A 72089-nucleotide genomic window follows, 5' to 3' on the forward strand; every position below is an offset into this window, starting at 1 on the left:
ACCTTGGTTTCTATAGTTCGAGAAAGGGTCCGTCGATTTGTCGAGGGGCTCAACCCCAGTATCAAACTTAGCATGGCCCGAGAGTTGGAGATGGATATTTCTTACCAGCAGGTTGTGGGTATTGCTAGGAGATTAGAGGGCATGCTAACTCGGGAGAGAGAGGAGAGAAAGGCCAAGAGGTCTCGAGAGTCTGGCACTTATAGTGTTACTTCCAGCCGCCAGTGGTATTCCAGCCACTCCTAGGCCCCAAGAGCCTTATTATGCACCGCCAGTGTCTAGTGCACCTCCTGCACGGGGTGCTTTCAGTGGTCAGTCCAGCTGACCTGGCCCAAGCCAGTCGTAGCAGCCACGACCTTCGAGAGCTTGTTTTGAGTGTGGCGACACTCGCCATATGGTGAGGGATTGACCCAAAATTAGGAGGGGTGAACCTCCACAGACTACTCAGGCACCGTGTGCTCTACCGGATCCCCAGGTTATGATTATAACACCAGCTACCACTCCGCCTGCTCAACCATCTCGAGGTGGAGGTCGAGCAAGTAGAGGTCGCCCTAGAGGGTGAGGCCAGTCCAGATACTATGCCATTCCTGCTCGTACAGAGGTAGTTACATCCGACTCTGTCATTACAGGGATTGTTCCTGTCTGTCATAGAGATGCATCAGTTTTATTTCATCCAGGATCTACTTATTCCTATATGTCCTCTTATTTGGATCCATATTTGGGAGTATCACGTGATTCTTTGAGTTCTCCTATTTATGTGTCTACACCCGTGGGAGATTCTATTATTGTTGACCATGTGTATCGGTCGTGTTTGGTTGTTCTTAGTGGTTTTGAGACTAGAGCCGATTTATTATTGCTCAGTATGGTAGATTTTGATATTATTTTAGGCATGGACTGGTTGTCGACCCATTATGCTATTCTTGATTGTCACGCCAAGACCGTGACACTAGCTATGCCAGGATTACCACGGTTACAGTGGAGAGGTACCCTAAATTATACTCCCAGCAGAGTTATTTCATTTCTTAAAGCTCGACGAATGGTTGAGAAGGGATGTGATGCATATCTAGCTTATGTGAGAGATGTCAGTATTGATACCCCTACGGGTGATTCCGTTCCAGTAGTGAGGGATTATCCTGATGTATTTCCAGCTGATCTTTCGGGCATGCCGCCCGACATTGATATCGACTTTGGTATTGATTTGTTGCAGGGTACTCAACCCATCTATATTCCTCCATATCGTATGGATCCTCCTAAGTTAAAGCAGTTGAAGGAACAGTTATAGGAATTGCTTGATAAGGGCTTCATTCGGCTTAGTGTGTCACCTTGGGGTGCCCCAGTCTTGTTTGTGAAGAAGAAGGATGGTTCTATGTGTATGTGCATTGATTATCGCCAGTTGAACAAAGTTACAGTGAAGAACAGGTATCCATTGCCCCATATTGATGACCTATTTGATCAGTTATAGGGTGCCAGGGTGTTCTCCAAGATTGACTTACGTCCAGGCTATCATCAGTTGAAGATCCGGGAGCCAAATATCTGGAAGACTGCTTTCAGGACTCGGTATGGTCACTACGAGTTCCTTCTGATGTTATTTGCACTTGATGCACAGTGCGTTCCGGCCCTATCTTGACTCTTTCGTCATTGTGTTTATTGATGACATTCTGGTGTAGTCCCTGAGTCAGGAGGATCATGACCAGCACCTGAGGACTGTGCTCCAGACCTTGATAGAAAAGAAGTTATATGCAAAATTTTCAAAGTATGAGTATTGGCTTGACTTAGTGGCATTTTTGGGTCATGTAGTGTCAAGTGAAGGGATCAAGGTGGATATAAAGAAGGTTGAAATAGTGTAGAGTTGGCCCAGACTGTCCTCAGCTACGAAAATATAGTGTTTTCTTGGTTTGGCGGGGTACTACCGTCGATTTGTAGAGGGTTTCTCATCTATTGCAGCACCTATGACCAGGCTGACCCGGAAGGGTGCTCCATTTAGGTGGACAGAGGAGTGTGAGGAGAGCTTTGAAAAGCTCAAGAAAGCTTTGACTACAGCTCCAATATTGGTATTGCCTACAGGTTCGAGGTCTTATTCTGTATATTGTGATGCATCACAGATTGGCCTCAGCGCGGTGTTGATGCAGGACAGTAGGGTGATTGCCTACGCATCTAGATAGCTGAAGGTGTATGAGAAGAACTATCCTGTCTATAACCTTGAGTTAGCCGCTATTTTCAGGCCTTGACGATTTGGCGGCACTATTTGTATAGTGTTCTTTGTGAGATCTACACCGATCACCGGAGTCTAAAGCATATGTTCAAATAGAAGGATCTTAACTTGCATCAGCGGAGGTGGTTAGAGCTACTTAAGGATTATGATATCACTATTCTATACTATCCCGGGAAGGCCAATGTCGTGGTCGATGCCTTGAGTCATCGGGTGGAGAGTTTGGGGAGCCTAGCATATCTACCAGCAACAGAGAGGCCATTAGCTTTGGATGTTCAGGCTTTGGCCAACCAGTTTGTTAGATTGGATGCTTCTGAGCCGAGTCAAGTTTTGGCTTGTGTGTTTTCTCAGCCTTCTCGTTATGATCGTATCAGGGAGCGTCAGTATGATGGCCGCTATTTGCTTGTCCTTAAGGACACTGTTTAGCATGGTGATGCCAAAGAGGTCACTATTGGAGATGATGGTGCATTGAGGATGAAGAGCAGGCTATGTGTGCCCAATGTAGATGGTTTGCGTGAGTTGATTCTTTAGGAGGCTCATAGTTTGCGGTACTTCATTCATCCGGGTGCCATAAAAATTTATCAGGACTTGAGGCAGCATTATTGGTGGAGGAGAATGAAGAAGGACATAGTAGAGTATGTAGCTTGTTGTCTAAATTGCTAGCAGGTAAAGTATGATCACAGCGGCCAGGTGGTTTGCTTCAAAAGGTAGAGATTCCGGAGTAGAAATGGGAGCGAATCAATATGGATTTCATTGTTGGGCTTCCACGGACTCAGAGGAAGTTTGATGCAATTTGGGTGATTGTGGATAGGCTGACAAAGTCAGCTCATTTCATTCCTGTGATGACTACTTATTCTTCCAAGCAGCTGGCTCGATCTTATATCCGCGAGATTGGCAGACTTTATGGCGTACCGGTATCTATCATATCTGACTCGGGCATGCAGTTCACATCGCGGTTCTGGAGAGTCGTACAGAATGAGTTGGGTACTCGGGTGGAGTTGAGTACCGCCTTTCACCCTCAGACGGACGGACAGTCCGAGCGCACTATTCAGATATTGGAGGATATGCTTCATGCGTGTGTGATGGATTGTGGGGGTGCTTGGGATCAGTTCTTTCCACTTGCGGAGTTTGCCTACAACAAACGTTATCAGTCGAGCATTCAGATGGCACCGTATGAGGCTTTATATGGTAGGTAGTGCCGGTCTCCAGTGGGTTGGTTCAAGCCGGGCGAGGCTAGGCTATTGGGTACAGGCTTGGTTCAGGATGCTTTGGAGAAGGTTAAGGTGATTCAGGATCAACTTCGTACATCCCAGTCCATGCAGAAGAGTTATGTGGATCGGAAGGTTCGCGACATTGCATTCATGGTTGGGGAGAGAGTCTTGCTCCGAGTTTCACCCATGAAAAGTGTTATGACGTTCGGAAAGAAGGGCAAGTTGAGCCCTAGGTATATCGGGCCTTTTGAGATTCTTGAAAGGGTTGGAGATGTGGCTTATAGACTTGCACTACCACCTAGTCTCTCTGCAGTTCATCCAGTGTTCCATGCTCCAGAAATATCACGGCGATCCGTCTCATGTGCTAGATTTTAGCTCAGTCCAGTTGGACAAGGATCTATCTTATGTTGAGGAGCCAGTGGCTATTTTGGACAGGCAGGTTCGAAAGTTGAGGTCAAAGAATATTGCTTCAGTGAAGGTTCAATGGAGGGGTCAGCCGACAAGGAGGCGACTTGGGAGACCGAGCATGATATGCGCAGCCATTATCCTCATCTTTTTACCACTTTAGGTATGTTTCTATGCTCGTTCGAGGACGAATGATTATTTTAAGAGGGGGAGGATGTAATGACCCGATTGGTCATTTTGAAAGTAATAGCCCTGATCCCCTAATTACTATTTTCCCGGTATCATCTTATGCTTATGTGACTTTCCTGGAGGATTTGTATTTGGTTTCGAAGTGAAATGTGACACTTAATCCCTAAAACGAAAGCTTAAGTTTTAGGAATTTAACCATAGTTGAAACTGTGTGAAAATAGCTCCGAAATGGAGTTTCTTCGGTTCCGTTAGCTCTATTAGGTGATTTTGGACTTAGGAGAGCGTCCAGATTGTGATTCGGAGGTCCGTAACTGAATTAGGCTTGAAATGGCGAAAGTTGAATTTTTGGGAAGTTTGACCGGGAGTGGACCTTTTGATATCGGGGTTGGATTCTGATTCCGGAAGTTGGAGTAGATCTGTAATGTCAATTATGACTTGTGTGAAAAATTTGGGATCAATCGGACGTGAATTGATAGGGTTCAGCATCGATTGTGCAACTTTGAAGTTTTAAAGTTCATTAAGCTTGAATTGGGGCGCGATTCGTGTTTTTGTGGTTGTTTGATGTGATTTGAGGGCTTGACTAAGTTCGTAAGGTGTTTAAGGACTTGTTAAAATATTTGGTTGAGGTCCCGGGAGCCTCGGCTGGATCCTGGGTGGTTAACGGACTAGGATTGGACTTGTGCGGATTGCTGAAGCTGGGCATCATCTGGTGTGATCGCACCTGCAGAGTCCCCATCACATGTGCGAGCTCGCAGAAGCGGGATTTAAGGAACTGGCAAGGAATCTCAGGTGCGAGGGAAATACCGCATCTCTGAGCCCGCAGATGCGCTTGATGTTCCGCAGCAACAGAAAGTGAGCTGGAAGGGGGAGTCTGCAGAAGCGGACAATGTTCGCCGGCACGTAATCGCAGGTGCGGCATTCTGATCGCAGAAGCGGACCCAGGTGTTTTAAGTCAATTCCGCACTTGCGATGGAAATTCTGCAGGTTCGGCATCGCAGGTGCGATTGTGGGTCCATAGGTGCGAGATCACTCGACAGAAAAGGGGAAATTACGAGGGTTTGATCTCATTTTCACTTTGGGACTTTGAGAGCTCAGATTGAGGCGATATTTTGGGGGATTTTCAGAGGAAACTATTGGGTAATGATTCTTAACTCGTTTTTGGTTAAATTCCACTAATCTATCGTTAATTTCATCATTTAATTAAGGATTTGGGTTGAAAAATTTGGGGGAAAAGTTGGAACGTTCTTCAACCGAATTTTTTGGGTTTTGATTGAGATAATGGTATCAGATTTGAGTAATTTTGGTACGAGGGAACTCGAGGTTGACTGGGTATTCGTATTTTATGACTTTTACCCTATTTCGAGACATGGGCCCGGGTCAACGTTTTGGGTTGATTTTCTAATTTCTTGTTAAAGTTTTGATTTCATTAATTGGACTAGTTTCTTATAGTTATATTTACGGTATGTAAACGCTTTTGGCTATATTTGGGCGATTCGGAGTCAGCAAGTCGTGGAAAAGGTATTCTTACTGATTGATTGAGCTTGGTTCGAGGTAAGTGGCTTACCTAACCTTGTGTGGGAAAAATTCCCTTAGGATTTGGTACTGTTGTGATACTTTTGTGATATGTGAGTGTCGTGTACGCGAGTTAACGAGTACGTACATGGGATAATTGTTATAAAACCCGATTGTTTTTAGCAGTAACATATTACATCTTAATTGAGTTATACCAGCATGTGTAGTTATCCTATTAGCCTAATATCGCATGTCTACATGTCTTAATTGCTTATTTGAAACATGTACAACATGCTTAGTTGATTTCCTGCTTTTCCTTGACTTGTATTTAGTCTTAAACTGTAGGATTTCTTGTTGTAATTGTTGTTCCATCGATTTTGAGCTGTGTGTTTACTTTTGGGACTATGAGGCGGTACCTCGGGAGATCCCCTGTCTCAAATTTACTTTTGGGACTACGAGACGGTACCTCGGGAGATCCCCCTGCATATTTACTTTTGGGACTACGAGGCGGTACATCGGGAGATCCCCCTACGTATTTATTTTTTGGACTATGAGGCGGTACCTCGTGAGATCCCCCTGATTATTTACTTTTGGGACTACGAGGCTATACGTCGAGAGATCCCCCTGCATATTTACTTTTGGGACTACGAGGCGGTACCTCGGGAGATCCCTGTTGAGCATTTACTTTTGGTACTACGAGACGGTATCTCGGGAGTTCCCCTGTTGTTTATCCTTATGTGCTGTGCTGTTATCTTTTTGTAGTTTTTCCTCGTTAAATTTCCAGTCTCATATTACATTGCCATATTTTTTGCCTTAAATTATTATATACCAGTAGGGCCCTGACCTGACCTCGTCAGTACTCTACCGAGGTTAGGCTTGACACTTACTGGGTACCATTGTGGTGTACTTTTGCTACTCTTCTGCACATATTTTGTGTGCAGATCCAGGTACCACCTACCAGCCCCGCTATTAGTTGAGAGCACTTGCTGCTACTTCGGAGACTTGAAGGTAAATCTGCCAGCGTCCGCAAACCTCGGAGTCCCCCTCTATCCTTTTTGTGTTGCTTTCCTTATTTTTCCTAGACATTGATGTATAAAGACAGATAGCAGATCTCCTTAGAGCTTGTAACTCGTGCTACCGGGTTTTGGAAATTGTGAATACTCGAGTGTTGGTTTACTTGTACATGGCAAATGGCATTTTTCAGTTATATAGTTATTTGTTGAAGCTTAGTTGTTAAATTCTGCTTTTATATCAATTATTCCACAATTGTTAGGCTTACCTAGTCGTAGAGACTAGGTGCAGTCACGACGTCTTACGAAGGGGGATTTGGGTCGTGACAGGTGGGATTTGGGGTCGTGACACCAAGTTGTCGTGGCTCGCAACACTAGGGGAGGAGACGAGCTCTAGGGCCAGCTCGTGATGGGATCGCGACTCCATGACCCTAGAGGAGCTTCTTTAGAGTTTGAAATTTCGTCTTGTGGCTATATAACTCATTTCATACATGCACTTTATTTTCTCATTATGCGAGCTACTAAACATAAATATGGAAGAGTTTTGAAGCAGATTTCATCTACATCGTTGGGGTATGAAATCTTAACCTATAGTAACGGTTATTACTTTGATCTATCATCAAATTTACCTCTAAATAAAGGAACCTAAAAGAGGAAAAGAGGATTTTTAACTTGAAAGTTAAGAATATTTTTTAGGGTTTTAAACACTGCTTTTGGACTCGAATTTAGGAAGTAATCACATATTTGAATTCTTCAGGTTGTGGATCAACATAATTCAACTTTTATTATGTATTTAACTATGTGAGTCAGGGTTGACTTTTTATTGACATTTGAGGTTTGCTTAAAGGTTTGAATTTAACATTTGGAATTGGTTTCTATAGCTTTATTTGATATTGTTGAGTATTATTTGCTAGAGCTTGGGCATTTGGAGGCCGAGGATAAGGGAAAATGCATTTTGGAAGGTTGAAGCCTACTTCAGAGAAGGTAACATCCTTGCTAACCTTGAGTTCAGGGAATGTTTCCAACTATGAACACATATGCTGCATGTTACGTGTTTGGGGGTAACGTATATATAAGGTGACAAACTTATATGCGGATACCAAGGTTATATCACGTCCGGGGGGTAGATTTAGGCTTTTTTATGCCTTATTTTGATACATGTTCTACTTGTAACGTGTTTTATTTATTTGGCACACACTAATTGCTACTCAAAAGTGCTTTTCAAATAAATTAGCCAAACATAAACTACTTCTCACCAAAAGTACTTTTAAGAAAATTACTTTTCAAAATAAGCTGATTTTAGAAGTTTGGTCAAACATGCTATTCATCTCGATATATGTCTTTTTAACGATCCTAAATAAGACACAACATCAGGTCCAAATGAACAAAAATTAAACTTGATCCAGAGATAAACAACGATCCTAAATGCAAAAGACAAAAAGGAAACAGATTTTTTTCATGTTGGACCCTTTGGACCGAATTTTGTACAAGGATTCAAAAAGAAACCAAAATCTAACTAATTTTTCCTTAATTTAATTTCAATGTATATGACTACTTGAAATTCTTATTCATGATAGGGATTATGTCTAGACTTTTGATACCTTATTTAGACATGATGGGCTAATTGTATATTAGATTACATGTTGTAGCTGTAGTAATACACTGTACATATGCATACATTCTTGCATGTTTATCTCTATTATCCATATGCATTTTAAATATAACTAATAAGCTATCGTATGTTAAAATTTATTGATAATATTAAAAAAAATCTGCACTACCAGTATATATAACTTAAATCTATTTCTATTTGAAAACTTGATATTAATTCCTAATACTCTAATAAGCAGTTAATATCGAGTAATACTATTCAGTTTATTTCAATACTTGGGAAGAAGTTCTTAGGAGTTTTCTTTTTGTGTTGTCACGGCCCGGAATCCGAACCTCGGGTCATGATGGAGCCTAACGTCTGCCTGCTAGGCAAGCCGACGTGAACAGAAAATTTACTTTTTTTAACAATTTACGACAAGATAATAACATTGAAAACGATATAATTCTGAAGTATAGTATAATAATACTGAATAGCGAGTATAAACTTAACCCAAAAGCTGGTGTCATAAGTACATGAACGTCTAGAGTGCTTAAAACATGGTCTGAATAAAATACACTATTTTGAACTCAGAAAAAAGCAGTAAAGATAGGAGGGAAGGGGACTTCAGGGCTGCGAACGCTGTGCAGCTATAACTCAAGTCTCCGTCAATAACTGGATCCGAGCAAATCTATTGAGCGCCGCTAGGATCCACTCTGGTATCTGCACAAGAAGTGTAGAGTATAATATAAGTACAGCCGACCCCATGAACTCTGTAAGTGTCGAGCCTAACCTCGACGAAGTAGTGACGAGAATAAAGCGGGCCACTTACAATAACATGTGCGCAGTACTAATAATAATAATAATAATAATAATAATAACAGGGAAAGAAGACAGAAAATGAAAGTATTTAATTTATGACAATAAACTCAAACCTCGCTATCAGAAAGCCCAGAATAACAAACCTCGTAAGCTCATATAAAATAAATGTTGAAACTAACACAACAACAACAACAAGCACAACACACAAAATATGTTGCGGCACGCAGACCGATCTTACTGTAATATCCTTTATTAATATCAGGTATATCGTAAACAGTCCATTGCGGCGCATAACCCGATCCCATCATATCATTATTAATCAATATTATAATCCTCCCTTATTCTACCATATCAACATTAATCAATATCATAATCCTCCCTTATTCCACCATATCATCATTTATCAATAACAATTATTACGTACACAAACCGTTGCGGCACGCAACCCGATCCCACCATATCATTATTTACCAATATCATAATCCTCCCTTATTCCACCATTTCTGTCACGACCCAAAATTCACCTAGTCGTGATGGCACCTAACCCAACCCGTCAAGTAAGCCAATTAATAACTATCTAATTCAATTAATATTTAACTGACTCTAATACACTCCCCAACAACTGGTAGTACAAATCATGAGCTTTTAAGATTAGAATTTACAAAGCTGGTATGAAATAAATACATCATCTGTTCGAAATATACATAAACAAATTTTTATAAATCTAAGGCTACCATGAACAAGAGGCAGCTATGACTGAAACACAGGTACATCTTCAAATCCATCTCACGTCGATCACAGCAACATCATCATCCAATATCTGCATGCAAGGTGCAGAAGTGTAGTATGAGTACAACCGACACCATGTACTCAATAAGTAACAAACCTAACCTTAGATTGAAAGTAGTAACGAGCTAGAACAAAGGTCAGGGTCCAACACCAATAGCCAACAACGGTTCATAACAACATAATAGAAGTAGCTCAGAGATAAAATGCTCAGCTCGTTCACATTTTCAGTAAAATAGACCTGCTTTTCAAGTATATCAGTGAAAACCTGAATCTTTTACCGAAATCACCAAAATATGAGTACGTTTTATAAAACTGTGATTTTTCCCAAAAACTCTTCAACAACAGATAGGATGTTTCATTTTCAAATGGCATGAGGAAAATACATCTCTATGCCTACATGTCAATGAGTATGTGAAGTTATGAATGACGCAATATCGTACAGCATAAGGAAAAATGCATCTCTATGCATGTATGTCAAGTGTGCATGTCAATGCGATGCAACTCAGTAATAAAACCATATGTATACTCCCAGACTATCAATTCACTCAGTCTTCCCAGTCACTCAATCCTCCCAATCGCTCGGCACTCGGCACTCCCACTCAGTAGGTACCTGCGCTCACTAAGGGGTATGTACAGACTCCGGAGGGGCTCCTTCAGCGAAAGAGCTATAAACCACACGGACAACTCACGTGCTGCACAGACAACTCACGTGCTATAGTATAAATATCTGGATCCGCACGGACAACTCACGTATTGTACGGGCAACTCACGTGCTATAGTATCAATATCTGGATCCGCACAGACAACTCACGTGCTATAGTATCAATATCTCAAAAATCAGGCCCTCGACCTCACTTAGTCATCAATCTCTCCAGTCTCTCGGGCTCACAGTGTCATGAAACTAGCCCAAAATAATGATATGATTTATCAATAAATAACAATAGAAACTGAGATAAGATATGCAATGAATGTATATGACTGAGTACGAAATTACAATTTAAACATATACTTCGATGGCAGAACTGACCTCAGAGGGTCCCAAAAATACCAACATTTCCCTAAGCATGATTTCTAACACGAGTCACAGCTCAGTTTCTCTAACACATAAAAATATATGGAAAAATACAAGTTAATTGACTATACAACTCTACTCCATCAACTGAGTCTCAATTTCTATGGTGCACGCCCACACGCCCGTCACCTAGCATGTGCGTCACCTCCAAACAATTCACATAACACGTATAATTAGGGTTCATACCCTCAACTCCATGTTTAGAAGAATTACTTATCTCGAACAAGCTGAATCCAATGTGGAGCAAGCTAAACAATGCTCCAAAAATTCCATTATGCGTGTATCAACTTCCTAACGGCTCGAATCTAGTCGCAATTAATTCGATTCAATCAACACAAATTATAGGAATTAATTTCATATCAAAATGCTAATTTTCCCTAAAACATCCAAAATTACACTCAAAAAGCGCCCGTGGGGCCCACATCTCGGAACCCGACAAAAGTTATAAAATACGAACGCTCATTCAACCCCAAGTCCAACCATAACAATTTTACCAAATTCCGACATCAACTCGACCCTCAAATACTCAAATTAAATCAAGAGGGTTTTCTAAATTTTCCAACTAATTCACCAATTAAATGTTAAAAACAACCATGGACTCGGGTAATTTGACTAAGATTGAGCTAAGAACACTTACCCCCGTTGTTTTCCTTGAAAATCTCCTGAATATTGCCTCTTCCCGAGCTCCAATTCGTCAAAAATGGAAAATGAACAAACCCTCGATATTAAATATTTTTTTGCCCAGATGTTCTACCTCGTTTCATGTACCAAACAATCCCAAAACTCTCTTTTGAAGGCTCAAATGGATTCCTTGTAAAATTTAAGTCAAGTTAGGCTTTTAAATCACCCAATTTGGCCTTAAAATGATGGAGATATGATGTTTTGAAGATTTAAATGAAGTCGGAAAATTTAAGGGATAACAAAATGAGATTTTCGTAATTATTTTACACTAGAAAATCAGCAACGAAAGAATTTTCGTTTTAGCACCCACAATTCATTCGGAACCTCCCAGACACAATTCATATATGTGTTTCAATCATAAAATACGGTACGAACCTGCTCGCGTACTCAAAACACCGAAAAGGGGTCATCTTGACCCGATATTGACCATGGTCAAACTCCAAATCTTTAACTTAACTAGTTTCTCAACCAGTGATCCAAAACACACCCGAGCCCCTCGGGACCCCATTCAATCATACCAACAAGTCTTAAAACATGATACTAACTTAGTCGAAATCTCAAATCACGTCAAACAACGCTAAAACCACGAATCATACCCCAATTCAAGCTTAACGAAACTAAGAAATTTCAACTTCTACATTCGATGCTGAAACCTATCAAATCAAGTCCGATTAACCTCAAAATTTGCACACAAGTCATAAATAACATAACGGACCTATAAAAATTTTCAAAACTGGATTCCGACCCCGATATCAAAAATTCAACTCACCGGTCAAACTTCCAAACTTAAATGTCTATTTTAGCCATTTCAAGCCTAATTTAACAATGTACTTCCAAATAATTTTTCGAACACACTACTAAGTTCAAAATTACCATACGGAGCTATTGGAAGCATCAAAACTCCATTCCGAGGTCAGATTCACAAAAGTCAAACTTGGTCAACTCTTCCAACTTAAAGCTTCCTAGTTGAGAATCATTCTGCCAAATCAATTTTGAATAACCTGAAAATAAAAATCGACTATTCACACAAGTCATAATACATCATACGGAGCTACTCATGCCCTCAAACTATCGAGCGAAGTGCAAATCCTCAAAACGACCGGTCGGGTCGTTACTATTTCAATTTATGATCCTTCAATTCCTGTTGCGGCATGCATCCCAATCCACAAACAATTTCAATGAACATAAAGAGTCCAATAACTCAATTTACAAGAATTTCTACAACCAAAGAGTATGAGTGCAAGGCAATACATGAACCACGTAATAATAAAAGGAATGTAACAAAAATTACAAAACAACAGGACAAGTAAAGCACGTGACAATTAAGGTATACAAGTAAAACAGTTAAGGCAAGTAACAATTAATTACGGAGTCATGGAAGGGACGAACAATTCAATACAAGAATAATTAATGACAAATAACAAATTACGGCATAGAAAGCAATTAAAGCATATAACAATTAAGGCATAGAATGAGATAATTCATGAAATACGATAAAACATGAAAACAATTATTTTGACGGTGTATATGCACTCGTCACCTCGCATATAAGTCGTTTCACACGTAATTCACATAACATGTAGTTCAAGGGTTTCTAATTCCTTCAAATCAAGGTTAGACTCAACATTTACCTCACTCCGCAACCTAAGCAATCTATCAACCATGGCCTTGCCTTTTGAACAAGCCTCCAGACCAACCAAACATAGTAAATTATTGACCAAATGATTCGAAATAATCTTTAGAAACTACCCACAAACAAAAGATGTTCAATTTAGATCATTTTTTAAAAAGTAAACAAAAGTCAACCACGGGCGTGCTGGGTCCAAATCGTGATTCAGACCAAAACTCGATTACCCATTCACCCCCGAGCCCAGTTATGTGATTTGTTTCGAAATCCGACTTCAATTCGAGGTCTAAATCTCAGTTTTACAAAAATCCTCAATTCTTCCCAAATCCCTAATTTCTACCATAAAAATCCTAAATTTGATGTTGAAAACTCATGAAATGTAATGGGTAATTGAAAAGAAATAGATTAAAGTCACTTACCAATGAAATTGGGAAGAAAAGCCCCTTGGAATATCACCTCTAGAGTGTTTAAGGTTGAGAAATTGCGAGAAATGAGCTAAGTCCCATTTCCCCCCCTCTTTTACCCAACTGCAGATGTTGCAATTGCGAAGTATAGTTCACAATTGCGAACATCGCAAAAGCGAGACAAAGGTCGCAAATACGAACCCTGTTACATAAGAGCAGAAGACGCAAATGCGATAATATGATAGAAAATTTGAACTTACCTCCATCGCAATGCGACCTGAAGCTTCGCAATTGCGAAGCACGATCAAGTGATCAGTGATCGCAATTGCGACCAAATTCTCGTAAATGTGAGATTCACCCAGCCCAGCCCATGCTTGCAATTGCGAGATCTGCAACAGAGTACCAGAACTAGTATTGCACCAGCAGACTTTTCATTAGCAAAACTCACCAAAAACATGTCTTAAACTCAGCCGAGCCATTCGGGCTCCCAACCAAACATGCACACAAGTGTAATAATATCATACGAACTTGGTCGTGCAATCAAATCACTAAAATAACATCTAGTTCTCTGAATCAATCCTCAAAACGAATGAAATTTCAAAGTGGAACTCTAAAACACTAAAATCACATTTAAGCGTCTGAATCATGTCAAATCAATTCTGAATTAAACAAAATATTGCAGACAAGTTTCAAATTGCAATCCAGAACTATTCCAAGTTTCAACATAAAAATCCGAACCCGTTAGCTAAGAAGTCAACTTTCGGTGAAACCTTATAATTCTTCAACTTTCAAAAATGCTAGTTTTGGGCAAAATGACTCAAAATAATTTAGGGACTTCCGAATTCAATTCCGAGCATACGCCAAAGTCCTATATCATGACACGGACCCACCTGAACCGTTAACACACTGATCTGCGTCCGTTTACATAAAATATTATCCGTAGTCAACTCAAATCAATTTTTAGGTAAAAATTCATATTTTCTTCAATTTTTCACATAAAGACGTCCCGGAATAAGGCACGGACTGCGTATACAACACGAGAAAAGCTAAACAGAGCTTATCGAGGTCTCAGAACATGGAAATAGAGGCTAAATCTCAAAATGACCTACCGGATCATCACATTCTCCACCTCTAAAACAAATATTCGTCCTCGAACAGACATAGAAAAGTGCCTGAACAGGAGAAAAGGTGTGGGTATCTACTCCGCATATCGGACTGGAACTCCCACGTAGCTGCCTCGATCGGCTGACCTCTCCATTGCACTCGAATTAAAGGGTAACTCTTAGACCTCAACTTTCATACCTGCCGTGCAAAAATGGCCATCGCCTCCTCCTTGTAAGTCAAATCCTTGTCCAATTGGACTAAGCTAAAATCTAACACATGGGACGGATCACCATGATACTTTCGGAGCATGGAGACATGGAACACCAGATAAACTATTGATAAGCTAGGTGGAAATGCAAGCTTATAGGTCACCTCACCCACTTAGGGTCCGATATACCTAGGCTCAAGTTGCCCTTCTTTCTGAACCACATCACACCCTTCATGGCTGAAACCCGAAGAAATACCCTCTCTCCAACCATGAATGCAACATCACAAACTCCCCAATCGGCATAACTCTCCTGCCTAGACTGAGTTGTGCAAAGTCGATCATTAATCATCTTGACCTCTTCCAAGGCATCCTAAACCAAATCGGTACCCAACAATTGAGCCTCTCCCGGGTCAAACCAACCAACTGGCGAATGACACCGTCTCCCGTATAATGCCTCATAGGGATCCATCTGAATACTCGGTTGGTAGTTGTTATTGTAGGCAAACTCCGCAAGCAGCAAAAACTGATCCCAAGAACCCCCAAAAGCCATAACGCTAGCGTGAAGCATATCCTCCAATATCTGAATGGTGCGCTCAGACTGTCCGTCCGTCTGGGGGTGAAATGTTATAATCAACTCAACTCGTATGCCTAACTCATGTTGTACAGCCCTCCATAAGTACGAGGTGAACTGCATACCCCGATCAGAAATGATGGACACCGGCACACCGTGAAGATGAACGATCTCGCGGATATAGATCTCAACCAACCGCTCTGAAGAATAGGTAACTACTACAGGAATGAAATGTGCCAACTTGGTCAACCTGTCCACAATGACCAATACCGCGTCGAATTTCTTCGAACCCCATGGGAGCCCAACAACAAAATCCTTGGTAATACGCTCCCACTTCCACTCAGGAATCTCAAACTTCTGAAGCAAACCGCCAGGCCTCTGATGCTCTTACTTTACTTGCTGACAATTTAGACATCGAGCCATAAAGGCATCTACTTTATTCTTCTTCATTCTTCTCCACCAATAATGCTGCCTCAAGTCCTGATACATCTTGGCAGCACCCGGATGAATGGAATACCGCGAACTGTCGGCCTCCTCAAGAATCAACTCACGAAGCCCGAACATGAATCCGCAACACCCCGTCATCTCCAATAGTAACTTGCTTGGCACCACCCAAATTACATCACTAGGAATACATAATGCCCATATCGAGTCCGAAAATATGTCTTAGGGACATCTGATGCCCTAATCTTCAACTGATGGTATCCAGACCTCAAGTCAATCTTCAAAAACACTTTGGCACCCTGAAGTTGATAAAATAAGTCATCAATCCTCAGCAACAGATACTTGTTCTTGATAGTGACTTTGTTCCACTACCGATAGTCTATATACATCCTCATCGAGCCATCCTTCTTCTTCACGAACAACACATGCGCACCCCAAGGTGAAACACTAGGTCTAATGAATCCCTTATCAAGTAAATCTTGCAGCTTCTCCTTCTGTTCCTTCAACTCAAGCGGGGCCATACGGTATGGTGGAATAGAAATGGACTGAGTGCCCAGAGCCAAATCAATACAGAAGTCAATATCTCTATCGGGTGGCATCCCCGGTAGATCTACAGGAAACACCTCTAGAAACTCACACACAACAGGTACTGAATCCATGGAAAGAACCTATGCACTAGAATCGCGAATAGAGGCCAAATAAGCTAGACATCCTTTCTCTACCATATGTCGAGCTTTCACATAAGAAATAACTCTGCTAGTAGGATGGCCAGGAGTCCCTTTCCACTCAAATCCAGGCAACCCCGGCATGGCTAAGGTCACCATCTTAACATGACAATCCAATATAGCATGATAAGGTGAAAGCTAATCCATGCCCAAAATAACATCAAATTCTACCATATCAAGAAGTTGAAGATATACACTAGTCTCAAGACTCCCAATAGTAATCACACATGAGAGATAAACACGGTCTACAAAGGTAGAATCTCCCACCGGCATAGACATATACATAGGAGCATTCAAAGAATCACGAGGCACAACCAGATATGAAGCAAAATAGGATAACACATAGAAATAAGTAGATCCCGGATCAAATAAAATTGAAGCATCTCTATGGCAAACTGGAACAATACCTGTGATAATGGCGTCAGATGAATCGGCATCAGGTCTAGTTGGGAATGCAAAAAAATGGGGTAGGGTCCCACCACCCTGACCTCCGCCTCTCGGACGTCCTCTAGCTGGCTAGCCTCCACCTCTAATGGCCTGACCTCTACCTCTAATGGCCTGACCTCTACCTCTAGCTGGCTGAGCGGGCAGTAAAGCAACTAATGCCGGAACCATGGCACGAGAACTCTGTTGTGGCATGCTGCTCGACAATCTTAGGCAGTACCTCCTGATGTGACCAGTAACCCCACACTCGAACCACACATCCTGTTGTTGTGGCTGTTGAAGATGAAACTGACCCGAACGGGTCGGATAACCACGGTGATAGCTCTGGATCGGAGGCGCACTAATAAGAGCTGATGGTGCACTGTAGGCTGGCTGCCCAAAATGAGATACATAAGGACCACGACTACCCAAAGCATTGTGGGATGCCTGCAGCACTAACTAAAATGTCCTAGGAGGATGGCCTCTACCAAAAGTACCCCTGCCTCCAGCTGAGGCACCACTGAAACCACCGAAATGATGAGGCCTTTTATCGAACACCAGCCCCCTCTCCTGACCACGAACCATCTCGATCCGTCTAGAAATATCTACGGCCCTCTCGAAATAAATATCATCTCCAATTTCATTGGCCAATAGCCTGATGTTGAAATTTAGCCCATCAATGAATCTCCTTACTCTCTCCCTCTCAGTAGGGAATAAACCAATGGCATGACGAGCCAGGTGGACAAATCGAGTCTTATACTAGATGACAGTCATGCTACCCTGCTGAAGGCGCTCATACTGCCTGTGATACTCCTCTCTCGGAGTGAAAGGAATGAACTTCTCAAGAAATAGCTGTGAAAACTGATCCCAAGTGAGTGAAGGCAAACCAGCTGGTCTAGTCAGCACATAATCTCTCCACCATCTCTTGGCAGAATCAGTCATATGGAACACTACAAAGTTGTCCCTTTTGATCTCAACAATACCCATGTTGCGCAACACCTCGTAGTAACGATCCATGTAATCATGTGGGTCCTCAGAAGGTGCACCGCTAAAATGAACAGGAATGAGTTTGGTAAACTTATTCATCCCCAACAGGGCCTCAGAAGACATAGCAGGCCTATCCCCGGCCTATGCCACAACAACTAGCTAAACTACCCCAATTGGCTGGGATACTAGAGTCTGATATAGTGTAGCCACCTGCTCTGGGGTGTGAGTAGCAGGAGTCTGTGCTCCTCAATAGCCTAAGAGACGACTGGTTCCACCAAAAATACATCGGTATGGGCCACACTCTCCATAAGTCCCACCAAGTGAACTAGAGATTCCTGAAGCACTAGAGTGACTATGAATCCCTCCGGGACCTGAGCTAGTCCAATGGGTGCGGTCTGAGCTGGGACCTCCTCCTCATGATCAATCTGAGGCTCCACTGGGGGTGTTGTTGCTCGAGCTCTAGGCTGAGTCCTGCCTCTGCATCGACCTCTGGCTCGACCTCGGCCTCTATCCCTGGTCCACAGGGGGCTCCGGCTCCTGTCTGGCTACAGATATTGTGCGTTCTCGCCATCTGCCAGAGAATAAGAATAGAATAGTTCAATTATCAATAATAGAATGAAATCGCACGATAGAGAAAGAAAGAAGTGAATTTTTTCCTAAAACTCCACAGCCTCTAGAAGATAAGTACAGACGTCTCCGTATTGATCCTCCAATCTCTACTAAGCTTGCTCATGACTCTTGAGACCTAAGCAACCTACTGCTCTGATATAACTTGTCACGACCTCGAATCCCAACCTCGAGGTCATGATGGCACCGAACATCTACTTCCTAGGCAAGCCGACGTGAATAGAAAACTTACTGGTTTTAACAATTTACAACAAGATAATTACAATGAAAACAATATAAGTCCGAAGTATAGTATAACAATACTGAATAACGAGTCTAAACTTAACCCAAAAACTGGTGTCACGACTACATGAATGTCTACAGCGCTAAAAACAGGGTCTGAATAAAATACATTATTTTGAACTCAGAAAAAAATAGTAAAGATAGGAGGAAAGAGGACTTCATGACTGCGAATGTTGTACAACTGTACATCAAGTCTTCGTCCATAACTGGATCCGCGTAAATCTACTAAACATCGCTCAGGACCCACTCCGTTATCTGCAAAAGAATTGCAGAGAGTAGTATGAGTACAACCGACCTAACGTACTCTGTAAGTGCCGAGCCTAACCTCGATAAACTAGTGACGAGGTTAAAGCAAGCCACTTACAATAACCTGTACACAAAATGAATAAACTCAAAGGGAATTTTTCTGTAATAAAAGGGAAAAAAGACAGAAAATGAAAGTATAGCAGTTAAGCCCAGAATAACAAATCTCTTAAGCTCGTATAAAAAATGTTCGAACTAACACAACAACAACAACAACAACAACAACAAGTACAACACACACAACAAATGAGGTGTGCAACCCAATCCCACCTTAACATTCTTTATTAATATCAGGCATTAACGTAAATAGTCTTTTGCGGCATGCAACCCGATCCCACCATATCATCATTAATCAATATCATAATCCTCCCTTGTTCCAACATATCATCATTAAACAATATCATAATCCTCCCTTATTCCACCATATCATCATTTATCAATAACAATTATTACGTACACAAACCGCTGCGGCGCGCAACCCAATCCCACCATATTATTATTTATCAATATCATAATCCTTATTCCACAATTTCAATCTATTATCCTTCAATTCCCGTTGCTGCATGCAACCCGATCCACAAACAATTTCAATGAACATAAACAATCAAATAACTCAATTTATAAGAATTTCTACAATCAAAGAGTATGAGTGCAAGGCAATAAATGAACCATGTAATAATCAAAGAAATGTAACAAATATTACAAAACAACATGACAAATAAAACATGTGACAATTAAAGTATGCAAGTAAAACAGTTAAGGCAAGTAGCAATTAATCACGGAGTAAGTGAAGGGACAAACTATTCCATACAAGAAGACTTAATGACAAATAATAAATTACGGCATAGAAAATAATTAAAGCATGTAACAATTAAGGCATTTAATGAGATAATTCATGAAAAACGAGAAAACATGGAAATAATTATTTTGACGGCGTATATACACTCATCTCCTCGCATATACGCCGTTTCACACGTAATTCAAATAACATATCGTTCAAGGGTTCCTAATTCCCTCAAATCAAGGCTAGACCCAATACTTACCTCACCCCGCAACCCAAGCGATCAATCAACCACGATATTGCCTTTTGATCAAGCCTCCAAGCCAACTAAACCTAACAAATTATTGACCAAATAATTCGAAATAAGCTTTAGAAACTACCCACAAACAAAAGAGGTTCAATTTAGATTATTTTTATAAAAGTCAACAAAAGTCAACCTCGAGCTCACTTGGTCAAAATCAAGATTCGGGCCAATAAGGCATCATAGAAGGAAGGAAACAAATCAACCAAAACAACAAGTGATATAATAGAAAAGTATCAACAAGAATCACTACTGAGGTACCACCTCGTAGTCTCAAATCACAAAATAATTCACAATCTTTTCTCATATTACTGTGGGACCCTTGTATTTAGTTTTAAAAATTATTTTTTCCGAAATAGCTTCATGCGTTTTAGCCCACCTTATCACACCGCGTGGCTTCAAGTAATTTCCCTACTAGCACCACGCATATCAAGCCCACCTTATCTCATCGCATGCGTTTCAACCCCAATCCTTATACCGCCGCATGCGTATCAATATCACAATGTATCACAAATCGCACCTTAACTGCCCAATATCACAGCTTGCCAACCACAATAATGGTATTTTCACAATAAATAGCCCATGGCTCAACCAAAATATGCACAAGAGTCTCAATAATAATAACCGGAAGTGAATAACTCAACAAGAATAGTATTTCACAACTTAACAACTTTGTCTCAATGTGAATCACGGCTTTTATAACTCAATACCAATTTCAACAACAAGATATTCCAAGAAATAACAATTTCAAGTAAGGAACTCAATAGTTAAATAATGAATAAGGAATAGAGGAAACAATAATTTCAACTAGGCATGTAAAGGCAAAAAACAAGTAAGAGGTAAGACAAGTAAAGCATATGAAGATAGACTAAAGATGATGAATATAACATATTATGGTAACTCAATTAAAGGCATGAAAAGAATATACATAGCTAGAACCGGTCAATTACCATATTTAGCCGTGTACTCACTCGTCACCTTGCGTACACGGCTTTCACATATCACAATTAACACAAAACAACACCAATCCTAAGGGGTAATCCCCCACACAAAGTTAGGCAAGACACTTACCTCAAAACATGCTAACTCAATCCACTAGTAAGTCTTTCCATCGATTATCCAACTCCGGACGGCTCGAATCTAGCCAAAACAACTGCATTCTATAAATATAAACTGAAAGAAACTATTCTGAACAATAAATTTACGATCTTTAAAGAGAAATAAAAATTCAACTCAAAAATTCAACCCTGGGCTTGCGTCTCAGAACCCGACCAAAATTATAAAATCTGAACACCCAATCGATAACGAGTCCAACTATATAAAAATTACTCAAATCCGACTTTAAATGGCCTTTCAAATCCCAAAAATTTATTCTAAGAAGTTTTCACAATTTTCCTAAATTTTCAACTGAAACCACTAATTAAATGATGAAAATAATAATAAATTCGTGTAATATAGCCAAAACCGAGTTAGAATCACTTACCCTGATGATTTCCCTGAAAATTCCTCAAATAATCGCCACAAACCGAACTCTCTTGGTCCAAAAATAAAAAAAACAATTAAACCCTCGAAGACCTCTATTTCTGCCCAGCGATTTCTCATCCGCGGGTATAGGATCGCACCTGCGAAAAATCCATCGTAGGTACGGTTCCAACTAAGGTCTAGCACATTCCACTTCTGCGGATACAAACGCGCATATGCGCTTTCGCTCTTGCTAACATATGAGTGTTTCTGCGCACGCGCTCCTGCTGACAATGTCCACTTTTGCGATCATAGACCAAGTTGGCCCAGTCCGCATCTGCGACCAGCTCCTCCGCACCTGCAGACTCACAGCTACGGAAATCACCTAGAACCTGCGATCCCATCCAATCTCACTCAAGGCCTCTCCTGCAATCAACCTCAAGCACCTGCGTGTCAGCACCTGCGGCAAAACCCTCGGCAGGTGCGAGGACACTAGAACAACAGCACGTTCAGCAATTCATCAAGTCTAAAATTGTTCTGGATTCAATCCGATTCACAGCCAGGGCTCCCGGGACCCCCTCCGAATATACCAACAAGTTTCAAAATACATAACGGACCTATTCGAGGCCATAAATTACATCAAACAACATCGATTCTACGATCGAAATCAAATTCAAACCTATTGAAATTACGAACATCCGACTTCCAAAACTAACGTCGAATCACACCAAAACAACTCTGATTGACCTCGAATTTTGTACACAAGTCATAAATGACATGACGGACCTATTCCAACTTCCGAAATCGAAATCTGAATCTGATATCAATAAAGTCAACTCCCGGTTAAACTTCTCAACCTTCCAAACCTTCAACTTTCTAACTTTTTCCAATTCAAGCTGAAACGACCTACGAACCTCCAAATCAACATCCGAACACGCTCTTGAGTCCAAAATCACCATACAGATATATTGAAATCGTCAAAACTCTATTTTGGAGTCATCTACACAAAAGTCAAACTACGGGCAACCCTTTCAACTTAATCCTCCAACTTAGGTACTAGGTGTCCCATTTCACTCGGAATCTCACCCGAAATCAAAACCAAACACCCCGGCAAATCACATAACAACAACACAATATAGATGAGGCAATAAATAGGGGATCGGGGCTAAAATACTCAAAACGACCAATTGGGTCGTTACACCACTGCACCATGAATCCATGACACCCAAACACAACTATACAACAAGGAGTTAGCTTACAGAGGAAAACGATGAGGACAAGAGAGAGAAACATTATCTGATAAATTGAATGAAAACGAGATTTATTAAATTTTTCGTTGGTAAACGTTTACGTGTTTCGCTTTATTGCTTATCGAATTATTAAAATTTTGGATTATTATCTGTTTTTTCTATAATATTGAATTCAAGTTATACTACTTATGCCAAATAACACTCACTACAACAAAAATGGCATTTAGTGGCAATAAAATTTGACTTTAGCGGAAATAGAAATTGCCGTAAAATCTTTTACCAGCAATTGCTTATTAGCCGTTGTATCCAACGTCATTAAAGGTTTTAGCGGCAATTCAACTGAGTGCCGGTAAAAGCACCATTTATTAAAGGTCATTACTTTTAGTGGCATTTATTTACCAACCATTACAATGGCCAGTAAAACTACCTGTGGAATATGCTACCTCATATATTTAGCGACAGTTGTTATTGCTGGTAAAAACCCATCAATTGCCAACAATAGGGACTACTTTTAGTGGAAATTGTAATGGCAACTAAAGTTTCTGTGAAATGACCTTTATTTAACAAAATTTAACACTTCTAATGCTCGTTTGCTTATTTACATTCACAAATAATAATTAGAATTGCAGTCATTTTAAAAAGATTAATACATTTCTTAAAATTCACGACAAAAACAACCACCAATCCGTAATTTCATAGTACCGACATATTAAAAAGAAATAAACTATTTGAACTAAATAACCAGCAGTTTGTTTCAAATAACTGGTGAGACATAGCTACGATACTAGACAACAAATAGCACATAACAATTTATGTAACTCTTGATCATAATTAAGTTTTCCACATGTCAAATTTCTGAACATCAAATAATATGACCTGAAATAATAAAATAAAATGAATATTAACACATGATAGTATGATATAGTTTTTGTAACGACCCGACCGATCGTTTTGAGCTCTAACGTGTCGTTCGGTGGTTTGAGACCACGAGCAACTTCACTTCAGGTATTATGACTTGTACGCGTGGTCGGAATTGAATTTCGGGAAGTTCGGAAAGTTCGGAATTGATCTGGAAAGAGAATTCTAATTCTGGAAGCATTAAGTTGGAGGAATTGACTAAAGTGTGATTTTGAGTAAACGACCTCGGAACTGGGATTTGAAGGTACCAACAGGTTTGTATGATGATATTGGACTTGGGCGTATGTCCGGATCAGATTTTGGATGAACCGTGAGTGTTTCGGCGCCTATTGTAGAAATTGGCATTTTGGAAGAATTTCATAAATTTGGGTTGAAGTGTATTTCAATGTTAGCGATGACCGTTTGGGATTCTGAATCTGGAAAAAGTTCCTTATGGTGATTCTGGTATTGGGAGCGCTTCCAGAAGTGGATTCGGAAGCTTTATGAGAAGTTTGACCAGGAGTGAAATTTTTGATACCGGGGTCAGAATCTGATTCCGGGAGTTGGAGTAGGTCCGTAATGTCGAATGTAACTTGTGTGCAAAATTTGAGGTCAATCGGACGTGATTTGATGGGTTTCGGCATCGAATGTCGAAGTTTGAAGTTTTAATGTTCATTTAGTTTGAATTGGGGTACGATTCATGATTTTGATGTTGTTTGATGTGATTTGAGACCGCGAGCAGGTCCGTATTATGTTATGGGACAGGTTTGTGTGATTTGGATGGGGTCCCGGGGGCCTCGGGTGTGTTTCGGGATGGTTTCGAATCATTTCAGGCTGTTTTGGACTGCTGTTGTTGGTGTCTGGTGTCCTTCTTCGCGAACGTGAAGGAAGTCCCGCGTTCGCATAGAGGAAATTGTAAGGCTGCTAGGTTGGCCTTCGCGAACGCGAGCAAGTGGACGTGAACGCGAGGCAAGAGCTGGGCAAGCTTTCGCGAACGCGGCCAAGGCGACGCGAACGCGAAGAAGAAAGGGGGAGATGGGCCTAAGGCCATTTGGCCTGCACGAACGCATAGAAAGGAACGCGAACGCGAGAGGTCTGGGAAGCTGGCCTTCGCGAACGCAATCAGAGTGCTGGGAACGCGAAGAGATATTTCTGGGTGTGAGGTTGTTGAGCATCGCGAACGCGAGGGATGTGTCGCGTTCGCGAATAAGAGTCGCCTGGGTAGTGAGGTTTTTAAAGGACAGGATTTGGCCATTTTCCTCCATTTTTTATTTGGCTGGACAATTTATGGAGCTGTTGGAAGGGAAATTTTCGTCATCAATGTCAAGGGAAGTGATTCCCACCTATTGCAAGTTAAATACTTGTATTATATATGGGATTTTGAAGAAAAACCTAGAAATTGGTATTTTTGGATTTTGATCACGAAATTGGACATGAAATTTGGAATAAATTATATATTTGAGTTCGTGGTGTTATGGGTAAATTTTATCTTTGAAAATTTTCAGAATCCGGGCACGTGGGCTCGAGGGTTGCTTTATCGAGTTTTCGAGCGGAGTTGAAAATTGTTATAAAATGATTAATTATGAGTATTAGAGTATATTTTGATTGGGTTGCATCTTATTTGACTAATTTTGGATCGGCGGTCACCGGTTTGAGGTGTTAAGGCGGTGCTGGAACCGAATTTGGAACGTCAGAGTGAGGTAAGTCTCATGTCTAACTTTGTGAGGGAAAATTACCTCTAGGTGTTATATATTGATGTGTGGTACTTGTTGTGAGGGCTACGTACGCGCGAGGTGACGAGAGCCCGTACGTAGCTACATTCATGCAATTGTCCAGGTAGGCTTAGGTTCATTTCATGTTGTAGCTGCACTATTTGAGCATTTTCTCGCCTATTAAATTCCTCTGTTTTACATTCCTACTTAAGACTAGACTTGCTATTGTAGAGACTTTACAAGTTCATGATTAATCACCGAATAACTTTACTCCTCCTACGGCATGTTTCCGTGATATATATATATATATATATATATATATATATATATATATATATATATATATATATACACACTTCATTGAAAGGTTTTTGTTAAAGAAATTACAACTCACACGTTTATTCGTGAGTGGGGTCAAGGACCAGTCCAAGCTTCTTATTCTAATGGTATTGGGTCATTCGCCTCAGCAGGATTATGTATTTCACTCTTATGGGATTGAGCCGTTCGCCTCGGCAGGATTATGGCTTCTTATTCTAATGGGATCGGGTCATTCGCCCCGGCAGGATTATGTATTTCACTCTTACGGGATCGGGCCGATCGCCTCGGCAGGATTTATGTACCACACTCTCATGGGAGCGGGCCATTCTCCTCGGCAGTTTAATAGAAGTATCTATGATTCGTGTCGTTCGACCCTCGGCAGTGCACAGTTTAAATATTTATGTTGGATCGGCCCGTACGCTTCGGCATTTCCTATATCATATCCTCATGGAATTGTGTGTAATATTTGGCAAGAAGCTAGTGTATCTGCGAGTTTTCCCGATTTGAGTTATGACAATTTATCTGATGAGATCCACTATATCTATATATATGCTCCGGTTAAGAAGGGAATTTCTAATGGAGAGCTTGAGTTCCTCGTAAAGTGAGGGGATCTATACCTAGTGATTTATACTTGTTCATCTCATTTATTTGCTCTGCCTCATATTTAGTTACCTCTTTACTGTACCTGATATTATTGGACCACTAGTGAGTGTCGATGTCGACTCCTCGTCACTACTCCTCTGGGGTTAGGCTAGATACTTACTGGGTACACGTTGATTACGTACTCATACTACACTTGCTGCACATTTTTGTACATGTACATATGTGACTAGTGGCCTTGTGAGAGCAGAGGCGTGTATGCATGCAGGGACTTACATGAGCTGCATTCCATATTACGACCCGTAGCCGGAAGAGTCTCCTTCTGAGTATTTATATTTCTCCTGCCCAAATTTGTATTCCAGACAGATGCTGTATTTTATTTTACATTCCTAGTTGATGCTCATGCACTTGTGACACCGAGTTTTGGGGTGATTATGGGTTGTTCTATATTGAAATTGTGAAGAATATTATTATTTACACTGTGAATTCCATCTTTTACTATTTAATTGAAGGAAAATATGACTTCAAAGATATTAAAATGAGAACCAAATTAAGTATTTATTTTTGGCTTACTTGACAGCGGTGTCCGGTGCCATCACGACCATTAATGGATTTTGGGTCGTGACAACATGGTATCAGAGCGCTAGGTTCACTTAGGTCTCACGAGTCATGAGTGAGTCTAGTAGAGTCTTGCGGATCGGTACGGAGACGTCTGTACTTATCTTCGAGAGGCTACAAGGTTGTTAGGAGCAGTTCCCTTCTTGATTCCTCATCGTGCGAATTGATTCTTTTGAGGTTTGTACCTTTATTTCTTTCCTATTCAATATTATGAGACGTGAAGCGCTTGTTATAGATTGGGAATCGAGTAATTGGCATGGTACTATAGAGGTGGTGCAGGATGTCTCTGCCTGCATATTTGATTGGGCTATTACTGTCGCCTTGTGGAAGGTCGTCCTGTCATTTCAGCTCAACATCAGTATTTCCTATGGTTTTGAGATTTGGCATTGATTGTTATGATGATTCATGCGTTGTTATCGCACCATGATTGTGTAATGGTAGGATGCCTGTCTATGCGTCGAGGCAGTGAATGACTTGAAGGGAGATTTTACTCAGTGCATGATTTAGAGGCTAAGTGTTTTATTTCCAGCGGAGGAAAGGCAATCGGACTATGAGTTTTTGGGTTGATGGAGTAACGAGACTTGGTATTTTGAGCGTGGTGGAGTTATCAATTGTGATGTGGTGTCATCGCCCTTGTTAAACGCATTATGGTTCGCCGATGTTATGGCCTTCTTAAATTCGCCTTTGGGGCAGGGTATTGTGGAATAGTGCCGGGGAAGCAGCTGTTAAATATCGCGGTGTGCAGTGGTTCAGGATCGAATCGGTGTTCCTAGTGTTGATGGTTCGAAAAGGATAATCTTCAGAGAGGCTTTAAAATTCGTAGCGATCTATTGGTTCAAGTGCTACAGAGACGGATTTTGATTTAAGGCAACAACTGGGCAGCGGAGGATCAGGAAGGACATGTGAAATGTGTCTTGTGGTGGTTAAATTTCTGGGAGGCCAAGTGTGAGAAGCGAAAGTCGAGTAGTTGCTTAAAGGAGAGGGTTTGACCAAAGTGGGAGAGTGGCAGAGTATCATATGGGTTCTGTGGTAGGGATAGCTACACGCCGTGGGGAAGGTTTAGAGTGATTTGGGATTTATGGTGGACAGTGACTGGGTCTACGGACTAATTTGGAATATTGGCTGCTATACTGAGGAAGGCTGGATACGACAGAAAGGAGTTACTTGATATGAAGAGGGATGCAACATGACCTCAGATTTGAAATGTATTATCGCACCGTTAGTTGATGTTGATGGGTAGTGAACAGACTTTTACAGCTGGTGAATGAGCATGGGATTAGGATGGTTTACTGATTTCGTGGTGTTGACGGAGCTTCTACGAAGAATTCTACTGGCAATCTAGTAAGAGGTCGAATATGTGAATGTGGCTAGTGATTCAGAATGTTCACAAAATGTTTAACAGGAGGATTTTGAGAAATTTAGCAGGTCGATTGTGCAGGATCATGTCTATGAGAAAGAAGGAATATTGGTGGGTCCCAAGGTTATGTAATTGTAGCTTCAAGCTAAGTGCGATGCCTAAGGATTTCGAGTTCGTAGTATGGTTAAGTATCGAGCTTTTGCAATGGTTTATGAAAGGGGCTTGGAGTGTTCTACGTTATCTTCGGTCTGCAGTGTGGCATTGGAGGAATAGGATAAAATAACTTCGGATTAATAGAAGGATTTTCAGAATGGGTGTACCATTTGAAGATATGAATATGCGCATAAGAAGGGTATGTGATGGTTCATGGGTTTTGGAGACAATGTGGTCTCGTGGATTGGGTCACTTGGGATGAGTGTTGTTGGGTTTCGTTACGGTAATGAATGGAACTATTATTGTTTCTAAGGCAAGTTAAGAATAAATTGGAAGTTGAGGATCAAGGTTGCAGTTGATGTCGACAAGAATGTCAAGAGCTCGGATGAGCAGGGAAGAATTCAGATGTTTAGAGTAAGCTGGTATTGTCTTTAGCGTCACCTGAGATCGGTGTCATGTGGAAGAGGTTTGGTGTATTGACTTGCAGATTTTTGACTCACTCTACAGAATTAGAACGACTGGTGGTATAAATGTGCGGACCTTGCTACCTGAGCGGAATGGTCGTGCGAGCATGCCCTACAGGGAGATTTGTATAAGTGTGACATGTCAGTCACTTGATTGTTAAAGATTGAGACCGAATGTGGAGGTCATGGTAATATCGCAAGTGCGAGAGTTTATGTCTGAGAGGCATTTTATTCCTTGGGCTGTGGACCATGTGAGTTCGTTTCGGATTTGACGGATGTTCTTATTAGTCGTGAATAGGTCATTTTGGGTCCTTGAAGGGTTATTAGCCCAGTGCGGTACGATCAGAATCGGCTTGAGGTACGTGGATGGATCTAAATATGAATGTGGGCTCTATATCAGGCCGGATGTGTTCATTTCATCATAGCGTTGTTTTCGGAGGGGTCGTCGGGCCTTGGATGATATTTCTGTTGTTGGCCCTTCTGTGTATTTCTATATTATGTGAGGTGGGTTGTGAGGTGGTTTGATTATTCGCACTTGTATTGAGATCCCATGTAATTGGTGGTGTTGTGAGAGCAGGATGGCTCTCGAGATACGGGTCATTTATTGCATCGTAGTTGTGCTCGAGTTTCGTAGCGTATGGCGCTATCTGTCTCCCCAGGATTTGTATTATGCACTTCGCGTGTTTGTGGTCGATATTCGAGTATTTTGTAGTTATGAGCATTTTAGCTCGGTAAGTATTTTCTTATAGATTATTATGTGTGGATCGGGTGGCATGCCGCCACAGGTATCATGGTTGGATCGGGTTGCACACCGCAACGGTATCATGGTTGGATTGGGTTGCACGCCCAACAGTGTGATGTTGAGTACAGTATCCCATATCTTCTATTGTGTATTTTGCTTCTCATTTTTCTGTGGAAGGTCCATAATATGTTTTCGGTTGTTTAAATTAGTTACGTGGGTTGAGAAATGCTTTCCAGAGTTCGTTTCCTTATGTATCACATTCGAGTTTGTAGCTTGTTGGCACATTGTGGCATCATATGAGACTTTTGGCAACGAAGGGTCACATGGGTAGTGAGGTTTTTAAAAGACGGGATTTGGCCATTTTTCTCCATTTTTCATTTGGTTGGGCGATTTTTGAAGCTCTTCGAAGGGAGATTTTCGTCATCTATGTCAAGGTAAGTGATTCCCACCTATTGCAAGTTAAATACTTGGATTATATATGGATTTAGACTTGAAAATTTGTGAAAATTTGGGATTTTGAAGAAAAACCTAGAAATTGGTATTTTTGGATTTTGACCACAAAATTGGACATGAAATTTGAAATAAATTATATATTTGAGTTCGTGGTAATATGGGTAAAGTTTATCTTCAAAAATTTTCAGAATCCGGGCATGTGGGCCCGAGGGTTGCTTTATCGATTTTTCGAGCGGAATTGGAAATTATTATAAATTGATTAATTATGAGTATTAGAGTATATTTTGATTGGGTTGCATCTTATTTGACTAGTTTTGGATCGGCGGTCACCGGTTTGAGGTGTTAGGGCGGTGTTAGGGAAAATTACCCCTAGTGTTGTATATTGATGTGTGCTACTTGTTGTGGGGGCTATGAACGCGCGAGGTGACGAGAGCCCGTACGTAGATACATTCATGCTATTGTCTGGGTAGGCTTAGGTTCACATCATGTTGTAGCTGCACTATTTGAGCATTTTCTCGCCTAATAAATTCCTCTGTTTTACATACCTACTTGAGACTAGACTTGCTATTGTAGACACTTCACGAGTTCATGATTAGTCACCGAATAACTTTACTCCTCTTATGACATATTTTCCTGATATATATATATACTTCATTGAAAGGTTTTTATTAAAGAAATTGCAACTCACATGTTTATTCGTGAGTGGGGTCAAGGACCTGTCCAAGCTTCTTATTCTAATGGGATCGGGCCGTTCCCCTCGGCAGAATTATGTATTTCACTCTTATGGGATCGGGTCGTTCGCCTCCGCAGGATTATGTATTTCACTCTTATGGGATCGGGCCGTTCGCCTCGGCAAGATTATGTATTTCACTCTTATGGGATCGGGCCGATCACCTCGACAGGATTTATGTACCACACTCTTATGGGAGCGGGCCGTTCGCCTCGGCAGTTTAATAGATGTATCTATGGTTCGTGTCGTTTGACCCTCGGCAGTGCACAGTTTAAATATTTATGTTGGATCGGACCATACTCCTCGGCATTTCCTATATCATATCCTCATGGAATCGTGCGTAATATTTGGCAAGAAGTCAGTGTATCTGCGAGTTTTCCCGATTTGATTTATAATAATCCATCTGATGAGATCCACTATATCTATATATATGCTCCGATTAAGGAGGGAATTTCTAATGGAGAGCTTGAGTTCCTCGTAAAGAGGGGGGATCTGTACCACGTGATTTATACTTGTCCATCTCATTTATTTACTCTGTGTCATATTTACTTACCTCTTTACTGTATCTGATGTTATTGGACCACTAGTGAGTGTCGATGTCGACCCCTCATCACTACTCCTCCAGGGTTAGGCTAGATACTTACTGGGTACACGTTGATTACGTACTCATACAACACTTGCTGCACATTTTTGTGAAGGTACATATGTGACTAGTGGCCTTGTGAGAACAGAGGCGTGTATGCATGCGGGGACATACGTGAGCTGCATTCCATATTACGACCCGCAGCCGGCAGAGTCTCCTTCAGAGTATTTATATTTCTCCTGTCCAAATTTGTATTCCTAAAAGATGTTGTATTTTATTTTACATTCCTAGTTGATGCTCATGCACTTGTGACATCGGGTTTTGGGGTGATTATGGGTTGTTCTGTATTGAAATTGTTAAGAATATTATTATTTACACTGTGAATTCCATCTTTTACTATTTAATTGAAGGAAAATATGATTTCAAAGATATTAAAATGAGAAGCAAATTAAGTATTTATTTTTGGCTTGCCTGACAGCGGTGTCCGGCGCCATCACAACCTTTAATGGATTTTGGATCGTGACAGTCTTGTTACTGAGTTATAACATACCATACTAACAATTAGATTATGCACTTTGTAACAATAGACCTATTTGCAGAAGTTAAAATTATGTAGTCATAACTTTGAGCCGATAATGAAAAGATAAGTTATATAGTGACAACTTTGCGCTGATAATGCAAAGGTTATAAGGCTAAAGAATGATGAGGTGATTGTTACAATCTTCAACCCATGACATTATTCACAAAAATGCTTACTATGAAATTAGATGATCCATTTGCAAAAACTTTTGTCCGGTAAATAATGCAAAAACATCCACTTGCGATAGTTATTAGGTATATAACGCACAAAGAGAAAGTGACATGGCAAAGCGCTGCCTGTCGTAATGCCCTGCTTACCGGTCAAGACCAGTAACATATTACATTCATTTTTTCTCTGTCAGCATGGCTAAAGTAGCTTAAGATGATATGTCTATACTAAATGATTCAAACCTAGTCCTAAGTGAACATGCTTTAAACTTTTTGCACCATACCATACTTCTAATGCTTTTAAAATATTTCCAGGTAAAAAACATCTAAGGCATGCTTGCTCACAGATGCATGGCTTTAACTGGACCATAAAACATGTTGGACAGTAACACTCTTAATATTCATTCAAAGCACCCACAAGAGACAATGACATAGCTAGGCATGAAAAGTTTAGCTATAGTATTATAAAATATGACTCAGAGTTGAGCTAAGACAACTGCTAGGTGCAGAAAATAGGCACTTGATGATTTATTCTGGATCAAGCACTAGGGAAAAAAAAGACAAAGCTCCTGAAATTTCAGAAAAGAAGCTAGCCAAACAAGTAATGAACATAACATTATGAATTAAAGGAATGTTAGTATAAAGAAATCAATTAACATTTTATGATACATTCAATTCTTATGAGAAAAAATAGATTATAAAAAGGTCATTTAGTTATATGATAAATCAATAAAACAATACTGAAGTTCTTAGAGAATGATACTGAGCAAATGATGGGCTATTTAAATGTTTACCTGGACTTAGATTTATACATTTTCGCCTCTTACGAACACTGGATAGTGCTGATGTAACGACCCGGCCGGTCGTTTCGAGAGTTGTAGCCCCGTCCCCCCATTTACTACTCCTTTTGTGCTTTATAACTGTTATATGACTTATCAAGTTAGTTGGTTCGGGTTCGGAGAGATTTCGGAATGAATTGAGACACATAGTCTCATAATGGAAAGCTTAAGTTGGAAAAGTTGATCGGATATTCACTAATGGGTAAACGACCATGGATTTGCATTTTGATGGTTTCGTTAGCTGCGTTAGGTGATTATGGACTTAGGAACGTGTTCGGATTATGATTTGGAGGTCTGTAGTTGAATTAGGCTTGAAATGACGAAAGTTGAATTTTTGGGAAGTTTGACCGGGAGTGGACTTTTTGATATCGGGGTCGAATTCTAATTTCGGAAGTTGGAGTAGGTCCGTGGTGTCATTTGTGACTTGTGTGTAAAATTTGGGGTCAATCGGATGTGATTTGATAGGTTTCAGCATCGTTTGTAAAAATTGGGAGTTTAATGTTCATTAGGCTTGAATCTATGTGTGATTCGTGTTTTTGATGTTGTTCGAGATGGTTTGAAGGCTCCGCTATGTTCATATGATGTTTTGGGACTTGATTGTATGTTTTGTTGAGGTCCCGGGGGCCTCGGGTGAGTTTCGGATGGTTAGCGGATCATTTTTGGACTTGGCAATGGCTGAAGACTACTGGTGTTTCCTGTTACTGGTTTCCTCTTGTGCGTTCGTGAGGAAGGCTTCGCGTTCGCGAAGTGTATCTGGAGGCTGATGAGGATTTGCTCTTCGCGTTCGCGAGGAGGGGGTCACATTCGCGAAAGTTTGGGCAGTGTGTGCATCGCAAACGCGAGAAGGGTCACGCGTTCGCGAAGAAGAGAGGAGGCAATTGGGACCCCACGCATTTGTTCTACGCGTTCGCGGAAGGGTGGTCGCGTTCGCGAAGTGAGGGGTCAGCGAAGCATTGCGCTCGCGAGTGGTTGAACGCGTTCGCGAAGGAGGTTTTGGGCAACAGACGAAATTGTGCTACGCGAACGCGAGGCAATGGTCGCATTCGCAATGAAGGCGTAACTGGGCAGATTATAAGTTTCAAAAATGAGGGTTTCAAGTTCATAACACAAAGTTGATTTGGGAGCTCGGTAGAAGGTGACTTTTGGAGGGTTTTTCATGTGGGTGTTTGGGGTAAGTGATTCCTATCTAGTTTTGGTTAATTTCCATGATTATGCCTTGATTCTATCATTAAATTTGTCATTTGGGGTGAAAAGTTTAGGAAAATGAAGAAGAGTTCTTGGGCTAGATTTTTGAGGTTTTGAATGGGATTTTGTTATAGGATTTGAGTAAATTTGATATGGTTAGACTCGGGGTTGAATGTGCTTTCGGTTTTGGTGATATTTGTTGGATTCCGAGACGTGGGCTCGGGGACCGGTTTTGTGCCGATTTTGGTTTTTTGAGTTATAACTTCGTAATTTCCGGTAGAATTGATTCCTTTAGCCCATATTGATTGTATCGTACTGTTATGGCTAGATTCGAGGCATTTGGAGGCCGATTTGCGAGGCAAAGGCGTGTTGGAGTAGAGTTTTGCTCAAATTGAGGTAAATAACACTTCTAAACTTGGCTCTGAGGGTTCGAAACCCCGCCAAGAGACGGGCGTGCGGGCGTGCACCGTGAGAATTGTGGCCTGGTTGATTCGATGGCACTGTATAGTGGACTTATCTTGTTGATGTCCGTGTTTTCATCATGTGATAAAGTAATTAAGCTGTTAAACATGCTAAAGATCATGTCTAGGCTATATGTCGATACTGTTGGGACTCGTAGTGGCCGTTTCTTGTTGCTATCTTACCGATTTTATTGATATTTCGTACTCAGTCATATTCATTCATTTCACATCATATTTCAATCTCTATTGTTATTTATTGATGCATTATATCATTGTTTTCGGGCTAGTTTCATTGACATGGCGAGCCCGTGAGAGAGACTGGAGAGATTGATGACTGAGTGAGGCCGAGGGCCTGACTATGAGTGACATTTATGGGATCAACTTACACGTTGCAGCAGTTATACTGATTTATGATAGCGCCTGGGATGAAGGAGCCTCTCCTGAGTCTGCACACACCCCAAGGAGCGCGATTGATTATATTGAGGGATTGATCTTCCCTAAACATGGATCTTGTCTGAAGCATTATATACCTGGGGATGGATCTTCCCCACAGGCCATATTGGCCCTACTCGGTACTGGGTGACTGATTGTCAGTCAATGTATATATTCCGGGATGGATCTTCCATGGGCCGGATTGGACATATACAGTACTGAGTGATTGAGAAATTGAGAGTGTTAGCACATGAGGCTGTCAACATGGTGCATCACATATAGCATGTGCATTGGCATGTAGAAGTAGAGAAGTTATATTCTTCTTATCATTAAGATTTGATCTATTTTACTATTTGAGTTTATCTGTTGAACTTGAAAGCATGCCTACGTTTCTGCATTGTTATTTCTATATTGAATTATGCCGGTTGAGTTCGTCACTACTTTCAGTCCAAAGTTTGGATTTGTTACTTACTGAGTTCGTTGTACTCACGCTACACCCTGCACCTCGTGTGCAGATCCAGGTGCTTACGGTCACGGCGGCTGCTGAGTGTGGAGTCAGGATCTCGGGAGACTATCGAGGTAGTTGCATGGCGTTCGCTTACCTTGACCCTCCTTCGTTATATTTACTTGTATTTCAGTTTTTACTCTTTAGACACTGTATTAGACTATCTTCTATTGTAGATGCTCATGTACTCGGTGACATCCCGGTTTTGGGAGAGATTGTATTGGGCTGCCTATTTATTTCTGTTTTCAAAGGTTTTCCTTAAATATTAACCGCTTCCATATTTTATTTTTCAAAGCTTTTGGTTATGTTGGAATAGTTGAATAATTGGCTTGTCTAGTTCCACGATAGGCGTCATCACGACTGTTGGTTTTGGGCTGTGACAGCTAAATACAATATCTTGACAAATTATCATCACCATGGAAGAGGGCAATGAAGATGAAGACTAACATGCCAAAAAAATATACAAGAATTAAAAATCTGTATATAATTCATAATTAAACAAGGAGAAAGAGAAAGAAATTAATTTTTCAACTATTAACTTTTCATCCAGGCTTATGGTATATTAGAGTGAACTATTATCCTTTAAGTTTTTTACTATTACTTCAAGTCTCTTAACTATGATAATGATTACGGAATAAGAAGAAACATCTAATGCTTAAAAAATTATCACCAAATGGAAATTTACTTGATATTTGCAAGAGAAAAACAAACTTAAAAGCAGTAGAATAACTAAACACTAGAATTACAAATGACACAATGTACACGGGATATCTAAACAAAACCCAATTACCTATAACTTTTGGGATTATTTTTCCAAGAGGCATATGAAGGATCATGCATGAAGAATATAAGGAGGAATATAGGAAGGATATGTCGGTGAATTAAGGTTATTGTTACGTGATTTTCCTAGATTAACTCAAGTCAGTCCTCCATTTGTGTATATAAATTCCACATCAATTGTGTGTACAATTTTACTTCTTTCACTTTGTTTGGTGAAAATAGTCAGGATACGAGGCATTAAGATATAAATACACCCTCCTACTCAAATTACTTTATTTGGTGAATGGAATATGAAGAACTAAGGAGAAGAATATCTCACATCAAAAGGCATTCCTCATGGACAGTTAGTGGCCAATATAATACGCTTCAACATGCAATAATAAGAGAGTTCATATGATAGTAATCTCTTTATAGTTGCTGCCAAGTTAAACTTATTTGTTAAATGTTGGGTGGTTGATATATTCATTTAGAAATTGAAAAAAAAAATATAATTTGAAGGGACATACATATATTTCAGATTTGGTATATAAAAATTTAAGTAAAACATACATAAAATCCAAACTTGAAAAAATTCTAATTGCAATTGTTCTGGTTTTGGAGTTCCAATGCCGCATTTTCAATTAACTATCGCAAATTCGAGTGAGATTATTTTGATGAAATGCATTATAAAATTAATTTCCTTTATCTTTTTTCATTCCTTATTTCGGTGAAGTCTTTATCTTCAAAAGTTAAAGGACTAACTACCAACTAGAAATAGAATCAATAAACTATGAGGAGAGGGGTCAAAACAGGTATAAGAAAAAATTCAAAGAAGAAGTACCTTAAATGAAAAGGGGGCAAATTCTGCTTTCATCTATCAGATAGAAATTTGGTTCACCTGTTAAAAAAAATTTGAGAATTTATGTTCCACTATTTGAAACTTTTCGTTTGAAATACTTCAGTTTGTATGTAGATGGACTCCTAAATAACGTCAATCAGTGTAGAAATATTGAGTGAAAGAGATGGAGATAGATAGATGAATACCCGAGACTTGGTAATCCCAAAGAGATTGAAGATAGATACCGGCAATTGAAGGCCGGAGAACCTATGATTGAAGGGGAAAAACCTGAGGCTTGCTTCGGCGATATGGATTTGAGGCTGAGGGCTTTCTTTTGCGGGTTTACACTAAGGCGTGGGTTTTTCGAAAAAGAAGAAAAACTTGAAAAAATAAATAAATGTTATAAAATAAAGACAGTAAAGTAAAGACAATTATAGAGAGAAACTGATATATTATTCAAACTTCAAACTTATGTACATAATGAACTGAATTCTCCTCTATTTATAGAAAAAAGGAAGCTGTTGTGTAAGCTGCTACTGCAAGCTGCTGTGTAAGCTGCTTGTAAGCTGCTATTGTGTAAGCTGCTTGTAAGCTGTTGTGTAAGCTGCTACTTTAAAATGTTGTACCAGATATAGATAATATTCTACCATGAGTAATATTTATCCATAACGGAGTACCGAAAAGATAAGCTTCTTCAGGAGGCTTATTTTCAATGGAGTACTAAATAGATAAACATATTTACGGCGGAGCCTTATATGGATAAGCTTCTTCAGGAAGCTTATTTACAACGGAGTACTAAATGAACATCCATAATATAATATATTTATAACACTCCCCCTTGGATATTCATTAAAAGATAATGTGCCTCATTAAAACCTTACTAAAAAAAAACCCTATGGGAAAAAATCCTAGTGAAAGAAAAAGAGTACACATATTTAGTAATACGCATTACTAGCTACCTCATTAAAAACCTTATAAGGAAAACCCTGTGGGAAAAAATCTTAGTAAGGAAAAAAGAGTACATAACGTATTTTACTCCCCATGATGAAAACCTTGTTTCAAATATTTAAGTCTCCGCATTCCAATCTTGTATACCATCTTCTCAAAAGTTGAAGTTGGTAAAGATTTAGTGAATAAATCTGCCGGATTGTCACTTGAACGGATTTGTTGCATATCAATGTCACTATTTTTCTAAAGATCGTGTGTGTAGAATATTTTTTGTGAAATGTGCTTTGTTCTATCTCCTTTTATAAATCCCCCCTTCAATTGGGCTATGCATGCAACATTATCTTCGTATAATATTGTGGGTCTTTTCTCACATTCCAAACCACATTTTTCTCGAATAAAATAAATTATTGATCTCAACCATACGCATTCCCTACTTGCTTCATGAATAGCTATTATTTCAGCATGATTTGAAGAAGTAGCAACAATAGATTGCTTTGTGGAGCGCCATGATATGATAGTACCTCCACATGTAAAAACGTACCCGATTTGAGATCTAGCTTTATGGGGATCAGATAAATAACCTGCATCTGCATAACCAACAAGATCTGCACTATCTTTGTTAGCATAAAACAAACTCATATCAAGAGTTCCCTTTAAATATCGCAATATATGCTTAATCCCGTTCCAATATCTCCGTGTAGGAGAAGAACTATAACTTGCTAGTAAATTAATAAAAAATGCTATGCCAGGCCTTGTAGCATTAACAAGATACATTAGTGTACCAATTGCACTGAGATAGGGTACTTCGGGACCACAGAGTTCCTCATCCTCTTCTGGAGGTCGGAACAAATCTTTATTCACTTCAAGTGATCGAACATCCATTGGTGTACTTAATGGGTGCGCTTTGTCCATGTAAAAGCATTTTAAGAGCCTTTCTGTATAGGCAGATTGATGGATAAAGATCTCGTCTGCTAAATATTCAATTTTCAGACCAATACAAAGTTTTGTTTTTCCAAGAACTTTCATCTCAAATTCTTTCTTAAGATATTCCATTGCCTTTTTGGAGCTCTTCTGAAGTTCCAACAAGATTTATGTCATCAACATAAATAGCAAGTATAACAAATTATGAAGCTATTTTCTTTATAAAAATACATGGACAAATAACATCATTTATGTAACCCTCTTTCAGCAAATATTCACTGAGGCGATTATACCACGTGCGCCCAGATTGCTTTAAACCGTACAAAGATCTTTGTAATCTGATTGAGTACATTTTTCGAGATTTTAATATGGTTCAGGCATTTTAAATCCTTCAGGGATTTTTATATAAATTTCATTATCAAGTGATCCGCACACATGAGCTGTAACCACATCCATTAGATGTATTTCAAGCCATTCACGTAAGGCTAAACTGATGAGATATCGAAATGTTATGGCATCCATAACTGGTGAATATGTTTCTTCATAATCGACTCCAGGTCGTTGTGAGAATCCTTGTGCAACAAGGCGAGCCTTGTATCTTTCAACTTCATTTTTATCATTCCTTTTTCGCACAAAAATCCATTTATGACCAACTGGCTTTATACCAGCAGGTGTTTGGACTACTGGTCCAAAGACCTCTCTTTTAGCAAGTGACCTCAATTCTGATTGAATTGACTCTTGCCATTTTGGCCAATCAGTTCTTTGTCGATATTCTTCGACAAATCGGGGTTCAAGATTCTCATTATCTTGCATAATGTTAAGTGCAACATTATATGCAAAAATATTATCCACCACTATTTCAGATCGATTTAAATTAATCCCATCTCCAGTAGAACTTATTAAAAGTTCCTCACTCACTTGAGTCTCGGGTTCATTGATTTCTTCAGGAATCTCAGAACTAATCAGATCTTGGGTCTCTTCAGGAGATACCTTCATAATATCATTTTGATCATTTGTCGATTTTCTTTTTCTAGGATTTCGATCCTTAGAACCCAAAGGTGTACCACGCTTCAGGCGTGCTTTAGGTTCACTAGCTTTCATGCTAGTAGATGGTCCTGCTGGGACATCAATTCGGATAGGCACATTCTCTGCAGGGATATGCGACTTAGTTATCCTTTTCAAATCAGTAAATGCGTCTGGCATTTGATTTGCTATATTCTGTAGATAGATGATCTTCTGGACCTCCTGATTACATATAGGGGTACGTGGATCAATGTGACATAAGGATGAAACTTTTCACACAATTTCTCTTTTGATTTTCTTTTTCTCTCCCCCTAATTATGGGAAATTTATTTTATCAAATCGACAATCTGCAAATCGTGCAGTAAATAAATCTCCTGTCAATGGTTCAAGATAGCGAATAATAGAGGGTGATTCAAACCCAATATATATTCCTAACATTCTTTGAGGGCCCATCTTACTGCGTTGTGGTGGTGCTACTGGCACATATACAGCACATCCAAAAATTTGTAGATGGATAATATTTGGTTCATGACCAAAAACTAATTGTGACGGAGAATATTTATTATAATGTGTTGGTCTGAGACGGATAAGTGATGATGCGTGCAAGATAGCATGGCCCTAAACAGGAGTGGGCAATTTTGTTTTCATAAGTAGTGGTCTTGCTATCAATTGCAGCAGTTTAATAAATGACTCTGCAAGGCCATTTTGAGTATGAACATAAGCTACAAGATATTCAACTTTTATTCCAACTGATAGGCAGTAATTATCAAAAGCTTGAGATGAGAATTCTCCGGCATTATCAAGGCGAATAGCCTTTATACGATAATCTAGGAATTGTGCCCTTAATCGAATTATTTGGGCTAATAACTTTGCAAACGCCAGGTTGCGAGATGATAGTAGGCACACATGAGACCATCTTGAAGATGCATCTATTAGGACCATAAAATATCTAAACAGCCCACTTGGTGGGTGAATAGGTCCAAATATATCCCCATGTATACATTCTAAAAAGGTAGGGGACTCAATGCCAACCTTTATTGGTGATGGTCTAGTGATCATTTTGCCTTGATAACAAGCATCACAAGAAAATTTATCATTTGTAAGAATCTTCAGGTTCTTTAATGGATACCCACTCGAATTTTCAGTAATTAAACTCATCATTATTGATCCAGGATGGCCCAAACGGCCATGCCAAAGCACAAAAGTAATTGAATCATTAAACTTCTGGTTTACGATAGAGTTGGTAACTTTTCTACAATGCATTTATGGCCAGAAATATTCTTTGTAATACAAAGATATTCCACGTTCATTTCATCTATTGTCTCAACATGATACCCATTTCGGCGGATATCTATAAAACTCAACAACTTTCTTCGGGACTTGGAGGAGAACAATACATTGTCAATAATAAGTTTTGTTCCCTTATACAGAAATACAGTAGCTCTTCCGGAGCCTTCAATCAAACTTATTACCAGAAATTGTGGAAACATTTGCTTTTTCCTTATGCAAATAAGAAATGTATTTCTGATCTTTGAATATGGCATGAGTTGTTCCACTATCAATTACACAAATATCTTCATGTTGGTTTTTGATCCAAACATAATTTGAGGATTTTCCATATTCTTCAAAATGACATAAACAAAATTAATATGATAGTAAACATTATTTTCAAAGCATAACTTTTATTTATGTACAACAATTATATAACTATACTATCTACTACAAACAACAAAAATTAAAATATTTACATTTCTACAGATTCACTACCGATCACATGACTTGTTTCTCCTTCCGGGAGTGCAAATAATCAGCTACATCCAAATGCATGAAGTCTAAATTATCTTCAGAAATAAAATTTGCTTAAGCATTTTTCTCTGTCTTCTTCAGGGAGGATTGATACAGCTCAACCAGGTGCTTTGGCGTACGGCATGTACGTGACCAGTGCCCTTTTCCTCCACATCTATAGCATGCATTTTCTGGCTTTGCCGCTTGCACCGCTTCATGCTTTTGTTCCTTCCTTTTCTACTGCTGGTGGTGAGGAGGGTTCTTTGGTGCATTGTTATTACCACGATTAGAGTTTCCTCCCCGACCACGGCCATGACCATGACTGGGGCGACGTCCTCTTCCATGCTTAGCTTGGTGGAAGTTCGTCTCATTCACTTCAGGGAATGGACAAGAACTCGTAGGTCGATTTTTATGTTTTTTCATTAATAGCCCATTATGTTGCTCGGCTACAAGAAGATGTGAGATAAGTTCAGAATACTTTTTGAATCCCATCTCTCGATATTGCTGCTGCAGGAGCATATTCGAGGCATGAAAAGTGATGAAAGTTTTCTCCAACATATCATGATCAGTAATATTGTCACCACATAGTTTCAATTGGGAAATAATTCTAAACATAGCAGAATTATACTCACTGATAGATTTAAATGAGTCCAATCATAACGTTCCTGTGGAAGAACGATCATCTTCAGGTGGTCATATCTATCTTTCAAATTATTCCACAATATGACTGGATCTTTAAAAGTAAAATATTCCATTTTCAGGCCCTCATCAAGGTGATGGCATAGGAATATCATTGCTTTGGAACGATCTTGGTTTAATGCCTGATTTTTATCTTTGATGGTGTCTGCCAGACCCATCACATCAAGATGAATTTCGGCATCAAGCACCCAAGACATGTAGCTTTTGCCCGATATATCCAGGGCTACAAACTCAAGTTTAGAAAGATTTGACATTATTTAGAAAAAGAAAGTTCATACCTCTGATACTTTCAAAGTATTTTCTCGAGATGGCAGAGTCTCGTGCTAATAACGTGTTATAAAATAAAGACAGTAAAGTAAAGACAAGTATAGAGAGAATCTGATATATTAATCAAACTTCAAACTTATGTACATAATGAACTGAATTCTCCTCTATTTATAGAAGAAAGGATAAGTAACAAACCTAACCTTAGGTTGAAAGTAGTGACGAGCTTGGACAATGGTCAGAGTCCAACACCAACAGCCGGGAAAAACTCGTAACAATATAAATAAAGTAGTGTAATTAATAGCTCAAAGATATGATGCTCAGCTCGTTCAAAGTTCTAGAAAATAAGCATGCTTTTTAAGTATAACAGTAAAACCCAAATCTTTCACCGAAATCACCAAAATATGAGTAAATCTGTAAACTGTGATTTTTCCCAAACACTTTCAACAACAAATAAGATGTTTCATTATTAGATGGCATGAGAAAAGTACATCTCTATGCCTACATGTCAATGTACATCTGAAGTCATGAATGTCACAATGCATACAACATGAGGAAATGCATCTCTATGCATGTATGTCAAGTATGCATGACAACTGTGATGCAACGCAGTGATAAAACCATATGCATACTCTAGGAGTATCAATTCGCTCATTCCTCCCAGTCACTCAGTCCTTACAGTCACTTAGTCCTCACAGTCACTTAGTCCTTACAGTCGCTCAATCCTCACATGCACTCAATCCTCAGAGTCGCTCGGCACTCGCACACGGCACTCCCACTCACACTCGCACTCGCACTCAGTAGTTTCCTTCGGTCACTACTGGTAAGTCAGACTCTAGAGGGGCGGATCCTGCCCAACCGCTAATATAAGCCAATCATGGCATGAATCAATAAAGCCTACTGTAGCATGCAACATGATCCCATAAACATCCTCACAATCAGGCCCTCGGCCTCACTCAGTCATCAATCTCTCCAGTCTCTCGGCCTTACAAATCTCATTTCAATCAACTCAAGCAATGATAATATGACGTGAGACAAATGATAACATAGACTGAGATATGATATGCAATGAATGAGTATGACATAGTATGTAATTGCAATTTACGTAAATAACTCAACAACAGAAATGACCTCGGTGGGTCCCAACAGGATAAGCATATAGCCTAAACATGGTTTCTAACATAGATCACAACTCGATTACTCTAGCACATAGGAATTTTATGGATAGAAACAAGATTAGGTCACTACACAGTACTACAAAAACAATCAAGTCATAATTCACATGGTGCATACCCACATGCCTGTCACCTAGCATGTGCGTCACCTCAACACCAAACACATAACAGGTATAGTCGGGGGTTCATACCCTCATCACCCTATTTAAAAGTGTTACTTACCTCGAATAACCCGAGATTAATACAGAGCAAGCCAAACAATATTCTAGAAATGCCATCCCGTGTGTACCTACCTTTGAACGGCTCAAAACTAGTCAAAAGAAACTCAAGAACATCAAATAATGCCAAAGGAAGCAAACCCAATTGATAAAGGTCGAATATTTAATCAAAAGCCCAAAGTCAACCAAAAAGTCAAACTCGGGCCCGCACCTCAAAACCCAACAAAACTCAAAAAATTTGACAACCCATTCAATTACGAGTCCAACCATACTAGATTCACTCAAATCCGACTCCGAATTGATGTTCAAAACTCAAAAATATTCACTTTATGAAAGTTTAGACACCTCCCCCCCCCCACACACACAATTTCTCATTCAAAATCATCAATCAAATGCCAAAATCGAAGATGAATTCATGAAATATAATCCAAACCGAGTAGGAAACACTTACCCCAATCCATGTAGTGAAAATCGCCTAACGAATCGCCTCAATCCGAGCTCCACAGCTCAAAATATGCTAAAAAGTCCGAAACTTTCGAAATAGAGTACTTTATACATTGTTCCAGGGGTACCCTTCATGATTGTGGTCCCACACCATGCGATCACAATTACAAATTTTCCAGGATAATTTTTACCCTATGTGATCGCGGCCATTTCCCCGTGATCGCATTGAACAAACTTCCATAACCCTTCCCAAACTCTTCTCAAATAGCCTATAGTATATTAGCCATAACCATTTGTACAAAACTTCAAATTACAAACGGTTTGATTTTCGGCAAACTAGACACAAAGGGCTACAACTTTAATTTTTGGAGCATCTCCAAATTCCTTATAGATTGCAAGATATAAGTTTTCAAAGTCAGATCAGTGATAGCAGAATTTCCTGTGCATGATCGCGAAAATGCCTCCACGATCGCGAATCACATGCCTATTTTTCTCTCTACACTTCATGTGCAGATCCAGGTATTACTGATAACAGTGGTTGCTAGTGAGCTTGTCACGATCCTAATTTTTCTCCGTAGGATGTCGTGATGGAACCTAGTCTCTAAGACTAGGTAAGCCTAACATACAAATCTAACTTAAATAATGATAAATCTTTCAAATTAACCAACGACTATCATAAAAAGGACTCCGCAACTCAACCGAACAATTGTATCTACTGAATAGCCCTATACAATAGTATCTATAAAAAAGAAAAATGAAATAGAACTATATAGAGGGTGACTCCGAGGCCTGCGGACGCCGGCATGTATACCTTGATGTCTCCGTTCCAAGCTTGACTCACGAGTGCCTAGGCTGATAAAAGTACCTAGATCTGCATAAAATAATGTGTAGAAGCATAGCATGAGTATACCATAACGCAACCCAGTAAGTATCAAGCCTAACCTCGGTAGAGTAGTGACGAGGTTAGGTCAAGACCATACTGGAATAAATAAGAAAACCTGAACAGGTATATGACAATATGATAATGAAAAATAATGGAAATGATACAATGAAGAAATATAACAAGAATAGCTACACTGAACTAAGGCAATTAAGACATCACGAAAGAAATCAAAGGATAAAATGCTAAGGAAACGATGCAAACAAAACACAAGTGATGTAATTGAAAGGTATCAACAATCAACAAGAATAACTACCGAGGTACCGCCTTGTAGTCTACTTTAAATGCCATCCCGTGTGTACCTACCTTTGAACGGCTCAAAACTAGTCAAAGAAACTCAAGAACATCAAATAATGCCAAAGGAAGCAAACCCAATCGATAAAGGTCGAATATTTAATCAAAAGTCCAAAGTCAACCAAAAAGTCAAACTCAGGCCCGCACCTCAAAACCCAATAAAACTCAAAAAATTTGACAACCTATTCAATTACGAGTCCAACCATACTAGATTCACTCAAATCCGACTCCGAATTGATGTTCAAAACTCAAAAATATTCACTTTATGAAAGTTTAGACACCTCCCCCCCCCACACACACAATTTCTCTTTCAAAATCATCAATCAAATGCCAAAATCGAAGATGAATTCATGAAATATAATCAAAACCGAGTAGGAAACACTTACCCCAATCCATGTAGTGAAAATCGCCTAACGAATCGCCTCAATCCGAGCTCCACAGCTCAAAATATGCTAAAAAGTCCGAAACTTTCGAAATAGAGTACTTTATACATTGTTCCAGGGGTACCCTTCATGATCGCGGTCCCACACCATGCGATCGCGATTACAAATTTTCCAGGATAATTTTTACCCTATGCGATCGTGGCCATTTCCCCGCGATCGCATTGAACAAACTTCCATAACCCTTCCCAAACTCTTCTCAAATAGCCTATAGTATATTAGCCATAACTTTTTGTACAGAACTTTAAATTACAAACGGTTTGATTTTCGGCAAACTAGACACAAAAGGCTACAACTTTAATTTTTGGAGTATCTCCAAATTCCTTATAGATTGCAAGATATAAGTTTTCAAAGTCAGATCAGTGATAGCAGAATTTCCTGTGCATGATCGTGAAAATGCCTCCACGATCGCGAATCACATGCCTATTTTTCTCATTTTACTAGCAGCTAAAAATGGCCTAGAAATGGTCTGAAACCACCCCGAAACTCACCCGAGCCCCTCGGAACCCCGTCCGAATATACAAATAAGTCCCAAAATATAACACGAACCTATTCGAGGCCTCAAATCACATATAACAATATTAAAATCATAAATCGTTGATCAAGATTAATCTCATAATTTCATAAACTTCAAACTTCGAACCAAGCGTTCGATTCAAGCCTAACCAATCCAGAATGAACCCAAATTTTGCATACAAGTTTCAAATGACATATCAAACCTATTCCAACTCCCAGAACAACAATTCGAACCCGATAACATCGAAGTAAACTCTCGGTCAAACTTATGGATATTCCAAACCTTCAAATTTCCAACTTTCGCCAATGAGTGCCGAAACCTTCTAGAAATATCCAAATGCAAATCCGGACCTTACTGAACCATCAAAACTGTGATACGATGTCAAATACTCAAGAGTTTAACTTGGTCAACTCTTCCAACTTAAAGCTTCCTAGTTGAGAATCATTCTTCCAAACTAATTCTGAATCATCCAAAAATCGAAACCGACGATACACACAAGTCATAATACAACATACAGAGCTACTCATGCTCTTAAATCACCGAGCGATGTGCAAATGCTCAAAACGACTGCTCGGGTCGTTACAAATGTAGCGGGAGAAAATATAGTTTTTCTAACTAAAATAGTTAACACTCAAGTTTTACTAATATTAAATCGGCCCTTCATGATCGCGGTCATGATCGACCACCCCTAAAGCCATTAAATCATGTCTTAGCAATTTTTGGGTCCAAAAATAAGTAAGGGAAAAATAAAAGTCATTTTCTTTAATTAAGGTTTAAAAAGGTCTTTAAAAAACTAAATAAAAGATAAGCTATTGTTGGCGTGTTCCATCTTTTGTTCCGTGGATGACACGGATTCTTGAAATAGCAGTTGATTGATTGTTCGTAGGTTAGCACCCCATTTTGACCTTTACGAAACTTCCTTTTCCTAGTGGCAAAGGAAAACTGAAAGTTAAGATCTAATCAGCCAATTATCCAGTTGTTATCAAGAAACTCATGTATGTGTAGCTTTGACCGCCCAATTGTACTTTTTTCTTTTATTACTGTTTGGGTCAATATTTGGTTTCTCTTAACACTTTCCTATTGCCCACGCCATCAAAGAACTTCTCGTTGGGTGCATCTATCTAACCCCCTGGTAGTTGGCTCCCCCTATTAAAAGTACCTAAGTCAAAACAAAACGTGTAATTTTTTTCGTACTTTTTCTAATTTTTGAATATAAATTTTTTTCCATACACGTTTAACTTGCAACTCTATATAAAGAGGTGAGCTTCAAAGGGAAGCACTCAGATGAACTCAAGCTATTCTTGGCCTTAAGACCATAAACTAGAGAATTTCAAATCCGAATTGATTACATTATATAGAAAAAATAATTTTAGAAGAGACTATGGCAATAAAAGGATCTTTAGTAATTGCAGCAGAGTTAGCTTTTCTCTGCACATTTGCAATATTTGCCAATTGCATCGCCTCTACTTCGATAAATCGCAATAGCTTTCCCGATGGTTTTTTGATTGGTGCATCATCTTCTGCCTATCAAGTAGGTTTTCAGAGCATATACAAGTTTATATTTAACCTCAGACTCATTCAATATGAATTTCTATATTAAATTTCATTTCCTCTCCATTTCAGTATGAAGGTGCAGCATATGAAGATGGTAAAGGACCTAGTATATGGGATACTTTCACTCACAAATTTCCAGGTTTCCATCTTTCTTTGTATTTTTTTCTTTGTTTCTATTTCTTTGTCTCTTTTCTTTCGTTGTCTATTTTCTTCTCGATGTACTGGATGAATAATCCATTATGATAATGACAAGAATCAACCTTTATATATCCTCATTTGTCTTAATTTCTTGGGCGTTGCAGGAAAAATATCAGAGGGAAGTAACGGGGATGTAGGAGATAACTTTTATCATATGTATAAGGTAACATATGTTCATCTTTTCAATTTCGTAATTCTCTTTCTAGTAAGACGAGAATTGTTTGGTTTTTCTTTATTTAAATCCGACTTTTCGATTGTGAAAATATGTAACAGGATGATGTTAAGCTCATGAAGTTTGTGGGGTTGGATGCTTTCAGATTTTCAATCTCATGGTCAAGAATATTGCCTCGTATGACCATTGATCATATCTTAAAATCAATTACTTAGATCATCGATTCAAGAAAACGCTTATAATTATGTCTTGCGAGAATGCTATCACTTTTTGCTTAAAAGTTGTCCTTGATTCAGGCGGCAAGTTAAGTGGAGGAGTCAACAAGGAAGGCATTGCATTTTATAACAATCTCATCAATGAGCTTCTATCTAATGGTTTGTACTTTTATTTGTAAAATCAATCATAGTACTTTCCTTCTCTTTTTACCTTTTTTGGATCTTTTTCTTTTTCTCTTTCTCCTCTAATTGGGTATATAAATGAACAGGTATACAACCATTTGTGACTATATATCATTGGGATCTTCCGCAAACACTAGAAGATGAGTATAGCGGCTTTTTGAGCCCCCTCGTTGTGTAAGTTCTTGGTCACTTGACCTTAATTTTCTTGAACTGTGCGACCACCTTATTTAAAAAGTGTGATAACATCATATAAAAAGTTAAATCTAAAAGCAAGAATGTTATTCAAATTGCAGGAATGATTTTGTGGACTTCGCGGAACTTTGCTTCAAAGAATTCGGAGACAGAGTGAAGCATTGGATCACTATGAATGAGCCTTATAATTTTGAGAATCCAATGCTTGTGCTAACGGAAACTCCGCAACTGAGCCTTATGTTGTGGCACACCATTTGCTTCTTTGTCACGCTACCACAGTAAGTCTATACAAAGAGAAATACCAAGAATCTCAAATGGGAGAGATAGGAATAACACTTGTGTCGCAATGGTTGGTACCATACTCCAATAGTGAACTTGATGTCAAAGCAGCGCAAAGATACATTGACTTCATGTACGGATGGTAAGTATTACTTACGACGTATTTAACTTATGTAGACAGATATTTTTAAATGGTTAATACATTATCAATCTATTTTAACTTGTTGTAGCAGGTAAGATGTCTTATATTTCATAATACTAATCTCTTTTTCTATTTACAAACGGTTATCCCGTGGTTATATTTTAATTGACGTACCGTAAGTGTATAGAAGTTAAACTAAAAAATTACTAAACATACTTTTGGTCATTGGCGAAGCCAGAAATTTTACGAAGCATGTTCAAAGTTTAATATATACATAATAAAATTTTGTATATACTCAGTGTAATTTTTCGGCCACACCACTGCTTTTGGTTAATGAGTTAAATCAATCATAGCTTGTATACAGGTACAAGACTAATTTGAAGTTCAAAATCTTTCATCGTTAAAAATAAAATCTTATTTCCTATAGGTTCATGGATCCATTGGTGTATGGAAATTATCCTTCAATTATGCGTACAATTGTGGGAGAAAGGCTACCGAATTTTACAGCGGAGCAAGCTAAGATGATGAAAGGGTCCTTTGACTTCATAGGACTAAATTACTACACCTCAAATTATGCAGCTCATCTCCCTGCCACAAACAATTTTAATGTCAGCAGTGCAACAGACCCTCATGTCCACGTTACAGGTAAGCTACTCGAAAATTGAAATAAATGGAACCAAGGAAAACAAAATAAATAAGGAAAATTTCAATATTTCCTCGGTATATAAATATATCTACTTATTTTATTTTTGCATCTTATGTTGTTAGGTGAAAGAGATGGAGTACCCATTGGGGATCCTGTAAGTTCTTCGCATAACTAGTAAAGGCTGAAATTATTTTTTAAATTATTATCAAAAAGATTTATATAATTTACGAGACATTTTTGGTGTGGTGCAGACTGCAGTGAGCTTTTTCTTTGGCTATCCAAAAGGACTTCGAGATCTTCTAGTATACACGAAGGAAAAGTACAATGACCCCCCGATTTATATTACAGAGACTGGTATGTCAAATTCTGTCATCTCTTTTCACTGTACAAAATTTCTTCATATGCATGCTCTTGAAACGATTAAAAATAATGACTTATTTAAAATTACAAAATAATTTTCATGGGTCAAAAGCGTTTCTTTCTTTCTTAAACTTCATAATCTTATTAAAACAAAATGGGGAGTATATATACACACTTGCTCGGGCAAAGAAAAATGACATGACCTTCAACTTCTAATATTTATTGAGTCTATTACATATTAATATTTCCATGAATTTTCAGGAATGGCTGATCGTAAGATCGCAATGAAAGATGCCATAAAGGATCGTCAGAGAGTGAACTTTTATCGTGGGCACCTTTTGGCAGTTCAAGAAGCCATAGAGTAAGTGCATACAAGATCTTAAAAAACTTTTTATAATTAATTCATTTCAAGAACATAAACTAACATTTTGAATTTTGACTAAAAACATTTCTGTTTTATAATTACTTGGCAGGCTCGGTGTGAAGATTAATGGTTTCTTTGCTTGGTCATTTCTTGACACATTTGAATGGACTGACGGTTACAAGTTAAGATTTGGAATGTGCTATGTGGATTACACTGATGGATTAAAGAGATACCCCAAATATTCAGCTCTTTGGTTCAGAAAACACTTTCACAAGGAGTCTTTTAAACTTCACTATCCTAGGCGTATGAGCTCATGGATTCCACGCATCTTGCGTTCATACATGTGATCTCTATTTTTCAGTTACTTTACTTCTTTTGTCCTATTCTTTTTAGGAATTAAGTCTAAGGTTCTAGTTTGTAGACATGATGTATTTGTTCATTATTTTGTGAAAATGCAACTATACAGTAGATGAATTCTTTGATTGGAGATCGTATGCTCTCATATTGTAATTTCAAACGACATTGCATTTTATAAAATAGACAAGTCAATATTGATGAGCGCCGAAAAAACTCTACATTGTGAGATACTTTTATCTAAGAGTTTACACAAAATATATATATTTACTTACTGTCGCCTGTAGGTATAAACTTTTTATACTATCCTGTCAGTTGTAACTCAATTACAGGTATTAATAATTTTTATAGAAAATTTAGATTGTGGGAAAATTTCACAAATGGTCATCTAAGTATGACTTTTTAAACCAAAGTCACATACTTATGTTTTCTAACAGAAAAAATACAAAACATTCACCTATTTATACAAAAGTCACAATTGCCGGAAAACCTATAATTTTTCGGTGCAACTTTTTTTACTCCACATCAGTTTTTTTTAATTTCTAATTTAATAAATATTGAGACAGTTATGAGAGGATCGACTCGACTCAACCCGAATCAACGAAATCGTAAATTTTAATGGATGGATTTTTTATTCTAAAGGAGTTTTATATGAAAGAAGTTTTGTAAAATTATGTGAGGTGAATCTAGTATTGAAATTGCCCGGTAAGCAGATTTGTCAACATAAGGGAAGGCTTAGGCATAGCTTAACGACTCGAACGGTCATTTTGTGTATTTGAGCCTCGTTCCCCTATTTGATGTTTTCTGTACGCTTGTTTATTATTTTGTGACTTGCGGGGATGGTTGATTTTGTTTCAGGAAAGTTTGGGAGTGAATTGGAACACTTAGGTTCATTTTTGGAAGCTTAAGTTACAAGAGTTGACCAAGGTTTGACTCTTGATTAAATGACCTCGGATTGGTGATTCGGTGGTTCCAGTAGGTTTGTATGGTAATTTTGGACTTGGGCGTATGTTCAAATTTTGATTAGGTGGTTCCTTGAATGTTTTAGCTCTATTTGTCGAAAGTTGGAAATTTGAAGGTTTGGACAGTTCATAGGTTTGACCGGGAGTTGACTTTAATGATATCGTGCTAAGGTTAATGTTTTCGGGCTTGGAATGGGTTCATTTAGTGCTTTGAAACTTGTGCGTGAAGTTTGGCTGGAATCCGAAATTTTAGGCATGATTCAGACATGTCCGGCGTAACTGGAAAGTTTGGAAGTTAAGAGAGGTATTTTGATCTTCGATTCATAGATTTGGTGTTATTCGTAGTATTTTGAGCATTTGGATAAGTTTGAATAATATAATCGAACTTGTTGATATGATTCGACAGGATCTCAAGGGATTGGGTGTGTTTTAGAATAATTTCGGAGCATTTTTTGTGAATTTGAGCAGAACAGGTTCTGTTGCGATTGCACATGTAGCCAGGTGCGTCACACCTTGCGGAGCCACTTGTGTGGGGTTCTTGTTTGCAGAAGCGAGTTTTGAAGTAGCTCAGGTTGATCGCATCTACGTTGTTGTTGCGCAGGTGTGGGGCCGCTTGTACAAGGGTGTTTGCGCATAAGCGCATCCGCAGGTGCGGAAGATATTTGCAGAAGCGAAAGTCATTTGATTGAGGTGATCTCGAACCTGTGAGTTTTTTGTCGCAGATACAACATTGTAGAAGTGAGCAAGTTGTCCGCAGATGATAAAATCACTCGCAAAATATTATATTTCGAGGGTTTGGATTAATTTTACTATTTTTGACTTTTGGGGCTCGGCCAGAGGCAATTTTGGAGGAGATTTTCACCATACTTTTGAGAGTAAGTGATTTCTACTTGAATTGGAAAATATATCTTATTTTCCGAGGGTTTTATCACACATAGATTTTGAAATTTGAAAGAAAATTTTGGGGAATTTGCCAACAATTTGGAGAATGTAAATTGAGAATTTGGGAGTCGATTTGGACTCGATTTTTGAATCTAATCACATATTTGGACTCGCGGGGTTATGGGTAGTTGGGATCTACCCCTTGAATTGAGTTTTTACCATGTGTGCTCGGGTTGACTTTTATTATCTTTTTAGAAATTAAATAAAGAATAAAGCTTTATCGTTTGAAATTGATTCATATACCCTTGTTTGTCGTTATTGAGTTATTTTTTTGCTAGATTTGACTCGTGAGGATGCCGATTTGAGAGACAATGGATTCTTAGAGTATTGTGTCTCGCTCGTTCGAGGTAAGTACCTTGCCTAGGTTTCACTTAAGGGTATTTTCCTGCAGGCTATGATGTTTTTTTATATGTTGGCAGTGACGCATATGCGAGGTTATAAGCGTATATGCGTGCACTATAGTTACTCATGATTCAGGTAAATTTTGGTCTATTATATGCCTTGTTTTGCTGTCAGGCCTCTTGGATACCATGTTTCCTATACTTTTGTATGACTAAGTGAGCTATTATTAATGCTAGAAATCATGTATTGATTATTGCTTACCTGTTTGAGACATGATAGGCCTATTTTTCCTATGTTGAGCTATTTGCCTTAGCCGTAGTCATATTTTTTAGTCGTGATATTATATCCGTGTGTTATATCTCTATCTCTATGTACTCTTTCTCATATGTTGTTAGCGTCCTTGTATGCGTGACACGGGTTTGACATGAGTTGTGCCACATCGGTATATTCTGTGTGGTGTTTTGGTTATGATACTATGATATATTGGAATATTAAGACTTAAGGGGATTGATGAATGATCTTGGGCCATAGAGCAGTGTTGATATTGATAGTGAAGTGACGCTTGCATCAAGGGCCCATATTGGGCTGAGTGATATTGATCGTTGACTTTTGATCCAATTAACGTTTGAGCTAGGATCAGCCCTCTCTGGAGTCATCAGGTGATAACCCATGTTACTTCGAGCTCTATGAGTTCAGGCACACCATATGTGCTTAGTGAGGGACTTATGTCAAGCACCCGTATAGTGCTGATTTTGTGTGTGCAATAATTCAAGGGTACTTGTACTAGCCACCGTGAGAGTGATGAGAGTATGGATGTGGGTTATTCGTGCCAGGCACTATGAACATGCTGAGATTGTGTATACTTAATAATTAAATTGTGATGTTATTGATTTTGGCATGTGTACTTGATATGCATGCATACAATTGTATTTTTCTCATGCTAATTGATATTTCATGTCCCTATTTGATGTTTAGAGCATGAAATCATTGTTTATCTCGCCAAATCCATGTCTATGTGATTTTTGTGAAAAAGTCGATGCCTTGAATAATATACGTGAAAAGAATGGTTTTTTCTCCTCTTAATGTGTTAGCGTTGAACCTATTATTATTTGATTGCTTTTTCCCTTACATGCCATTATTATGTTGTTATTGTTATTGGTTGGCTGTTAAAATTTGCATATAACTTTTCCAACCTCATCACTGCTTTCAAGCGAAGCATAAGCTAGCTTCATATTAAGTACATGGAGTCAGTTGTACTCATACTATACTCTACACTTCATGTGCAGATCCAGGTATTACTGATAACAGTGGTTGCTAGTGAGCTTGTCACGACCCTAATTTTCCTCCGTAGGATGTCGTGATGGAACCTAGTCTCTAAGACTAGGTAAGCCTAACATACAAATCTAACTGAAATAATGATAAATCTTTCAAATTAACCAACGACTATCATAAAAAGGACTCCGCAACTCAACCGAACAATTGTATCTACTGAATAGCCCTATACAATAGTATCTATAAAAAAGGAAAATGAAATAGAACTATATAGAGGGTGACTCCGAGGCCTGCGGACGCCGGCATGTATACCTTGATGTCTCTGTTCCAAGCTTGACTCACGAGTGCCTAGGCTGATAAGAAGTACCTAGATCTGCATAAAATAATGTGTAGAAGCGTAGCATGAGTATACCATAACGCAACCCAGTAAGTATCAAGCCTAACCTAGGTAGAGTAGTGACGAAGTCAGGTCAAGACCCTACTGGAATAAATAAGAAAACCTAAACAGGTATATGACAGTATGATAATAAAAAACAATGGAAATGATACAATGAAGAAATATAACAAGAATAGCTACACTGAACTAAGGCAATTAAGACATCACGAAAGAAATCAAAGAATAAAATGCCAAGGAAACGATGCAAACAAAACACAAGTGATGTAATTGAAAGGTATCAACAATCAACCAGAATAACTACCGAGGTACCGCCTCGTAGTCTACTTTAAATGCCATCCCGTGTGTACCTACTTTTGAACGGCTCAAAACTAGTCAAAAGAAACTCAAGAACATCAAATAATACCAAAGGAAGCAAACCCAATCGATAAAGGTCGAATATTTAATCAAAAGCCCAAAGTCAACCAAAAAGTCAAACTCGGGCCCTCACCTCAAAACCCAACAAAACTCAAACAACTTGACAACTCATTCAATTACGAGTCCAACCATACTAGATTCACTCAAATCCGACTCCGAATTGATGTTCAAAACTCAAAAATATTCAATTTATGAAAGTTTAGACACCTCCCCCCCCCCCACACACAAAATTTCTCTTTCAAAATAATCAATCAAATGCCAAAATCGAAGATGAATTCATGAAATATAATCAAAACCGAGTAGGAAACACTTACCCCAATCCATGTAGTGAAAATCGCCTAACGAATCGCCTCAATCCGAGCTCCACAGCTCAAAATATGCTAAAAAGTCCGAAACTTTCGAAATAGAGTACTTTATACATTGTTCCAGGGGTACCCTTCATGATTGTGGTCCCACACCATGCGATCGCGATTACAAATTTTCCAGGATAATTTTTACCCTATGCGATCGCGGCCATTTCCCCGTGATCGCATTGAACAAACTTCCATAACCCTTCCCAAACTCTTCTCAAATAGCCTATAGTATATTAGCCATAACCTTTTGTACAAAACTTCAAATTACAAACGGTTTGATTTTCGGCAAACTAGACACAAAGGGCAACAACTTTAATGTTTGGAGCATTTCCAAATTCCTTATAGATTGCAAGATATAAGTTTTCAAAGTCAGATCAGTGATAGCAGAATTTCCTGTGTATGATCGCGAAAATGCCTCCACGATCTTGGGCCATATATATTGTACTCATACTACACTCTACACTTCATGTGCAGATCCAGGTATTACTGATAACAGTGGTTGCTAGTGAGCTTGTCACGACCCTAATTTTCCTCCGTAGGATGTCGTGATGGAACCTAGTCTCTAAGACTAGGTAAGCCTAACATACAAATCTAACTGAAATAATGATAAATCTTTCAAATTAACCAACGACTATCATAAAAAGGACTCCGCAACTCAACCGAACAATTGTATCTACTGAATAGCCCTATACAATAGTATCTATAAAAAAGGAAAATGAAATAGAACTATATAGAGGGTGACTTCGAGGCCTGCGGACGCCGGCATGTATACCTTGATGTCTCCGTTCCAAGCTTGACTCACGAGTGCCTAGGCTGATAAGAAGTACCTAGATCTGCATAAAATAATGTGTAGAAGCATAGCATGAGTATACCAAACGCAACCTAGTAAGTATCAAGCCTAACCTCGGTAGAGTAGTGACGAGGTTAGGTCAAGACCATACTGGAATAAATAAGAAAACCTGAACAAGTATATGACAGTATGATAATGAAAAATAATGAAAATGATACAATGAAGAAATATAACAAGAATAGCTACACTGAACTAAGGCAATTAAGACATCACGAAAGAAATCAAAGAATAAAATGCCAAGGAAACGATGCAAATAAAACACAAGTGATGTAATTGAAAGGTATCAACAATCAACAAGAATAACTACCGAGGTACCGCCTCGTAGTCTACTTTAAATTCCATCCCGTGTGTACCTACCTTTGAACGGCTCAAAACTAGTCAAAGAAACTCAAGAACATCAAATAATGCCAAAGGAAGCAAACCCAATCGATAAAGGTCGAATATTTAATCAAAAGTCCAAAGTCAACCAAAAAGTCAAACTCGGGCCCGCACCTCAAAACCCAACAAAACTCAAAAAATTTGACAACCCATTCAATTACGAGTCCAACCATACTAGATTCACTCAAATCCGATTCCAAATTGATGTTCAAAACTCAAAAATATTCACTTTATGAAAGTTTAGACACCTCCCCCCCCCACACACACAATTTCTCTTTCAAAATCATCAATCAAATGCCAAAATCGAAGATGATTTCATGAAATATAATCAAAACCGAGTAGGAAACATTTACCCCAATCCATGTAGTGAAAATCGCCTAACGAATCGCCTCAATCCGAGCTCCACAGCTCAAAATATGCTAAAAAGTCCGAAACTTTCGAAATAGAGTACTTTATACATTGTTCCAGTGGTACCCTTCATGATCGCGGTCCCACACCATGCGATCGCGATTACAAATTTTCCAGGATAATTTTTACCCTATGCGATCGTGGCCATTTCCCCGCGATCGCATTGAACAAACTTCCATAACCCTTCCCAAACTCTTCTCAAATAGCCTATAGTATATTAGCCATAACTTTTTGTACAAAACTTTAAATTACAAACGGTTTGATTTTCGGCAAACTAGACACAAAGGGCTACAACTTTAATTTTTGGAGTATCTCCAAATTCCTTATAGATTGCAAGATATAAGTTTTCAAAGTCAGATCAGTGATAGCAGAATTTCCTGTGCATGATCGCGAAAATGCCTCCACGATCGCGAATCACATGCCTATTTTTCTCATTTTACTAGCAGCTAAAAATGGCCTAGAAATGGTCTGAAACCACCCCGAAACTCACCCGAGCCCCTCGGAACCCCGTCCGAATAAACAAATAAGTCCCAAAATATAACACGAACCTATTCGAGGCCTCAAATCACATATAACAATATCAAAATCATAAATCGTTGATCAAGATTAATCTCATAATTTCATAAACTTCAAACTTCGAACCAAGCGTTCGATTCAAGCCTAACCAATCCAGAATGAACCCAAATTTTGCATACAAGTTCCAAATGACATATCAAACCTATTCCAACTCCCAGAACAACAATTCGAACCCGATAACATCGAAGTAAACTCTCGGTCAAACTTATGGATATTCCAAACCTTCAAATTTCCAACTTTCGCCAATGAGTGCCGAAACCTTCTAGAAATATCCAAATGCAAATTCGGACCTTACTGAACCATCAAAACTGTGATACGATGTCAAATACTCAAGAGTTTAACTTGGTCAACTCTTCCAACTTAAAGTTTTCTAGTTGAGAATCATTCTTCCAAACTAATTCTGAATCATCCAAAAATCGAAACCGACGATACACACAAGTCATAATACAACATACAGAGCTACTCATGCTCTTAAATCACCGAGCGATGTGCAAATGCTCAAAACGACTGCTCGGGTCGTTACAAATGTAGCGGGAGAAAATATAGTTTTTCTAACTAAAATAGTTAACACTCAAGTTTTACTAATATTAAATCGGCCCTTCATGATCGCGGTCATGATCGACCACCCCTAAAGCCATTAAATCATGTCTTAGCAATTTTTGGGTCCAAAAATAAGTAAGGGAAAAATAAAAGTCATTTTCTTTAATTAAGGTTTAAAAAGGTCTTTAAAAAACTAAATAAAAGATAAGCTATTGTTGGCGTGTTCCATCTTTTGTTCCGTGGATGACACGGATTCTTGAAATAGCAGTTGATTGATTGTTCGTAGGTTAGCACACCATTTTGACCTTTACGAAACTTCCTTTTCCTAGTGGCAAAGGAAAACTGAAAGTTAAGATCTAATCAGCCAATTATCCAGTTGTTATCAAGAAACTCATGTATGTGTAGCTTTGACCGCCCAATTGTACTTTTTTCTTTTATTACTGTTTGGGTCAATATTTGGTTTCTCTTAACACTTTCCTATTGCCCACGCCATCAAAGAACTTCTCGTTGGGTGCATCTATCTAACCCCCTGGTAGTTGGCTCCCCCTATTAAAAGTACCTAAGTCAAAACAAAACGTGTAATTTTTTTCGTACTTTTTCTAATTTTTGAATATAAATTTTTTTCCATACACGTTTAACTTGCAACTCTATATAAAGAGGTGAGCTTCAAAGGGAAGCACTCAGATGAACTCAAGCTATTCTTGGCCTTAAGACCATAAACTAGAGAATTTCAAATCCGAATTGATTACATTATATAGAAAAAATAATTTTAGAAGAGACTATGGCAATAAAAGGATCTTTAGTAATTGCAGCAGAGTTAGCTTTTCTCTGCACATTTGCAATATTTGCCAATTGCATCGCCTCTACTTCGATAAATCGCAATAGCTTTCCCGATGGTTTTTTGATTGGTGCATCATCTTCTGCCTATCAAGTAGGTTTTCAGAGCATATACAAGTTTATATTTAACCTCAGACTCATTCAATATGAATTTCTATATTAAATTTCATTTCCTCTCCATTTCAGTATGAAGGTGCAGCATATGAAGATGGTAAAGGACCTAGTATATGGGATACTTTCACTCACAAATTTCCAGGTTTCCATCTTTCTTTGTATTTTTTTCTTTGTTTCTATTTCTTTGTCTCTTTTCTTTCGTTGTCTATTTTCTTCTCGATGTACTGGATGAATAATCCATTATGATAATGACAAGAATCAACCTTTATATATCCTCATTTGTCTTAATTTCTTGGGCGTTGCAGGAAAAATATCAGAGGGAAGTAACGGGGATGTAGGAGATAACTTTTATCATATGTATAAGGTAACATATGTTCATCTTTTCAATTTCGTAATTCTCTTTCTAGTAAGACGAGAATTGTTTGGTTTTTCTTTATTTAAATCCGACTTTTCGATTGTGAAAATATGTAACAGGATGATGTTAAGCTCATGAAGTTTGTGGGGTTGGATGCTTTCAGATTTTCAATCTCATGGTCAAGAATATTGCCTCGTATGACCATTGATCATATCTTAAAATCAATTACTTAGATCATCGATTCAAGAAAACGCTTATAATTATGTCTTGCGAGAATGCTATCACTTTTTGCTTAAAAGTTGTCCTTGATTCAGGCGGCAAGTTAAGTGGAGGAGTCAACAAGGAAGGCATTGCATTTTATAACAATCTCATCAATGAGCTTCTATCTAATGGTTTGTACTTTTATTTGTAAAATCAATCATAGTACTTTCCTTCTCTTTTTACCTTTTTTGGATCTTTTTCTTTTTCTCTTTCTCCTCTAATTGGGTATATAAATGAACAGGTATACAACCATTTGTGACTATATATCATTGGGATCTTCCGCAAACACTAGAAGATGAGTATAGCGGCTTTTTGAGCCCCCTCGTTGTGTAAGTTCTTGGTCACTTGACCTTAATTTTCTTGAACTGTGCGACCACCTTATTTAAAAAGTGTGATAACATCATATAAAAAGTTAAATCTAAAAGCAAGAACGTTATTCAAATTGCAGGAATGATTTTGTGGACTTCGCGGAACTTTGCTTCAAAGAATTCGGAGATAGAGTGAAGCATTGGATCACTATGAATGAGCCTTATATTTTTACAAATGGTGGCTATGACTCAGGAAATTCTGCACCTGGTCGATGTTCCCCTTGGCAATCCAATGCTTGTGCTAACGGAAACTCCGCAACTGAGCCTTATGTTGTGGCACACCATTTGCTTCTTTGTCACGCTACCACAGTAAGTCTATACAAAGAGAAATACCAAGAATCTCAAATGGGAGAGATAGGAATAACACTTGTGTCGCAATGGTTGGTACCATACTCCAATAGTGAACTTGATGTCAAAGCAGCGCAAAGATACATTGACTTCATGTACGGATGGTAAGTATTACTTACGACGGATTTAACTTATGTAGACGGACATTTTTAAATGGTTAATACATTATCAATCTATTTTAACTTGTTGTACCAGGTAAGATGTCTTATATTTCATAATACTAATCTCTTTTTCTATTTACAAACGGTTACCCCGTGGTTATATTTTAATTGACGTACCGTAAGTGTATAGAAGTTAAACTCAAAAATTACTAAACATACTTTTGGTCATTGGCGAAGCCAGAAATTTTACGAAGCATGTTCAAAGTTTAATATATACATAATATAATTTTGTATATACTCAGTGTAATTTTTCGGCCACACCACTGCTTTTGGTTAATGAGTTAAATCAATCATAGCTTGTATACAGGTACAAGACTAATTTGAAGTTCAAAATCTTTCATCGTTAACAATAAAATCTTATTTCCTTTAGGTTCATGGATCCATTGGTGTATGGAAATTATCCTTCAATTATGCGTACAATTGTGGGAGAAAGGCTACCGAATTTTACAGCGGAGCAAGCTAAGATGATGAAAGGGTCCTTTGACTTCATAGGACTAAATTACTACACCTCAAATTATGCAGCTCATCTCCCTGCCGCAAACAATTTTAATGTCAGCAGTGCAACAGACCCTCATGTCCACGTTACAGGTAAGCTACTCGAAAATTGAAATAAATGGAACCAAGGAAAACAAAATAAATAAGGAAAATTTCAATATTTCCTCTGTATATAAATATATCTACTTATTTTGTTTTTGCATCTTCTGTTGTTAGGTGAAAGAGATGGAGTACCCATTGGGGATCCTGTAAGTTCTGCGCATAACTAGTAAAGGCTGAAATTAAATTTTAAATTATTATCAAAAAGATTTATATAATTTACGAGACATTTTTGGTGTGGTGCAGACTGCAGTGAGCTTTTTCTTTGACTATCCAAAAGGACTTCGAGATCTTCTAGTGTACACGAAGGAAAAGTACAATGACCCCCCGATTTATATTACAGAGACTGGTATGTCAAATTCTGTCATCTCTTTTCTCTGTACGAAATTTAATTTTAAATTTCGGAATTTACCCTTCATATGCATGTTCTTGAAACGATTAAAAATAATGACATATTTAAAATTACAAAATAATTTTCATGAGTCAAAAGCTTTTCTTTCTTTCTTAAACTTCATAATCTTATTAAAACAAAATGGGGAGTATATATACACACTTGCTCGGGCAAAGAAAAATGACATGACCTTCAACTTCTAATATTTATTGAGTCTATTACATATTAATATTTCCATGAATTTTCAGGAATGGCTGATCGTAAGATCGCAATGAAAGATGCCATAAAGGATCGTCAGAGAGTGAACTTTTATCGTGGGCACCTTTTGGCAGTTCAAGAAGCCATAGAGTAAGTGCATACAAGATCTTAAAAAACTTTTTATAATTAATTCATTTCAAGAACATAAACTAACATTTTGAATTTTGACTAAAAACATTTCTGTTTTATAATTACTTGGCAGGCTCGGTGTGAAGATTAATGGTTTCTTTGCTTGGTCATTTCTTGACACATTTGAATGGACTGACGGTTACAAGTTAAGATTTGGAATGTGCTATGTGGATTACACTGATGGATTAAAGAGATACCCCAAATATTCAGCTCTTTGGTTCAGAAAACACTTTCACAAGGAGTCTTTTAAACTTCACTATCCTAGGCGTATGAGCTCATGGATTCCACGCATCTTGCGTTCATACATGTGATCTCTATTTTTCAGTTACTTCTTTTGTCCTATTCTTTTTAGGAATTAAGTCTAAGGTTCTAGTTTGTAGACATGATGTATTTGTTCATTATTTTGTGAAAATGCAACTATACAGTAGATGAATTCTTTGATTGGAGATCGTATGCTCTCATATTGTAATTTCAAACGACATTGCATTTTATAAAATAGACAAGTCAATATTGATGAGCGCCGAAAAAACTCTACATTGTGAGATACTTTTATCTAAGAGTTTACACAAAATATATATATTTACTTACTGTCGCCTGTAGGTATAAACTTTTTATACTATCCTGTCAGTTGTAACTCAATTACAGGTATTAATAATTTTTATAGAAAATTTAGATTGTGGGAAAATTTCACAAATGGTCATCTAAGTATGACTTTTTAAACCAAAGTCACATACTTATGTTTTCTAACAGAAAAAATACAAAACATTCACCTATTTATACAAAAGTCACAATTGCCGGAAAACCTATAATTTTTCGATGCAACTTTTTTTACTCCACATCAGTTTTTTTTAATTTCTAATTTAATAAATATTGAGACAGTTATGAGAGGATCGACTCGACTCAACCCGAATCAACGAAATCGTAAATTTTAATGGATGCATTTTTTATTCTAAAGGAGTTTTATATGAAAGAAGTTTTGTAAAATTATGTGAGGTGAATCTAGTATTGAAATTGCCCGGTAAGCAGATTTGTCAACATAAGGGAAGGCTTAGGCATAGCGTAACGACTCGAGCGGTCATTTTGTGTATTTGAGCCTCGTTCCCCTATTTGATATTTTCCGTACGCTTGTTTATTATTTTGTGACTTGCGAGTATGGTTGATTTTGTTTCAGGAAGGTTTGGGAGTGAATTGGAACACTTAGGTTCATTTTTGGAAGCTTAAGTTACAAGAGTTGACCAAGATTTGACTCTTGATTAAATGACCTCGGATTGGTGATTCGGTGGTTCCAGTAGGTTTGTATGGTAATTTTGGACTTGGGCGTATGTTCAAATTTTGATTAGGTGGTTCCTTGAATGTTTTGGCTCTATTTGTCGAAAGTTGGAAATTTGAAGGTTTGGATAGTTCATAGGTTTGACCGGGAGTTGACTTTAATGATATCGTGCTAACGTTAATGTTTTAGGACTTGGAATAGGCTCATTTAGTGCTTTGAAACTTGTGCATGAAGTTTGGCTGGAATCCGAAATTTTAGGCATGATTCAGACTGGAAAGTTTGGAAGTTAAGAGAGGAATTTTGATCTTCGATTCATAGATTTGATGTTATTCGTAGTATTTTGAGCATTTGGATAAGTTTGAATAATATAATCAAACTTGTTGATATGATTCGACAGGATCTCAAGGGCTTGGGTGTGTTTTAGAATAATTTCGGAGCATTTTTTGTGAATTTGAGCAGAACAGGTTCTGGTGCGATTGCACATGTAGCCAGGTGCGTCACACCTTGCGGAGCCGCTTGTGTGGGGTTCTTGTTTGCAGAAGCGGGTTTGGAAGTAGCTCAGGTTGATCGCATCTACGTTGTTGTTGCGCAGGTGTGGGACCGCTTGTACAAGGGTGTTTGCGCAGAAGCGCATCCGCAGGTGCGGAAGATATTTGCAGAAGCGAAAGTCATTTGATTGAGGTGATCTCGAACCTGTGAGTTTTTTGTCGCAGATACAACATTGTAGAAGTGACCAAGTTGTCCGCAGATGATAAAATCACTCGCAAAATATTATATTTCGAGGGTTTGGATTAATTTTACTATTTTTGACTTTTAGGGCTCGGCGAGAGGCAATTTTGGAGGAGATTTTCACCATACTTTTGAGAGTAAGTGATTTCTACTTGAATTGGAAAATATATCTTGTTTTTCTACGGTTTTATCACACATAGATTTTGAAATTTGAAAGAAAATTTTGGGGGTTTTGCCAACAATTTGGAGGATGTAAATTGGGAATTTGGGAGTCGATTTGGACTCGATTTTTGAATCTAATCACATATTTGGACTCGTGGGGTTATGGTTAGTTGGGATCTACCCCTTGAATTAAGTTTTTACCATGTGTGCTCGGGTTGACTTTTATTATCTTTTTAGAAATTAAATAAAGAATAAAGCTTTATCGTTTGAAATTGATTCATATACCCTTGTTTGACATTATTGAGTTATGTTTTTGCTAGATTTGACTCGTGAGGAGACCGATTTGAGAGACAAGGGATTCTTAGAGTATTGTGTCTCGCTCGTTCGAGGTAAGTACCTTGCCTAGGTTTTGCTTAAGGGTATTTCCCTGCAGGCTATGATGTTTTTTTATATGTTGGCAGTGATGCATATGCGAGGTTATAAGCGTATATGCGTGCACTATAGTTACTCATGATTCAGGTAAATTTTGGTCTATTATATGCCTTGTTTTGCTGTCAGGCCTCTTGGATACCATGTTTCCTACACTTTTGTATGACTAAGTGAGCTATTATTAATGCTAGAAATCATGTATTGATTATTACTTACCTGTTTGAGACATGATAGGCCTATTTTTCCTATGTTGAGCTATTTGCCTTAGCCGTAGTCATATTTTTTAGTCGTGATATTATATCTGCCTGTTATATCTCTATCTCTATGTACTCTTTCTCACATGTTGTTAGCGTCCTTATATGCGTGACACGGGTTTGACGTGAGTTGTGCCATATCGGTATATTCTGTGTGGTGTTTTTGTTTTGATACTATGATATATTGGAATATTGAGACTTAAGGGGATTGATGAGTGATCTTGGGCCATAGAGCTGTGTTGATATTGATAGTGAGGTAACGCTTGCATCAAGGGTCCATATTGGGCTGAGTTATATTGATCGTTGACTTTTGATCCAATCAGCGTTTGAGCTAGGATCAGCCCCATCCGGAGTCATCAGGTGATAACCCATGTTACTTCGGGCTCTATGAGTACATGCACACCATATGTGCTTAGTGAGGAACTTATGTCAAGTACCCGTATAGTGCTGATGTTGTGTGTGCAATAATTCAAGGGTACTTGTACTAGCCACCGTGAGAGTGATGAGAGTATGAATGTGGGTTATTCGTTCCAGTCACTATGAACGTGCTGAGATTGTGTATACTTAATAATTAAATTGTGATGTTATTGATTTTGGCATGTGTACTCGACATGCATGCATAAAATTATATTTTTCTCATGCTAATTGATATTTCATGTCCCTATTTGATGTTTTGAGCATGAAATCATAGTTTATCTCGACAAATCCATGTCTAGGTGATTTTTGTGAAAAGGTCTATGCCTTGAATAATATACCTGAAAAGCATGCTTTTTTCTCCTCTTAATGTGTTAGAGTTGAACCTATTATTATTTGAGCTGCTTTTTCCCTTACATGCCATTATTATGTTGTTATTGTTATTGGTTGGCTGTTAAAATTTGCATCTAACTTTTCCAACCTCAGCACTGCTTTCAAGCTAAGCTTAAGCTAGCTACATATTGAGTACATAGTGTCAGTTGTACTCATACTACACTCTACACTTCATATACAGATCCAGGTATTGCTGATAACGGTGGTTGCTAGTGAGCTTGTCACGACCCTAATTTTTCTCCGTAGGATGTCGTGATGGAACCTAGTCTATAAGACTAGGTAAGCCTAACATACAAATCTAGCTGAAATAATGATAAATCTTTCAAATTAACCAACGACTATCATAAAAAGGACTCCGCAACTCAACAGAACAATAGTATATACTGAATAGCCCTATACAATAGTATCTATAAAAAAGGAAAATAAAATAGAACTATATAGAAGGTGACTCCGAGGCCTGCGGACACCAGCATGTATACCTTGATGTCTCCGATCCAAGGTTGACTCACGGGTGCCTAGGCTGATAAGAAGTACCTGGATCTGCATAAAAAGATGTACAGAAGCGTAGCATGAGTACACCATAACACAACCCAATAAGTATCAAGCCTAACCTCAGTAGAGTAGTGACGAGGTCAGGTCAAGACCCTACTGGAATAAATAAGAAAACCTGAACAGGTATGTGACAGTATGATAATGAAAAATAATGAAAATGATACAATGAAGAAATATAACAAGAATAACTACACTGAACTAAGGCAATTAAGACATCACGAAAGAAATCAAAGAATAAAATGCCAAGGAAACGATGCAAACAAAACACATGTGATGTAATAGAAAGGTATCAACAATCAACAAGAATAACTACTGAGGTACCTCCTCGTAGTCTACTTTCACAAATTAAATGTCATCCCGTGCGTACCTACCTTTGAACGGCTCAAAAATAGTCAAAAGAAACTCAAGAACATCAAATAATGCCAAAGAAAGCAAACCCAATCAATAAAGGTCGAATCTTTAATCAAAAGCCCAAAGTCAACCAAAAAGTCAAACCCGGGCCCGCACCTCAAAATCCAACAAAACTAAAAAAATTTGACAACCCATTTAATTATGAGTCCAACCATACTAGATTCACTCAAATCCGACTCCGAATTAATGTTCAAAACTCAAAAATATTCACTTTATGAAAGTTTAGACACCTCCCCCCCCACCCCATACACAATTTCTCTTTCAAAATCATCAATCAAATGCCAAAATCAAAGATGGATTCATGAAATATAATCAAAACCGAGTAGGAAATATTTACCCCAATCCATGTAGTGAAAATCGCCTAACGAATCGCCTCAATCCGAGCTTCATAGCTCAAAATATGCTAAAAAGTCTGAAACTTTCGAAATAGAGTACTTTATACACTGTTCGAGGGGTACCCTTCATGATCGCGGTCCCACACCATGCGATCGCGATTACAAAATTTTCCAGGATAATTTTTACCCTATGCGATCGTGGCCATTTCCCCGCGATCGCATTGAACAAACTTCCATAACCCTTCCCAAACTCTTCTCAGATAGCCTATAATATATTAGCCATAACCTTTTGTATAAAACTTCAAATTACAAACGGTTTGATTTTCGGCAAACTAGATACAAAGGGCTACAACTTTTATTTTTAGAGCATCTCCAAATTCCTTATAGATTGCAAGATATAAGTTTTCAAAGTCAGATCAGTGATAGCAGCATTTCCTGTGCGTGATCGCGAAAATGCCTCCACGATCGCGAATCACATGCCTATTTTTCCCATTTTACTAGCAGCTAAAAATGGCCTAGAAATGGTCCGAAACCACCCCGAAACTTACCCGAGCCCCTCGAAACCCCGTCCGAATATACAAATAAGTCCCAAAATATACCACGAACCTATTCGAGGCTTCAAATCACACATAACACTATCAAAATCATAAATCGTTGATCAAGATTAATCTCATAATTTCATAAACTTCAAACTTTAAACCAAGCGTCCGATTCAAACCTAACCAATCCAGAATGAACCCAAATTTTGCATACAAGTTTCAAATGACATATCGAACCTATTCCAACTCCCAGAACAATAATTCGAACCCGATAACATCGAAGTCAACTCTCGGTCAAACTTATGGATATTTCAAACCTTCAAATTTCTAACTTTCGCCAATGAGTGCCGAAACCTTCTAGAAATATCCAAATGCAAATCCGGACCTTACTGAACCATCAAAACTGTGATACGAGGTCAAATACTCAAGAGTTTAACTTGGTCAACTCTTCCAACTTAAAGCTTCCTAGTTGAGAATCATTCTTCCAAACTAATTCTGAATTATCCAAAAATCGAAACCGACGATACACACAAGTCATAATACAACATACAGAGCTACTCATGCTCTTAAATCACCGAGCGATGTGCAAATGCTCAAAACGACTGCTCGGGTCGTTACAGATGTAGCGGGAGAAAATATAGTTTTTCTAACTAAAATAGTTAACACTCAAGTTTTACTAATATTAAATCGGCCCTTCATGATCGCGGTCATGATCGACCACCCCTAAAGCCATTAAATCATGTCTTAGCAATTTTTGGGTCCAAAAATAAGTAAGGGAAAAATAAAAGTCATTTTCTTTAATTAAGGTTTAAAAAGGTCTTTAAAAAACTAAATAAAAGATACGCTATTGTTGGCGTGTTCCATCTTTTGTTCTGTGGATGACACGGATTCTTGAAATAGCAGTTGATTGATTGTTCGTAGGTTAGCACACCATTTTGACCTTTACGAAACTTCCTTTTCCTAGTGGCAAGGAAAACTGAAAGTTAAGATCTAATCAGCCAATTATCCAGTTGTTATCAAGAAACTCATGTATGTCTAGCTTTGACCGCCCAGTTGTACTTTTTTCTTTTATTACTGTTTGGGTCAATATTTGGTTTCTCTTAACACTTTCCTATTGCCCACGCCATCAAAGAACTTCTCGTTGGGTGCATCTATCTAACCCCCTGGTAGTTGGCTCCCCCTATTAAAAGTACCTAAGTCAAAACAAAACGTGTAATGTTTTTCGTACTTTTTCTAGTTTTTGAATACACGTTTAACTTGCAACTCTATATAAAGAGGTGAGCTTCAAAGGGAAGCACTCAGATGAACTCAAGCTATTCTTGGCCTTAAGACCATAAGCTAGAGAATTTCAAATCCGAATTGATTACATTATATAGAAAAAATAATTTTAGAAGAGACTATGGCAATAAAAGGATCTTTAGTAATTGCAGCAGAGTTAGCTTTTCTCTGCACATTTGCAATATTTGCCAATTGCATCGCCTCTACTTCGATAAATCGCAATAGCTTTCCCGATGGTTTTTTGATTGGTGCATCATCTTCTGCCTATCAAGTAGGTTTTCAGAGCATATACAAGTTTATATTTAACCTCAGACTCATTCAATATGAATTTCTATATTAAATTTCATTTCCTCTCCATTTCAGTATGAAGGTGCAGCATATGAAGATGGTAAAGGACCTAGTATATGGGATACTTTCACTCACAAATTTCCAGGTTTCCATCTTTCTTTCTATTTTTTTCTTTGTTTCTATTTCTTTGTCTCTTTTCTTTCGTTGTCTATTTTCTTCTCGATGTACTGGATGAATAGTCCATTATGATAATGACAAGAATCAACCTTTATATATCCTCATTTGTCTTAATTTCTTGGGCGTTGCAGGAAAAATATCAGAGGGAAGTAACGGGGATGTAGGAGATAACTTTTATCATATGTATAAGGTAACATATGTTCATCTTTTCAATTTCGTAATTCTCTTTTTAGTAAGACGAGAATTGTTTGGTTTTTCTTTATTTAAATCCGACTTTTCGATTGTGGAAATATGTAACAGGATGATGTTAAGCTCATGAAGTTTGTGGGGTTGGATGCTTTCAGATTTTCAATCTCATGGTCAAGAATATTGCCTCGTATGACCATTGATCATATCTTAAAATCAATTACTTAGATCATCGATTCAAGAAAATGCTTATAATTATATCTGGCGAGAATGCTATCACTTTTTGCTTAGAAGTTGTCCTTGATTCAGGTGGCAAGTTAAGTGGAGGAGTCAACAAGGAAGGCATTGCATTTTATAACAATCTCATCGATGAGCTTCTATCTAATGGTTTGTACTTTTATTTGTAAAATCAATCATAGTACTTTCCTTCTCTTTTTACCTTTTTTGGATCTTTTTCTTTTTCTCTTTCTCCTCTAATTGGGTATAAAAATGAACAGGTATACAACCATTTGTGACTATATATCATTGGGATCTTCCGCAAACACTAGAAGATGAGTATAGCGGCTTTCTGAGCCCTCTCGTTGTGTAAGTTCTTCGTCACTTGACCTTAATTTTCTTGAACTGTGCGACCACCTTATTTAAAAAGTGTGATAACATCATATAAAAAGTTAAATCTAAAAGCAAGAATGTTATTCAAATTGCAGGAATGATTTTGTGGACTTCGCTGAACTTTGCTTCAAAGAATTCGGAGATAGAGTGAAGCATTGGATCACTATGAATGAGCCTTATATTTTTACAAATGGTGGCTATGACTCAGGAAATTCTGCACCTGGTCGATGTTCCCCTTGGCAATCCAATGCTTGTGCTAACGGAAACTCCGCAACTGAGCCTTATGTTGTGGCACACCATTTGCTTCTTTGTCACGCTACCACAGTAAGTCTATACAAAGAGAAATACCAAGAATCTCAAATGGGAGAGATAGGAATAACACTTGTGTCGCAATGGTTGGTACCATACTCCAATAGTGAACTTGATGTCAAAGCAGCGCAAAGATACATTGACTTCATGTACGGATGGTAAGTATTACTTACGACGGATTTAACTTATGTAGACGGACATTTTTAAATGGTTAATACATTATCAATCTATTTTAACTTGTTGTACCAGGTAAGATGTCTTATATTTCATAATACTAATCTCTTTTTCTATTTACAAACGGTTACCCCGTGGTTATATTTTAATTGACGTACCGTAAGTGTATAGAAGTTAAACTCAAAAATTACTAAACATACTTTTGGTCATTGGCGAAGCCAGAAATTTTACGAAGCATGTTCAAAGTTTAATATATACATAATATAATTTTGTATATACTCAGTGTAATTTTCCGGCCACACCACTGCTTTTGGTTAATGAGTTAAATCAATCATAGCTTGTATACAGGTACAAGACTAATTTGAAGTTCAAAATCTTTCATCGTTAACAATAAAATCTTATTTCCTTTAGGTTCATGGATCCATTGGTGTATGGAAATTATCCTTCAATTATGCGTACAATTGTGGGAGAAAGGCTACCGAATTTTACAGCGGAGCAAGCTAAGATGATGAAAGGGTCCTTTGACTTCATAGGACTAAATTACTACACCTCAAATTATGCAGCTCATCTCCCTGCCGCAAACAATTTTAATGTCAGCAGTGCAACAGACCCTCATGTCCACGTTAC

General features: G+C 38.4%; 3 protein-coding genes and 1 long non-coding RNA gene across 5 annotated transcripts in view; 3 read left to right on the forward strand and 1 right to left on the reverse strand.

Moving 5' to 3' along the window:
• Window positions 1–9593: 9593 nt before the first annotated feature.
• LOC107797267 (uncharacterized) lies at window positions 9594–37826 on the reverse strand. Of its 2 annotated transcripts, XR_012699244.1 has the most exons (6): window positions 37583–37826; window positions 37380–37436; window positions 21344–21412; window positions 20234–20304; window positions 16976–19142; window positions 9594–9763 (listed from the first exon to the last, which is right to left on the reverse strand). It is a non-coding gene; the product is annotated as an uncharacterized LOC107797267 (long non-coding RNA). The 2 variants fall into 2 exon arrangements; XR_001650649.2 differs by lacking the exon at window positions 20234–20304 and having other exon boundaries at window positions 9595–9763.
• Window positions 37827–48317: 10491 nt separating this feature from the next.
• Window positions 48318–51836, forward strand: LOC107761638 (beta-glucosidase 12). The gene is given in 13 exon segments (XM_075230795.1): window positions 48318–48575; window positions 48668–48737; window positions 48901–48959; window positions 49070–49145; window positions 49265–49342; window positions 49453–49540; window positions 49660–49759; window positions 49762–49979; window positions 50407–50624; window positions 50748–50779; window positions 50877–50979; window positions 51247–51346; window positions 51459–51836. Coding segments are annotated over 13 exon segments (1530 nt in total). The 5' UTR covers window positions 48318–48425; the 3' UTR covers window positions 51697–51836.
• Window positions 51837–59818: 7982 nt separating this feature from the next.
• Window positions 59819–63399, forward strand: LOC142169443 (beta-glucosidase 12-like). Its single transcript, XM_075230796.1, has 12 exons — window positions 59819–60068; window positions 60161–60230; window positions 60394–60452; window positions 60563–60638; window positions 60758–60835; window positions 60946–61033; window positions 61153–61524; window positions 61952–62169; window positions 62293–62324; window positions 62422–62524; window positions 62815–62914; window positions 63027–63399. The coding sequence occupies exons 1-12, from the start codon at window positions 59919–59921 to the stop codon at window positions 63262–63264; spliced, it is 1584 nt and encodes a 527-aa protein (XP_075086897.1). The 5' UTR covers window positions 59819–59918; the 3' UTR covers window positions 63265–63399.
• A 6336-nt stretch (window positions 63400–69735) lies between these two features.
• LOC142169444 (beta-glucosidase 12-like) overlaps window positions 69736–72089 on the forward strand; it is a 3586-nt gene continuing 1232 nt past the window's right edge. The window contains exons 1-8 of the mRNA XM_075230797.1: window positions 69736–69990; window positions 70083–70152; window positions 70316–70374; window positions 70485–70560; window positions 70680–70757; window positions 70868–70955; window positions 71075–71446; window positions 71874–72089. The exon at window positions 71874–72089 is cut by the window's right edge and continues 2 nt beyond it. Of these exons, the coding sequence (XP_075086898.1) occupies window positions 69841–69990; window positions 70083–70152; window positions 70316–70374; window positions 70485–70560; window positions 70680–70757; window positions 70868–70955; window positions 71075–71446; window positions 71874–72089 (1109 nt within the window). The 5' untranslated portion in view covers window positions 69736–69840. The remainder of the gene's footprint in view (window positions 69991–70082; window positions 70153–70315; window positions 70375–70484; window positions 70561–70679; window positions 70758–70867; window positions 70956–71074; window positions 71447–71873) is intronic.

The sequence above is a fragment of the Nicotiana tabacum genome, chromosome 15, assembly GCF_000715075.1.
Source record: "Nicotiana tabacum cultivar K326 chromosome 15, ASM71507v2, whole genome shotgun sequence".
Taxonomy (NCBI): Eukaryota; Viridiplantae; Streptophyta; class Magnoliopsida; order Solanales; family Solanaceae; genus Nicotiana; species Nicotiana tabacum.

What these genes read in the sequence shown, in the direction of transcription:
- LOC142169443 (XM_075230796.1), top strand. Translation starts at nt 59,919, where the DNA reads ATGGCAATAAAAGGATCTTTAGTAATTGCAGCAGAGTTAGCTTTTCTC. An exon ending in CAATGAGCTTCTATCTAATG is followed by an intron (nt 60,836 to 60,945) that starts GTTTGTACTTTT and finishes ATAAATGAACAG; the next exon opens with GTATACAACCATTTGTGACT. An exon ending in ATTGACTTCATGTACGGATG is followed by an intron (nt 61,525 to 61,951) that starts GTAAGTATTACT and finishes TATTTCCTTTAG; the next exon opens with GTTCATGGATCCATTGGTGT.